The sequence below is a fragment of the Oncorhynchus nerka genome, linkage group LG2 (assembly GCF_034236695.1).
Source record: "Oncorhynchus nerka isolate Pitt River linkage group LG2, Oner_Uvic_2.0, whole genome shotgun sequence".
Lineage (NCBI taxonomy): Eukaryota > Metazoa > Chordata > Actinopteri > Salmoniformes > Salmonidae > Oncorhynchus > Oncorhynchus nerka.
Genome location: NC_088397.1, coordinates 87,370,002 through 87,430,949, shown reverse-complemented (window position 1 = coordinate 87,430,949; position 60,948 = coordinate 87,370,002). Strand labels below are relative to the sequence as shown.

At 43.0% G+C, this 60,948-nt stretch overlaps 2 protein-coding genes across 2 annotated transcripts; both read left to right on the top strand.

The window, feature by feature from the left end:
- The first annotated feature begins 373 nt into the window (after window positions 1-373).
- ddx27 (DEAD (Asp-Glu-Ala-Asp) box polypeptide 27) lies at window positions 374-27,196 on the top strand. Its single transcript, XM_065021932.1, is given in 22 exon segments — window positions 374-582; window positions 852-1,001; window positions 1,238-1,297; window positions 1,429-1,624; window positions 1,702-1,745; window positions 2,252-2,338; window positions 2,585-2,618; window positions 2,621-2,689; window positions 3,051-3,224; window positions 3,593-3,743; window positions 4,717-4,816; window positions 5,106-5,247; window positions 6,550-6,703; window positions 7,147-7,228; window positions 7,989-8,166; window positions 11,296-11,423; window positions 20,973-21,011; window positions 21,014-21,054; window positions 24,594-24,826; window positions 26,091-26,187; window positions 26,292-26,369; window positions 26,724-27,196. Coding segments are annotated over 22 exon segments (2,340 nt in total). The 5' UTR covers window positions 374-495; the 3' UTR covers window positions 26,740-27,196.
- A 6,733-nt stretch (window positions 27,197-33,929) lies between these two features.
- LOC115144120 (NFX1-type zinc finger-containing protein 1-like) lies at window positions 33,930-49,595 on the top strand. The gene is given in 17 exon segments (XM_029684877.2): window positions 33,930-34,109; window positions 35,098-35,182; window positions 35,274-35,333; window positions 35,336-35,422; window positions 35,513-36,633; window positions 36,749-37,035; window positions 37,390-37,622; window positions 40,635-40,766; window positions 41,296-41,444; window positions 41,651-41,794; window positions 42,062-42,179; window positions 43,316-43,545; window positions 43,792-43,931; window positions 44,508-44,808; window positions 46,201-46,311; window positions 46,423-46,518; window positions 46,730-49,595. Coding segments are annotated over 16 exon segments (5,724 nt in total). The 5' UTR covers window positions 33,930-34,109; window positions 35,098-35,121; the 3' UTR covers window positions 49,184-49,595.
- Window positions 49,596-60,948: the final 11,353 nt, after the last annotated feature.

Sequence of the window (60,948 nt, the reverse complement as noted above, 5' to 3'; positions counted from 1 at the left end):
ATTTTGAGTTTCATAGCAAAGGGTCTGAATACTTACGTAAATAAGGTATTTCTGTTTTTTATGTTAACACATTAGCAAAAATGTCTAAAAAACAGTTTTCGCTTTGTCATTATGGGGTATTGTGTGTAGATTTATTAGGAAAATAATTTATTTAATCCAGTTTAGAATAATGCTGTAACGTAACAACATGTGGGAAAAGTAACAGGGTCGGAATACTTTACGAATGCCCGGAATATCATTGGTTTATATATTTCTTTGCATAACACCCGCACCTATCATTACCGCAGATGTAGTGTTCGCCCCGATACCGTAGAGGGCGCTAAACATGTCACGCCCGATAAGCTAACCGGATGTAGATGACCGTACACTTCCTATTTTGGTACGTACACGTGTTGGAACAGGCATCGATTCAACTGGTTAACACCGGCTATCTAGCATTGGGTAGCCGAATCACTGTTTTCCTTGGAAATAAAGCTAGTTAACACGAACGGAACCATGCTATCAGATTTGGACCTGGTCGGGACAATTCAGGACCATGACGATGTGCCCGAGGAGCCTGATTCAGAGTCTGAAGACGAAGATGTAAGTTTGGAAACAAGCGTGCCAGACAGTCAGTTATACTGATCAAAGTGGCTAGCTAGCTGGGTATCTCACGTTAGTAACCTGCGTGTTAGTTTTGCTATTGCATTTAGGCAATCATTCACTAGCTAGTTAATTTCTTCCAGGACAGAAGTGTCACTGTATAAGAAAAATAAATTAGACCCTGATTAACTTTCTGGTGTGTTTCTCTTGAAAGTTAATGTGTTACAATAGCAGACATTGTGTTTCATCCCTCCACTCTGTGCTAAAAGGAACAGCCAATAGTACTCAACAAGAAGAAAAAAGCGTTGAAGGGCCATGGCGCTGGGGACTTCAGCGCTGACTTTGAGTTTGGAGAGAGGGATGGACTCTACAGCGAGGACTGGGCTATGGCAGATGTGATGGCACAGCTGAAGAAGAGGGTAGGTTGCAAGTCTAAGAGTATGCAATTTGGCAAAGCCTGGTTATCAGTCTTGTGCTTCAGCCAGCTCCTTTGTTACTTTTTTTGTAGCAAACAGAACTGTCAAATTAGTTGGCCTAAGCGGAGACAGGCTGACATCCAGGCGACTTGCTGATTCAACTCAAAAAGACTGAACTACTGTTACTGAGTCTGCGCCAAATCATACAACACTGAACTAAATGTGTTCTTGTGCTGCAGAAAGCCCCCACCACCTTGGATGAAAAGATTGAGAAAGTACGCAAGAAGCGCAAAACAGAGGTAAGATGTCCTGTAGTTTGAAAAGTTGTTGTACTATGGAACCTGCAGACAATACACATTACATTTCCTATGATGACTGCTTCAGTGTTTGTCAATAAGGGCACGTTCCCTTTCCTTCAATGTCTATATAGGAGAAGGCAAAGACGACAGAAAAACCAGAGATTCCCTCAGAGGAAGATGACGATGAGGAGGAGGAGGAGGAGGAGGAAGAAGATGAGAAACCTGATATAGCTGAAGATGGGGCTGAGGTATCCAATGACGAAGACCAGAGTGGTGATGATGGGGAGGAGTTTACATCAGGGGATGAAGAGGTTCTCACCAAAGCAGGTGGGTAGAGCTTGAAGCATTGTTTTACTTTCGGTATTGACACTCAGTAACTTTTAAACTTGGTTTTACTCTCACAGATACGGTGAGGGACAAAGGCAGAAAGAAGACAAAGGCAGAAGAGGTGAGCGTTGAACAGATAGCTTGTAAGAAATACTTTTGAGTTTCCCACATTTATACTGTAGAGGGATTAACCGTGGGACTATTTCTATTGCTTGGACCCTGATTAACCGTGGGACTGTTTCTATTGCTTGGACCCTGATTAACCGTGGGACTGTTTCTATTGCTAGGACCCTGATTAACCGTGGGACTGTTTCTATTGCTTGATTAACCGTGGGACTATTTCTAGGACCCTGATTAACCCTGATTAACCGTGGGACTATTTCTATTGCTAGGACCCTGATTAACCGTGGGACTGTTTCTATTGCTAGGACCCTGATTAACCGTGGGACTGTTTCTATTGCTAGGACCCTGATTAACCGTGGGACTGTTTCTATTGCTAGGACGCTGATTAACCGTGGGACTGTTTCTATTGCTAGGACCCTGATTAACCTTGGAACTATTTATATTGCTTGGACCCTGCTATTGTTGCTATAATAGCCATATGGTTTACTCATTCTCTACCTACAGCCTCAAGAGGCCTTCTTTGAAGACGCCTCAAACTATGACGACAAACTCATGTTTCCCGACATGAACCTCTCCAGGCCTATTCTTAAGGTGGGTCACGTTCACTTGGAAATCTGTTAGAAAATGAAATTATACCAAGGTTTGCTTTGGGTGTGTTCACCCAAAGCAGAGCAGTAGTCCTGCATGTGTTTGACTCAGACTATAGTTGAATAAAAAAACAAATATACCACTCTGTAATGAAAGTTTCAGCTAAATGTCAGTTGAATGTGTAATTTATGACTGTATTGGCCAGAAATGGAGAAGTCAGACAAGTTATTTCACAATTTGTGTCCTCAGGCTATCACTGCTATGGGCTTCAAGCAGCCCACTCCCATCAGAAGGCCTGTGTACCTGTGGGGCTTCTGGGCAAAGACATCTGTGCCTGCGCTGCTACCGGCACCGGTAAAGGAGATGTGACAGGACACACACTCACTCACACACAGATAGGCACACACGCAGCGCAAGTGTCCATAACATCATCAGATCTTTACTGCATTAACGACAGCAGTTACAACGTGTGTGTTATTTTATGTTAGTAGATTGCCATGTTTTGGCACAGAGTTGCAGCTCTCCAGTTTGCTCCCTGCAGGCGCACACGCTCACACACACCATATTTACAATGGTATTGTGAAAAAGTCCATCGGTTAAACCTTCCTCTTGCACACACACCCCTCTTTCTCCTTCCTTTTCTCTCTTTCTCTCTCCCTTTCCTCTCTTTCTTCGGCCCTCCTGTCCTTCCTCCTCTTCCTCCCTCTTCTTCTAGGTAAGACGGCAGCGTTCATGCTCCCTGTGCTGGAGCGTCTCATCTACAAGCCCAAACAGACTGCAGTGACCCGTGTGCTAGTCCTGGTGCCCACGCGTGAGCTGGGCATCCAGGTGCATGCCGTGGCCCGCCAGCTGGCCCAGTTCACAAGCATCACCACCTGCCTGGCCGTGGGTGAGTGAGAGAACCCGACCACTTGATCCAAAATGGCCCACGGGTTTAGAGCCATATGGCCGACGTCCGTGATCTCGTCTCTGGTAGTTTGAAGCTGCTTGGCAACAGTTGTGCAGCTGCCATTCTATTCTGCTCCCCCCAGACCATAATAGTTGGCTGTTCGGTGCTAATTAATCGTGGATTTGTTTAATATACTTTTCGGTTTACTCCAGGGCGTTATTCAACTGGAGATTTTGTCATACATAAGTTGTGAATGCAAATATTTAGTTGCATTGGAATATAACCAATGAATGTGTGATGTATTGATGTAAAGAGAAAGGGTCAAGAGTCATGGCGTCTTTTTCTGTGTGTGTGTGGATGCCTTGTAGGGGGTCTGGACCTCAAATCCCAGGAGGTGGCATTGCGGATGGGCCCTGATGTCCTGATCGCAACGCCAGGTCGACTGATTGACCACCTGCACAACACGCCCTCTTTTGAGCTCAGCCAGATTGAGATCCTCATCCTGGACGAGGCTGACCGGTAAGAAGGTTATAGGCTGATCCATCCATAGGAATGAATGAGACGCAGTTTTCATTTGTTGGTCTAGTTAATGCATTCGGAAAGTATTCAAACCCCTTGACTCCTTCCACATTTTTTTTAACATTACATCCTTATTCTAAAATGGATGAAATTGTTTTTCCCCTCATCAATCTACACACAATACCCATAATGACAAAGCAAACAGTTTTTTTAAAAATAAAATTTAAAAAATGAAATATCACATTTACGTTAGTATTTTGCCTCTTTACTCAGTACTTTACTCAGCAACTTTGGCAGCGATTACCGCCTTGAGTCTTCTTGGGTATGTCGCTAGAAGCTTGGAACACCTGTATTTGGCGAGTTTCTCCCATTCTTTTCTGCAGATCCTCTCCAGCTCTGTCAGTTTGGATGGGGAGCTCAATTTTGTGTCTCATACCAAAGGGTCTGAGTATTTATGTAAATAAGACGTATTTTTTTAATTTAAATTTGAAAACATTTCTAAATCTGTTTTTGCCTTGTCATTATGGTATTGTGTATAGATTTAAGCTTTTTTTATTTTTTTAATCAATTTTAGAATAAGGCTGCTATGTAATAAAATGCGTAACAAGGGGTCTGAATACTTTCCGAATGCACTATGACCAAACCCCATACGTCTGGACCATCTCACCACAGATACAGTATTGAGAAGGCCTATCATTTACAGGCTGTATACATTTTCAACATAGGATAGTTATAAAAATTTTACACAGCAATTCAGGGTCGTATTCATCAGTAGGCACCAAATGGACGAAAACAAACTAAAACGGGGAGTGACCTGGACTTGTCTGGTAAACAGTCATTTTCATTTTTTGTTGCTAAACTTTTAAAAATGTTTTCCGTTGTGTGCCCTAATGAATACGGCCCAGATTTCACAGATTTATATATATTGTATATTGTCATTTCCGTGCATCATAAATGTTTCCTTAAATTGCAGGATGCTGGACGAGTACTTTGAGGAGCAGATGAAGGAGATCATCAGGATGTGTGCCTACCAGAGACAGACCATGCTCTTCTCTGCCACAATGAGCGAAGAGGTGAGGACACAACCTGATTCCTTTATTATCCCATTGGTCACCAAACATAGGTCTAGGATAGATACAGGCTGTGTTCCCAGCTCCGCTCTTACCCACCCGATTCCACTTGTCATCATCTTGATGATTGGCTGATAAATTGAGTCATGTGTTAGTGTCTGGTCATGGTTTGTGTTGACACATACTGCTTATTATTCCATTCTCATCACTATGGCTTTGTTTTCCATTCCTTTTCTGTGCCTTTTATTGAAATAGTGTTCACTCACTCACACTCTCTTTTTCTCCTCTCCAGGTGAAAGACTTGGCGTCGGTCTCTCTGAAGCAGCCGGTTCGTATCTTTGTGAACAGTAACACAGACGTGGCGCCCTACCTCAGACAGGAGTTTGTCAGGATCCGACCAGCCAGGGAAGGAGACAGGGAGGCTATTGTGGCCGGTGAGTGGTCTGGACAACTATCACAGTCCATTTGTTCTGTATATTGTAAAGTATAGTACGACATGTAGCGGAACGGTCACTGTGAAGTACAGTACGACATGTAGCGGAATGTTCACTGTGAAGTACAGTACGACATGTAGCGGAATGTTCACTGTGAAGTATAGTACGACATGTAGCGGAACGTTCACTGTGAAGTATAGTACGTTCACTCACTGTGAAGTATAGTACGACATATAGCGGAACGGTCACTGTGAAGTACAGTACGACATGTAGCGGAATGTTCACTGTGAAGTATAGTACGACATGAAGCGGAACGGTCACTGTGAAGTATAGTACGACATATAGCGGAACGGTCACTGTGAAGTACAGTACGACATGTAGCGGAATGTTCACTGTGAAGTATAGTACGACATGTAGCGGAATGTTCACTGTGAAGTATAGTACGACATATAGCGGAACGGTCACTGTGAAGTATAGTACGACATATAGCGGAACGGTCACTGTGAAGTATAGTACGACATGTAGCGGAACGGTCACTGTGAAGTATAGTACGACATGTAGCGGAATGTTCACTGTGAAGTATAGTACGACATGTAGCGGAACGTTCACTGTGAAGTATAGTACGACATATAGCGGAACGGTCACTGTGAAGTATAGTACGACATATAGCGGAACGGTCACTGTGAAGTACAGTACGACATGTAGCGGAATGTTCACTGTGAAGTATAGTACGACATGTAGCGGAACGGTCACTGTGAAGTATAGTACGACATATAGCGCAACGGTCACTGTGAAGTATAGTACGACATGTAGCGGAACGGTCACTGGTCACTGTGAACTGTATATAGTACGACATGTAGCGGAACGGTCACTGTGAAGTATAGTACGACATGTAGCGGAACGTTCACTGTGAAGTATAGTACGACATGTAGCGGAACGGTCACTGTGAAGTATAGTACGACATGTAGCGGAACGGTCACTGTGAAGTATAGTACGACATGTAGCGGAACGGTCACTGTGAAGTATTTTACGACATGTAGCGGAACGTTCACTGTGAAGTACAGTACGACATGTAGCGGAACGGTCACTGTGAAGTATAGTACGACATGTAGCGGAAAGGTCACTGTGAAGTACAGTACGACATATAGCGGAACGGTCACTGTGAAGTACAGTACGACATATAGCGGAACGGTCACTGTAAAGTATAGTGCTTTTCGATTTCTCTTCCAATCTGGTGAATAACTGTGTGTGTGTTGTCTCCTGTGTTTGTCTTTTGTGTTGTCTCCTGGGTCTGTGTCTCAGCTCTGCTGACACGGACCTTCCAGGACCACGTGATGCTGTTCACCCAGACCAAGAAGCAAGCCCACCGGATGCACATCCTCCTGGGCCTGATGGGGCTGAAGGTGGGAGAGCTGCATGGGAACCTGTCCCAGACCCAGAGACTGGAGAGCCTCAGGTACCTAGACTCGTAGTCTAACAGAGCCCAGCTGTACGGTACTGACCCGGTTACACACCATAGTTGCTGGAACGGTGCTGTACAGGACAATGTGAAAGGGAACTATCTGAGCCAGCACAGTAGGATTTGGGTCGGGCCTACAGTGTGAATCAGACTTATTTAAAGTAGTCACAGGTATAGTGTATACCCAGCCATCACCATGCCTTGACACATCTTCAGACAAAGTCGAGTATGCAAGTACCCTGTGACTCACAATACAGTAGCTGGATTGATCTGTTCATAAGAACAGAGATGAGCAGAATGAAGATGACAGTATTGAATTGAGATGCATTAAAATCCAAACCAGGTTTATGTAACATGGATTAAATATTGTATTGCGTATCCATCATAGTAAATTGTTTCTTGCGTATCCATCATAGTAAATAGTTTGTATCTCATAATAGGCGGTTCAAAGATGAACAGATTGACATCCTTGTGGCCACAGACGTTGCGGCTAGAGGTCTGGATATCGATGGAGTCAAGACGGTAAGGGCTCTCTGTAAAGTGTTTGTGCTAGGAAGATATGTTTCTAAAAAAAATGCCTTACAAGAACACTTGACATTATTGCTTTCATCACTGATTAGTTTGTTTTTGTCACAGATTATTTGGAAATATCATGATTTCACAAGTGTGCACTTCTTACGAAGTTCAGAAGAGGGGACATTTAGCCCAAAGACTTGCAGAAACTTGCAGAAAGGAGGGTGGAGCTACCGCCCTGCAGAGAGGGGGGGGGTGGAGCTACCGCCCTGCAGAGAGGGGGTGGAGCTACCGCCCTGCAGAGAGGGGGTGGAGCTACCGCCCTGCAGAGAGGGGGTGGAGCTACCGCCCTGCAGAGAGGGGGTGGAGCTACCGCCCTGCAGAGAGGGGGTGGAGCTACCGCCCTGCAGAGAGGGGCTACCGCCCTGGAGCTACCGCCCTGCAGAGGGGTGGAGCTACCGCCCTGCAGAGGGGGGGTGGAGCTACCGCCCTGCAGAGAGGGGTGGAGCTACCGCCTGCAGAGAGGGGGTGGAGCTACCGCCCTGCAGAGAGGGGGGTGGAGCTACCGCCCTGCAGAGAGGGGGGGGGGGGTGGAGCTACCTCCCTGAACTCAATCGATTAGCTGGCAGAAGACTAGTAGTTAGAGTTTATATCAAAACTGGCCTTCACTGTAGAAATGAACCCATTCTCCTCAGCTGGTCACCATGTCCAAGAAGCCATTTTCTTATTATTGAGATGCACCCACTAACGTCCTCGTTCTCCTCCCCAGGTGATTAACTTCACCATGCCCAACACAGTGAAGCACTACGTTCACAGGGTGGGTCGCACGGCCCGTGCCGGCAAGGTCGGTCGCTCTGTGTCCCTGGTGGGCGAGACTGAGAGGAAGATGCTAAAGGACATCGTCAGGAAGGCCAAGACCCCTGTGAAGGCCCGCGTCCTGCCACAAGGTAAAAGCTCAATACCACGACCCTGTTGAAATACTGCAGAAATACATCCTTTCTTCCTCCTGTTTGGATCGGTGTTAGCCAGGATATCACCCCCTTACTTTTACCAATCCAACCAATTCATATCGCCAATTACTTCAAGGAAGGATTCATTTCTAAAATATTCAAAAGTCTATTTCAATTGGTATCATCTGGGTAAATGAAGAAATAAAACGTCATATCTTTGGTGTGCTTACCACTCATTCAACATACTGTGTGTTGTTCATTTCAAGGAAGAGTCTAGTCCACCAAAATTATACATTTTGTTAACCTCTTCAGTCGACCCTCTACTTTTTTGAACATTCTGTTAAAAATCGCGCAACATTTCAGCGCCCTGCTACTCATGCCAGGAATATAGTATATGCATTTGCTTAGTCTGTGTGGATAGAAAACACTCAGACGTTTAAAAAACTGGTTAAATCACTGCTGTGGCTTTACCAGAACGGCATTTACATCGAAAAGCACAGGAAAAACTGATCACTGAAAATGGGGAAAATATATCCATGCGCTACTTGAACCCATTGATAAACGTGAACCACAATTAATTGACTGAGGTTGCAGTACCTACAGCTTCCACAGGGTGTCTAGAGTCTTGTCATTTCCCTTCAAGTTTTTTCTTGGTCAAACACATACAGGACACCGTATCTAATCCGGTCTAGGACCGGATATTTTCGTTGAGTTTCTAGCCGGACATTTTTCCAGACGGACAGCTAATGATCTTTACATCGCCTCCTGATGAATTTTATCGCTTATTAACGTTTACTAATACCTAAAGTTGCATTACAAACGTATTTCAAGTGTTTTGTGAAAGTTTATCGTCGACTTTTTGAATTTTAAAAAATGACGTTACGTTTTGAAACAATGTTTTTTTCGTTTATCACACAGTCTACATATAACGATATCTAGGCTTTATATGGACCGATTTAATCGAAATAAAGACCCAAATAGTGTTTATGGGACATCTAGGAGTGCCAACAAAGAAGATGGTGAAAGGTAATGAATGTTTTCTATTTTATTGTGCGGTTTGTGTAACGCCGAAATGCTAATTATTTTGTTTACGTCCCCTGTGGGTCTTTTGGGGTGTTGCATGCTATCAGATAATAGCTTCTCATGCTTTCGCCGAAAAGCATTTTAAAAATCTGACTTGTTGCCTGGATTCACAACGAGTGTAGCTTTAATTCGATACCCTGCATGTGTATTTTAATGAACTTTTGAGTTTTAACTAATACTATTAGCATTTAGCGTAGCGCATTTGCATTTCCAGAGCTCTAGTTGGGACGCAAGCGTCCCGGGTAGAAGCAACAGGTTAAATGATTTTATAAAATTTCATGGCCACTAGGTAAATGGTGTTAAGTTCTGAACAAACTGAGTAAAAACTAAAACAGACAACTAGAAAAAAGCTCAAACCAAGTTTATTCACCCACTGGGTCGTACAGCTGCAACGTCAAGGCATGATTACACAAGCACATATATTTATAACCTTCTGATAGGCGTCGTCAACTCCTTACACATCTAGACAACCAATACATCTCTGTTTCTAGGCATGAATTGAATTGGTTCCTCTCACCGGTGTACTCATAGCCCTGCCTGTTACATTCCACGCCCATGAAGGTTTTAGTATGTGTGAGAGAGTACTGCAGAAGGAGAGGCATTGTGGTGGGCCTCTCAGGCCCCTCTCTGAAAAGGTTTTAGTATGTGTGAGAGAGTACTGCAGAAGGAGAGGCATTGTGGTGGGCCTCTCAGGCCCCTCTCTGAAAAGGTTTTAGTATGTGTGAGAGAGTACTGCAGAAGGAGAGGCATTGTGGTGGGCCTCTCAGGCCCCTCTCTGAAAAGGCTTTAGTATGTGTGAGAGAGTACTGCAGAAGGAGAGGCATTGTGGTGGGCCTCTCAGGCCCCTCTCTGAAAAGGCTTCTTCTCACTTCATCTATTGATTTGACTTCGAGACGCATTCCTCACTCCTCCTTCAGAGGTGATGTTATTTGTCACATGCGCCGAATACAAGAGGTGTAGACCTGACCGTAAAATGCTTACTTAAAAGCTCTTATTAACCAACAATGCAGTTTAAGAAAGAGTTAAGAAAATATTTACTAAATATACTAAAGTTTTAAAAAATTAACACAAGAAAATTAAATAACAATAATGAGGCTATATACAGTGGTTACTGGTACCGAGTCAATGTGTGGAGGTACAGGTCAGTCAAGGAAATTTGTAGGTAGGGGTAAAGTGACTGCATAGATAATAAGCAGCAAGTAGCAGCAGTGCAATGGGGTGCCATTTTATGAATTGTAAGCCTGGGAGTAGATGCTGTTGAGGAGCCTTTTAGACCTAGACTTGGCGCTCCGGTACTGCTTGCTGTGCGGTAGCAGAGCGAACAGCCTATGACTTGGGTGACTGGAGTCATTGACAATTTTTTGGGGCCTTTCTCTGACACAGCCTAGTATATAGGTCCTGGATGGCAGGAAGCTTGGTCCCAGTGATGTACTGGGCTGTTCGCACTACCCTCTGTAGCGCCTTGTGGTCAGATGCCGAGCAGTTGCCGACCCAGGCGGTGATGCAACCCCCCCTCTAAGCCTCTACCCCCAGGCTTACAATTCATCAAATGGCCCCCCATTGCACTGCTGCTACTTGCTGCTTATTATCTATGCAGTCACTTTACCCCTACCTACAAATTTCCTTGACTGACCTGTACCTCCACACATGCCTCTTGATGGTGCAGCTGTAGAACCTTTTGAGGATCTGAGGACCCATGCCAAATCTTTTCTGCCTCCTGAGGGGGAAAGGTGTTGTTGTTCACGACTGTCTTGGTGTGTTTGGACCATAATAATTTGTTGTTGTTGATGTGGACACCAATGAACTTGAAACTCTCCGGCTCCACTGCAGCCCTGTCGATGATAATGGGGGCCTGTTTGGCCCACCTTTTTCCTGTAGTCCACAATCATCTATTTTGTCTTGCGCACATTGAGGGAGAGGTTGTTGTCCTGACACCACACTGCCAGTTCTCTGATCTCCTCCCTATAGGCTGTCTCATTGTCGTCGGTGATCAGGCCTACAACTTTTCTCTCCTGATTGATTCTGATGTTTTCTCTCCTCCAGAGGTGATTCTGAAGTTCAGAGACCTGATTGAGAAGCTGGAGAAGGACGTGTACGCCGTGATGCGTTTGGAGAGAGAGGAGAGGGCCATGTCTCACTCGGAGGCTCAGGTAAAAAGCTGCATATTGTGTGTGTGCTAGTGTATTCCTATGCTCATGTGTGTATGTGTGGGTGCTAGTGTATTCCTATGCTCATGTGTGTATGTGTGGGTGCTAGTGTATTCCTATGTTCATGTGTGTATGTGTGGGTGCTAGTGTATTCCTATGCTCATGTGTGTATTTGTGTGTGCTAGTGTATTCCTATGCTCATGTGTGTATTTGTGTGTGCTAGTGTATTCCTATGCTCATGTGTGTATTTGTGTGTGCTAGTGTATTCCTATGCTCATGTGTGTATTTGTGTGTGCTAGTGTATTCCTATGCTCATGTGTGTATGTGTGGGTGCTAGTGTATTCCTATGCTCATGTGTGTATGTGTGGGTGCTAGTGTATTCCTATGCTCATGTGTGTATGTGTGGGTGCTAGTGTATTCCTATCCTCGTGTGTATGTGTGGGTACTAGTGTATTCCTATCCTCATGTGTGTATGTGTGGGTACTAGTGTATTCCTATGCTCATGTGTGTATGTGTGGGTGCTAGTGTATTCCTATGCTCATGTGTGTATGTGTGGGTACTAGTGTATTCCTATCCTCATGTGTGTATGTGTGGGTACTAGTGTATTCATATGCTCATGTGTGTGTGTACTAGTGTATTCCTATGCTCATGTGTGTGTGTGTGCTAGTGTATTCCTATCCTCATGTGTGTATGTGTGGGTACTAGTGTATTCCTATGCTCATGTGTGTATGTGTGGGTGCTAGTGTATTCCTATCCTCATGTGTGGGTACTAGTGTATTCCTATGCTCATGTGTGTATGTGTGGGTGCTAGTGTATTCCTATGCTCATGTGTGTATGTGTGGGTGCTAGTGTATTCCTATGCTCATGTGTGTATGTGTGGGTGCTAGTGTATTCCTATCCTCATGTGTGTATGTGTGGGTGCTAGTGTATTCCTATCCTCATGTGTGTATGTGTGGGTACTAGTGTATTCCTATCCTCATGTGTGTATGTGTGGGTACTAGTGTATTCCTATGCTCATGTGTGTGTGTATGTGTGTGTGCTAGTGTATTCCTATGCTCATGTGTGTATGTGTGGGTGCTAGTGTATTCCTATGCGCATGTGTGTATGTGTGGGTGCTAGTGTATTCCTATGCTCATGTGTGTATGTGTGGGTACTAGTGTATTCCTATCCTCATGTGTGTATGTGTGGGTACTAGTGTATTCATATGCTCATGTGTGTGTGTGCTAGTGTATTCCTATGCTCATGTGTGTGTGTGTGCTAGTGTATTCCTATCCTCATGTGTGTATGTGTGGGTACTAGTGTATTCCTATGCTCATGTGTGTATGTGTGGGTGCTAGTGTATTCCTATCCTCATGTGTGGGTACTAGTGTATTCCTATCCTCATGTGTGTATGTGTGGGTACTAGTGTATTCCTATCCTCATGTGTGTATGTGTGGGTACTAGTGTATTCCTATCCTCATGTGTGTATGTGTGGGTACTAGTGTATTCCTATCCTCATGTGTGTATGTGTGGGTACTAGTGTATTCCTATCCTCATGTGTGGTACTAGTGTATTCCTATGCTCATGTGTGTATGTGTGGGTGCTAGTGTATTCCTATGCTCATGTGTGTATGTGTGGGTACTAGTGTATTCCTATGCTCATGTGTGTATGTGTGGGTGCTAGTGTATTCCTATGCGCATGTGTGTATGTGTGGGTGCTAGTGTATTCCTATGCTCATGTGTGTATGTGTGGGTACTAGTGTATTCCTATCCTCATGTGTGTATGTGTGGGTACTAGTGTATTCCTATCCTCATGTGTGGGTACTAGTGTATTCCTATGCTCATGTGTGTATGTCTGGGTGCTAGTGTATTCCTATGCTCATGTGTATTCCTATGCTCATGTGTGTATGTGTGGGTGCTAGTGTATTCCTATGCGCATGTGTGTATGTGTGGGTGCTAGTGTATTCCTATGCTCATGTGTGTATGTGTGGGTACTAGTGTATTCCTATCCTCATGTGTGTATGTGTGGGTACTAGTGTATTCATATGCTCATGTGTGTGTGTGCTAGTGTATTCCTATGCTCGTGTGTGTGTGCTAGTGTATTCCTATCCTCATGTGTGTATGTGTGGGTACTAGTGTATTCCTATGCTCATGTGTGTATGTGTGGGTGCTAGTGTATTCCTATCCTCATGTGTGGGTACTAGTGTATTCCTATGCTCATGTGTGTATGTGTGGGTGCTAGTGTATTCCTATCCTCATGTGTGTATGTGTGGGTACTAGTGTATTCCTATCCTCATGTGTGTATGTGTGGGTACTAGTGTATTCCTATCCTCATGTGTGGGTACTAGTGTATTCCTATGCTCATGTGTGTATGTGTGTGCTAGTGTATTCCTATGCTCATGTGTGTATGTGTGGGTGCTAGTGTATTCCTATCCTCATGTGTGTATGTGTGGGTACTAGTGTATTCCTATCCTCATGTGTGGGTACTAGTGTATTCCTATGTCATGTGTGTATGTGTGGGTACTAGTGTATTCCTATCCTCATGTGTGGGTGTGGTGCTAGTGTATTCCTATGCTCATGTGTGTATGTGTGGGTGCTAGTGTATTCCTATGCTCATGTGTGTATGTGTGGGTGCTAGTGTATTCCTATGCTCATGTGTGTATGTGTGGGTGCTAGTGTATTCCTATCCTCATGTGTGTATGTGTGGGTACTAGTGTATTCCTATGCTCATGTGTGTATGTGTGGGTACTAGTGTATTCCTATCCCATGTGTGTATGTGTGGGTGCTAGTGTATTCCTATGCTGTGTGTGTATGTGTGGGTGCTAGTGTATTCCTATGCTCATGTGTGTATGTGTGGGTACTAGTGTATTCCTATGCTCATGTGTGTGTGCTAGTGTATTCCTATGCTCATGTGTGTATGTGTGGGTGCTAGTGTATTCCTATCCTCATGTGTGTATGTGTGGGTGCTAGTGTATTCCTATGCTCATGTGTGTATGTGTGTGGTGTGCTAGTGTATTCCTATGCTCATGTGTGTATGTGTGGTGCTAGTGTATTCCTATGCTCATGTGTGTATGTGTGGGTGCTAGTGTATTCCTATGCTCATGTGTGTGTGCTAGTGTATTCCTATGCCCATGTGTGTATGTGTGGGTGCTAGTGTATTCCTATGCTCATGTGTATTCCTATGCTCATGTGTGTGGTGCTAGTGTATTCCTATCCTCATGTGTGTATGTGTGGGTGCTAGTGTATTCCTATGCTCATGTGTGTGTGCTAGTGTATTCCTATGCCCATGTGTGTATGTGTGGGTGTACTAGTGTATTCCTATCCTCATGTGTGTATGTGTGGGTGCTAGTGTATTCCTATCCTCATGTGTGTATGTGTGGGTACTAGTGTATTCCTATGCTCATGTGTGTGTGCTAGTGTATTCCTATGCCCATGTGTGTATGTGTGGGTGCTAGTGTATTCCTATGCGCATGTGTGTATGTGTGGGTGCTAGTGTATTCCTATGCTCATGTGTGTATGTGTGGGTGCTAGTGTATTCCTATGCTCATGTGTGTATGTGTGGGTACTAGTGTATTCCTATCCTCATGTGTGTATGTGTGGGTACTAGTGTATTCCTATCCTCATGTGTGTATGTGTGGGTACTAGTGTATTCATATGCTCATGTGTGTGTGTGCTAGTGTATTCCTATGCTCGTGTGTGTGTGCTAGTGTATTCCTATCCTCATGTGTGTATGTGTGGGTACTAGTGTATTCCTATGCTCATGTGTGTATGTGTGGGTGCTAGTGTATTCCTATCCTCATGTGTGGGTACTAGTGTATTCCTATGCTCATGTGTGTATGTGTGGGTGCTAGTGTATTCCTATCCTCATGTGTGGGTACTAGTGTATTCCTATGCTCATGTGTGTATGTGTGGGTGCTAGTGTATTCCTATGCTCATGTGTGTATGTGTGGGTGCTAGTGTATTCCTATCCTCATGTGTGTATGTGTGGGTACTAGTGTATTCCTATGCTCATGTGTGTATGTGTGGGTGCTAGTGTATTCCTATCCTCATGTGTGGGTACTAGTGTATTCCTATGCTCATGTGTGTATGTGTGGGTGCTAGTGTATTCCTATGCTCATGTGTGTATGTGTGGGTGCTAGTGTATTCCTATCCTCATGTGTGTGTGCTAGTGTATTCCTATGCTCGTGTGTGTGCTAGTGTATTCCTATGCTCATGTGTGTATGTGTGGGTGCTAGTGTATTCCTATGCTCATGTGTGTATGTGTGGGTGCTAGTGTATTCCTATGCTCATGTGTGTATGTGTGGGTGCTAGTGTATTCCTATGCTCATGTGTGTGTGCTAGTTTATTCCTATGCTCATGTGTGTATGTGTGGGTGCTAGTGTATTCCTATGCTCATGTATGTGTGTGCTAGTGTATTCCTATCCTCATGTGTGTGTGCTAGTGTATTCCTATGCTCATGTGTGTATGTGTGGGTACTAGTGTATTCCTATCCTCATGTGTGTATGTGTGGGTGCTAGTGTATTCCTATGCTCATGTGTGTGTGCTAGTGTATTCCTATGCTCATGTGTGTGTGCTAGTTTATTCCTATGCTCATGTGTGTATGTGTGGGTGCTAGTGTATTCCTATGCTCATGTGTGTATGTGTGGGTATGTGTGGGTGCTAGTGTATTCCTATGCTGTGGGTGTGGGTACTAGTGTATTCCTATCCTCATGTGTGTGTGTGCTAGTGTATTCCTATGCTCATGTGTGTATGTGTGGGTACTAGTGTATTCCTATCCTCATGTGTGTATGTTAGTGTATTCCTATCCTCATGTGTGGGTACTAGTGTATTCCTATGCTCATGTGTGTATGTGTGGGTGCTAGTGTATTCCTATGCTCATGTGTGTATGTGTGGGTGCTAGTGTATTCCTATGCTCATGTGTGGGTGCTAGTGTATTCCTATGCTCATGTGTGTATGTGTGGGTACTAGTGTATTCCTATCCTCATGTGTGTATGTGTGGGTACTAGTGTATTCCTATCCTCATGTGTGGGTACTAGTGTATTCCTATGCTCATGTGTGTATGTGTGGGTGCTAGTGTATTCCTATGCTCATGTGTATTCCTATGCTCATGTGTGTATGTGTGGGTGCTAGTGTATTCCTATGCGCATGTGTGTATGTGTGGGTGCTAGTGTATTCCTATGCTCATGTGTGTATGTGTGGGTACTAGTGTATTCCTATCCTCATGTGTGTATGTGTGGGTACTAGTGTATTCATATGCTCATGTGTGTGTGTGCTAGTGTATTCCTATGCTCGTGTGTGTGTGCTAGTGTATTCCTATCCTCATGTGTGTATGTGTGGGTACTAGTGTATTCCTATGCTCATGTGTGTATGTGTGGGTGCTAGTGTATTCCTATCCTCATGTGTGGGTACTAGTGTATTCCTATGCTCATGTGTGTATGTGTGGGTGCTAGTGTATTCCTATCCTCATGTGTGTATGTGTGGGTACTAGTGTATTCCTATGCTCATGTGTGTATGTGTGGGTACTAGTGTATTCCTATCCTCATGTGTGGGTACTAGTGTATTCCTATCCTCATGTGTGTATGTGTGTGTGCTAGTGTATTCCTATCCTCATGTCTGTATGTGTGGGTGCTAGTGTATTCCTATGCTCATGTGTGTATGTGTGGGTGCTAGTGTATTCCTATGCTCATGTGTGTGTGCTAGTGTATTCCTATGCTCATGTGTGTATGTGTGGGTGCTAGTGTATTCCTATGCTCATGTGTGTATGTGTGGGTGCTAGTGTATTCCTATGCTCATGTGTGTATGTGTGGGTACTAGTGTATTCCTATGCTCATGTGTGTATGTGTGGGTGCTAGTGTATTCCTATGCGCATGTGTGTATGTGTGGGTGCTAGTGTATTCCTATGCTCATGTGTGTATGTGTGGGTACTAGTGTATTCCTATCCTCATGTGTGTATGTGTGGGTACTAGTGTATTCCTATCCTCATGTGTGGGTACTAGTGTATTCCTATGCTCATGTGTGTATGTGTGGGTGCTAGTGTATTCCTATGCTCATGTGTATTCCTATGCTCATGTGTGTATGTGTGGGTGCTAGTGTATTCCTATGCTCATGTGTGTATGTGTGGGTGCTAGTGTATTCCTATGCTCATGTGTGTATGTGTGGGTACTAGTGTATTCCTATCCTCATGTGTGTATGTGTGGGTACTAGTGTATTCATATGCTCATGTGTGTGTGTGCTAGTGTATTCCTATGCTCGTGTGTGTGTGCTAGTGTATTCCTATCCTCATGTGTGTATGTGTGGGTACTAGTGTATTCCTATGCTCATGTGTGTATGTGTGGGTGCTAGTGTATTCCTATCCTCATGTGTGGGTACTAGTGTATTCCTATGCTCATGTGTGTATGTGTGGGTGCTAGTGTATTCCTATGCTCATGTGTGTATGTGTGGGTGCTAGTGTATTCCTATCCTCATGTGTGTATGTGTGGGTACTAGTGTATTCCTATGCTCATGTGTGTATGTGTGGGTGCTAGTGTATTCCTATCCTCATGTGTGGGTACTAGTGTATTCCTATCCTCATGTGTGTATGTGTGGGTACTAGTGTATTCCTATCCTCATGTGTGTATGTGTGGGTACTAGTGTATTCCTATCCTCATGTGTGGGTACTAGTGTATTCCTATCCTCATGTGTGTATGTGTGGGTACTAGTGTATTCCTATCCTCATGTGTGGTACTAGTGTATTCCTATGCTCATGTGTGTATGTGTGGGTGCTAGTGTATTCCTATGCTCATGTGTGTATGTGTGGGTACTAGTGTATTCCTATCCTCATGTGTGTATGTGTGGGTACTAGTGTATTCCTATCCTCATGTGTGTATGTGTGGGTACTAGTGTATTCATATGCTCATGTGTGTGTGTGCTAGTGTATTCCTATGCTCGTGTGTGTGTGCTAGTGTATTCCTATGCTCGTGTGTGTGTGCTAGTGTATTCCTATCCTCATGTGTGTATGTGTGGGTACTAGTGTATTCCTATGCTCATGTGTGTATGTGTGGGTGCTAGTGTATTCCTATCCTCATGTGTGGGTACTAGTGTATTCCTATGCTCATGTGTGTATGTGTGGGTGCTAGTGTATTCCTATGCTCATGTGTGGGTACTAGTGTATTCCTATGCTCATGTGTGTATGTGTGGGTACTAGTGTATTCCTATCCTCATGTGTGTATGTGTGGGTACTAGTGTATTCCTATCCTCATGTGTGGGTACTAGTGTATTCCTATCCTCATGTGTGTATGTGTGGGTACTAGTGTATTCCTATCCTCATGTGTGGTACTAGTGTATTCCTATGCTCATGTGTGTATGTGTGGGTGCTAGTGTATTCCTATGCTCATGTGTGTATGTGTGGGTGCTAGTGTATTCCTATGCTCATGTGTGTATGTGTGGGTACTAGTGTATTCCTATCCTCATGTGTGTATGTGTGGGTACTAGTGTATTCCTATCCTCATGTGTGGGTACTAGTGTATTCCTATGCTCATGTGTGTATGTGTGGGTGCTAGTGTATTCCTATGCTCATGTGTGTATGTGTGGGTGCTAGTGTATTCCTATGCTCATGTGTGTGTGCTAGTGTATTCCTATGCTCATGTGTGTATGTGTGGGTGCTAGTGTATTCCTATGCGCATGTGTGTATGTGTGGGTGCTAGTGTATTCCTATGCTCATGTGTGTATGTGTGGGTACTAGTGTATTCCTATGCTCATGTGTGTGTGCTAGTGTATTCCTATGCTCATGTGTGTATGTGTGGGTGCTAGTGTATTCCTATGCGCATGTGTGTATGTGTGGGTGCTAGTGTATTCCTATGCTCATGTGTGTATGTGTGGGTACTAGTGTATTCCTATCCTCATGTGTGTATGTGTGGGTACTAGTGTATTCCTATCCTCATGTGTGGTACTAGTGTATTCCTATGCTCATGTGTGTATGTGTGGGTGCTAGTGTATTCCTATGCTCATGTGTGTATGTGTGGGTGCTAGTGTATTCCTATGCTCATGTGTGTGCTAGTGTATTCCTATGCCCATGTGTGTATGTGTGGGTGCTAGTGTATTCCTATGCTCATGTGTGTATGTGTGGGTGCTAGTGTATTCCTATGCTCATGTGTGTATGTGTGGGTACTAGTGTATTCCTATGCTCATGTGTGTGTGCTAGTGTATTCCTATGCTCATGTGTGTATGTGTGGGTGCTAGTGTATTCCTATGCGCATGTGTGTATGTGTGGGTGCTAGTGTATTCCTATGCTCATGTGTGTATGTGTGGGTACTAGTGTATTCCTATCCTCATGTGTGTATGTGTGGGTACTAGTGTATTCCTATCCTCATGTGTGTATGTGTGGGTACTAGTGTATTCCTATCCTCGTGTGTATGTGTGGGTACTAGTGTATTCATATGCTCATGTGTGGTGTGTGCTAGTGTATTCCTATGCTCATGTGTGTATGTGTGGGTGCTGTATTCCTATGCTCATGTGTGTATGTGTGGGTGCTAGTGTATTCCTATGCTCATGTGTGTATGTGTGGGTGCTAGTGTATTCCTATCCTCATGTGTGGGTACTAGTGTATTCCTATGCTCATGTGTGTATGTGTGGGTGCTAGTGTATTCCTATCCTCATGTGTGTGTGCTAGTGTATTCCTATGCTCATGTGTGTATGTGTGGGTGCTAGTGTATTCCTATGCTCATGTGTGTGTGCTAGTGTATTCCTATGCTCATGTGTGTATGTGTGGGTGCTAGTGTATTCCTATGCTCATGTATGTGTGTGCTAGTGTATTCCTATCCTCATGTGTGTGTGCTAGTGTATTCCTATGCTCATGTGTGTATGTGTGGGTACTAGTGTATTCCTATCCTCATGTGTGTATGTGTGGGTGCTAGTGTATTCCTATGCTCATGTGTGTGTGCTAGTTTATTCCTATGCTCATGTGTGTATGTGTGGGTGCTAGTGTATTCCTATGCTCATGTATGTGTGTGCTAGTGTATTCCTATCCTCATGTGGGTGCTAGTGTATTCCTATGCTCATGTGTGTATGTGTGGGTGCTAGTGTATTCCTATCCTCATGTGTGTATGTGCTAGTGTATTCCTATGCTCATGTGTGTATGTGTGGGTGCTAGTGTATTCCTATGCTCATGTGTGTGTGCTAGTGTATTCCTATGCTCATGTGTGTATGTGTGGGTGCTAGTGTATTCCTATGCTCATGTGTGTGTGCTAGTGTATTCCTATGCTCATGTGTGTATGTGTGGGTGCTAGTGTATTCCTATCCTCATGTGTGTGTGCTGTGTATTCCTATGCTCATGTGTGTATGTGTGGGTGCTAGTGTATTCCTATCCTCATGTGTGTGTGCTAGTGTATTCCTATGCTCATGTGTGTATGTGTGGGTGCTAGTGTATTCCTATGCTCATGTGTGTATGTGTGGGTGCTAGTGTATTCCTATGCTCATGTGTGTATGTGTGGGTGCTAGTGTATTCCTATGCTCATGTGTGTGTGTGGGTGCTAGTGTATTCCTATGCTCATGTGTGTATGTGTGGGTACTAGTGTATTCCTATGCTCATGTGCACGTGTCATGATCAGTGTGGTGCTAGTGGCTGGCACAGAACGCAGACGAGACGGATCCCCAGAGGGTACGTGGTTCCAAACGCACGACGAGCGCAAAAAAGACCGCATGTGAGTATCACAGACCAACACGAATTACAGGCCTGCTAGTCCGTATTCCTACGTTCCTCACTACTGCTAGGTGGGTCTTCCTATCCCAGTATGCCCTTAGATGTGAAACTACAGAAAGTGCATTACCATGGACATATCTTCTCACTGCAACCAATGCACATGAACTCAACTACAGCTCATCTAAAACAGGCCCTGTATGACCCAGCTAGGGTCAGAACTTTGTATGTAAATGAAAATGAGCCTTTTGGGGCCAACTGTCTGTTAGCTGATGTAATTGTTTTCATTGATCTGCTTGTGAGCATTGTAAAGTGGGCATATGACCCCTAAAAGCACAGGGACAATTCCTATGCTCATCTGCATCATTCAGTGTTTAACCCTTTCACCCTTGTCTGCCAGTGATCAAAGCTCTGGAGCTACTTTAACCTTTCACCCTGCTCATGTGTGTATGTGTGGGGCTAGTGTATTCATCCTCATGTGTGTTATCGGTATGTGTGCTCCTTTTCTGTGTACGACTATTTGTTTTCCTTGATCTTCTGTCTTTTGTGTCTGTGCACTGAAAAATAATAGTGAATTCACCATGTAGGGCTCATATGTCAGTATGTCAAGGCCCGCTAGTGTACATCCGCCCATGAAGTTTTTTATGGCCCCTGGGATGATCTTGATTTATTATTAGAACCTCATGTGTGGGCTAGTGTATTCCTATGCTCATTTCCCACAATGCAAAGGTGACGTGCTAGTGTATTCCTAATGCTTTATGTGTGCAGTGTCAGCATCACAGTAAAATTAACTTTCAGATACCTCATCAAAAATGGCAAAACGGAAGGTGGATACTGAGAACCGTGGTTTCAAACAAGGTGGGAGTCCTATGTTCTGTGTGTAGCTGGAAAACTGTGTGTCTTCTGTGCTCAGAAAGTGTGTGGGGTGCTGAAAGAGTATAATCTGAGACGACATTATGCTCACGTGTGAATATGGACATGGAACAAAGGCTACAAAAGGCAGAGGAATTCCCTCAAATCTCATGACAGGCTCTGTTCAAAAAGCCAAATCACAAGGCCAGGCTGCTGTCAAGGCCAGTTTTATTTTGGCAGAAGAGATCGCTAAATCAGCCCGGCCATTTACTAGGGGATTTCATCAAAAACTGCATGATTAAAGTTTGCTAGTGTTTCCCAGAAAAAGGCAACTCATGTGTGTGAGTCTGAGCAGAAACACCATTGCCGAGAGAGTAGACCAGTTGTCCATCAATCTGAGCAGCTTGTGAAAAAGGGCTAGATTTTATTGCATATTCCTTGGCTGTGGATGAGAGCACCGACATTTCTGACATTGCCCAGTTGTCAATTTTCATCCGCTAGTGGACTCCAATAAGCGTGACAGAGGAGTTTTTGGTTTATTCCTATGCTGGCACAACTACGGGGCATGATTTGTATGAAGAGGTGTCAAGATGTGTAAATGAGATGGAGCTGCCTTGGGAAAAACTAGTGGGTTTCCCGACGGAGCACCTGCGATGTGTGGACACAGGAGCGGACTGGTACTAGTGGGAAAAGATGCAAGAGGAAAACGCTCAGGTGAGCTGACAGCTTATCATTGTATGTCATACACCAGGAAGCGTTGTGCGGTAAAGCCTTGAAAATGGAGCATGTAATGAGCATCATCACGCGCATGTTAACTTTATCAGAGCCAAGGTTTGAATCACCGCCAGTTCAAGGCATTTCTGACGGAGTTAGAAACGGAGCATGTGATTTGCCTTATCACACAGAGGTGCGATGGCTAAGCCAGGAAAGGTGCTTCAAAGATGTTTCGAGCTGCTGAGGAGATTTGTCTGTTCTTGGACAGCAAAGGGAAAGACACAACACAACTCCGAGACGAAATGTTTCTGTGTAAATGGCTTTCTGTGTGACATTACGAGTCATCTGAATGCAATAAACTTGCAGCTGCAGGTCGGGATCGTGTCATCTCTGATATGTACAGTACAGTGAAGGCATTTAAAACCAAACTGACTCTGTGGGAGACCCAGATGGGAAAGAAAATTTGAGCCACTTTCCCAGCTGCCAGACCATGAAAGAGAAGCTCTCTACCAGTGCGTTCCCGAGCACACAGTTGGCTGATAAAATAGGTATGCTTGCCGCTGACTTTCGACTCGATTTGCTGACTTTGAAGCACAAAAAGCAGGTTGGAACTGCTTCCTAACCCATTTGCTGTTGACGTGGAAACTCACAGAAACCTCCAAATGGAGTTGATTGACTCAATGCAATGATGCACTGAGGGCAAAATATGCGGCTCATCTAAAACAGTTCGCCCGTTTCCTCCCGCACAATGCCCCAGCTAGGGCTGCTCAAACGTTGTCTATGTTTGGCAGCAATACCTGAAAACTGTTTTCTTTGATGAACCAACTCACACAGAAGTCGACTTACTGCTGAACACCTCCACTCAATTCTGTTTCTTCAGCTGAGCCTTACCCCGCATTGATGAACTTGTGGAAAAGATGGGACACCACCAAGATCACCCTCAAAAACAAGTGAACATTACTGTGCAATCACATATTTAGAGTTTTACTCATTCAAGTTTAAAAGTTAAAATTTAATATTTGTTTTCTGCAGTTATTCAAACAAAGTGTTGTTTTTGATTAATAGATTTTTGCACTTTATTTTTGTATTTCAATCCAATTATATTTTAAAAATATTTCAGTTGAGTGGATGATAGAAAATTGCTATTATTGTTTTTTCTTTGAGTGATCAAAGCTCTAGCCCACTTTTGCTAAAATTTCAAATATTCTACTGATGGTGACCTTGAATACCGGTTTCTTTCATTTAATGTTCATGTTAGGGGATATTTATATAAAGGAAATTTGTCTTTTGTGTCTGTTGAAAATTCAAGATCAAGGAGGAGCCATAAGAAAATATTGCTTTATTTATCTGATCATATTGTAATATATTTGTTAGGTTTTCAGTAGGTTCAATTAGGTTCACTAGACTATATGTTTCATTTAAAAATTTTCAATGAACATTCGAACAGTCCGGCCCTCGTCTTGTAGCTGATTTTTTTATTTGGCCCTCCGTCCATTTGACTTTGACACCCCTGATGTAGGGTGTTTCCACTCAGGAATCTTGATTTGATCATTTTCATATTTTATAGCATCAAAACCATTACATTTGACAGATCTTCTATGTATGACCTCTTTTCACTAAATATTATATTGAACTAGTTCTAAACCCATGAGGCATGCTGTAAGTCCAACTCAGGCTAGCTTCTTTTTCTGCAATCATTCTTTGTAGTTCTCCGGGTCTACATCTGTCCATATAATCTGAGCTTTATAACTTTGACCATACATTTAAAACTAGTGAGATCTTTTCTTCCCCTAGTTTTCACCACTGAAATTAAATGAACTATGGTGACATTTGTGTTGTGAATGACCACATATCCCTATCATGTCTATGTAACTTGAAATACATGGTCATATACATGTTAAGTACAGGATATCATGTATCAGGGTTGAGGTAAATTTTTTGGAATAGGAAATTCGGTTAACTTCCTGAATTTCTATGATTTGACCCCAACCCTGTTGCGTACACACATTATTCATCATATTTTTTGTCAAGTGCTATTCTGGTTAGCTATCTCTTTCCAGTCACTGTTTTCTCTCTGTGTTCTTCTCAGTCTGAGGATAGAGCAGAGTTTGAGGTCCTCAAGTCCCAGATGTACGCTGAGCGATCAGCCAAGAGGGACCGGAAACCCAAACGAGCCAGAGCCATGCCAGAGGACGAGCCTGTCCAGAAAGGTGGGACTCATATTCTATAAAGAACTGGGCACATTCACAAAAAGTGCTGATCAGATTAGATCAGAATGAATTGGATCATAATGAAGAATGAATAATGTTACATGGACAGGGGGTGGGGGGCCTGATCCTAGATCAGCACTCTGACACTGAGACCCTTTATGAATGCAGGCCCTGGTCTTTCATTTTCTATGCTCCCAAGTGGCTTGTAAGACTTCCACGGCCACCACTATCATCCTGATGTGGACATGAACCAGAAGAAGCACTTTGGTGTTTCATATCTGATTGCAGTGTGCAGGCTCACCTCTTCCTGTTTTATCCAGCAGTGAACAAAATGCAATTGTTCATATTTTTTTGTGTGTGAAGCAGTTTATTTTTATTTTTTTGCTGCATGCGTTGGAACCCTTGTTTCAGGTTCTGTGTGGTTTCTTAAGATGTATAAAACAGTTTACAAGGTGCCCCTCCTTACAACTGTTAGGTCAATTCACCTCTGTTCTCCAGCCCCATACTACCCTGCTGGCTGCATAAATACTGGGTCCTACAACATAACGAAATGCAGGGTCCTACAACATAACGAAATGCAGGGTCCTACAACATAACGAAATGCAGGGTCCTACAACATAACGAAATGCAGGGTCCTACAACATAACGAAATGCAGGGTCCTACAACATAACGAAATGCAGGGTCCTACAACATAACGAAATGCAGGGTCCTACAACATAACGAAATGCAGGGTCCTACAACATAACGAAATGCAGGGTCCTACAACATAACGAAATACTGGATCCTACAACATAACGAAATGCAGGGTCCTACAACATAACGAAATACTGGATCCTACAACATAACTAAATACTGGATCCTACAACATAACTAAATATGGGCCTCCCGAGTGGCGCAGCGGTCTCAGGCACTCCATCGCAGTGCTTGAGGCGTCACTACAGACCCTAGTTCGATCCCAGGATGTGTCTCAACCTGCTGTGACCGTGAGACCCATGAGGCGCCGCACAATTGGCCCAGCGTTAGGGGAGGGTTTGGCTGGCTGTGATGTCCTTGTCCCATCAAGCTCTAGCAACTACTTTTGGCGGGCCGGGGGCATGCATGCATAACTAAATGCGGGGTCCTACCACATAACTAAATGCGGGGTCCTACAACATAACTAAATGCGGGGTCCTACCACATAACTAAATGCGGGGTCCTACTACATAACTAAATGCGGGGTCCTACAACACAACTCATGGATTGTCTGTTTTTCTTTGCGTTTAGGTGCGAAACAGAAAGCTGGTAAACCAGCCAAGAAGTCTGTATTTGACAAAGAACTTACAAACACCAGTAAGAAAGCACTCAAGCAGTACAGAGCTGGGTAAGTGTCTTTCCTAAATGTAGTTAATACCTGTAACTGCATTGAAACATTGACAACCACACAGGAAATCTGTCTGTATGTAATGTCTTTTATTTCACCCTCAGACCCTCCTTTGAGGATAAGAAGAGGCTTGGAATTCCAACGAACAAGAAAGGAGGCGGTGGCTTCAAGTCCAAGGCCAAGTAAGTGATGTCATATTTAGTGGATTCCTCTTCAACGTAGTCTGGTGGATATTGCCCTATCATCTTACAATGGCTCATGTTTATCCAAGCTTTTCTGTCGTTTTTTTGCAATGACACTTAATTTTGAAATATTACCAGTAGTATGATAAGTACAACCGTGACCCGTCATTATGACCAATGAATGTTTCCAGCTTTTGGTGTTTCCGAGGAGGGGCAGGTGTTTGAGCCACTGTTCAAATGACCATAACAGCTGCTCCAATGCCATCTCCATGTGTACTGTGCCATAGAAATGTAATTCATGAATTATTTTTCTATGCACTTTAATAATGTTTTGATACGCTGGTTCTGTTTCAGGTTTAGGAGAAAGTAAGAGCTGCCTTGATGGGGAAAATGACAAGATATGCAATTTGGATGGATGGATTCACCTCCAGTGCGTCTTTTGTTTTGAGTGTCTGTCTTCCTAAATCAGTGCTTTCCCACTTTTCAGTGGGGGCATAATGGAAATAGACTGGAAAGGTTTTGGCTGAAATCATTTCATTAGCCTCAGATTGCACTCTGCGTCCTCTTAGTTTTTATATGTCAGGCCTACACACACGCAAACAAACCATACCGTGGTTTTATGTAACCTGTTGTGGCTTCACTTAAAAATATGTAATGCTGAGAAACATATGTTCTTTTGAAGATAATAAAAGTTGAATATGTATTATTCTGAGCGATGGGTTTTTCATGAGTCTCGGATGGCCATGGTCCTTGCAGTAGTGAAATCCATGTAGGGATTATGTTGGTTTTTGTTGAAATAGTGTGTCAATAAAGATACAAAATGGTGATGCATGGCCTGTTTTCATAAGACCACTAGTTAGCCCACTATAAATACTCATCCCCAGGCTCAATTGCTACAACAGAGAAGTCTGAAGTTTAGATACACCTTAGCCAAATACAATTACACTCAGTTTTTCACAATTACTGACATTTAATTCTAGTGTAAATTCCCTGTCTTAGGTCAGTTGGATCACCACTTTATTTTAAGAATGTGAAATGTCAGAATAATAGTAGAGAGAATGATTTATTTCAGCTTTTATTTCTTTCATCACATTCCCAGTGGGTCAGAAGTTTACATACACTCAGTTAGTATTTGGTAGTATTGCCTTTAAATTGTTTAACTTGGGTTAAACGTTTTGGGTAGCCTACCACAAGCTTCCCACAATAAGTTGGATGCATTTTGGCCCATTTCTCCTGACAGAGCTGGTGTAACTGAGTCAGGTTTGTAGGCCTCCTTGCTCGCACATGCTTTTTCAGGTCTGCCCACAAATTTTCTATAGAATTGAGGTCAGGGCTTTGTGATGGCCACTCAATACCTTGACTTTGTTGTCCTTAAGCCATTTTGCCACAACTTTGGGTAATTGTACACTTTTGTACACTTTGAGTAGAGACTGGTGTTTCTCCAACAATTTCTAGTGAAGTTGATCAGTCTTCACGGGAAATTCTTAGGGCTCAGGGCATTTGACACCATTAAAATGTTTCCACTCCCTTTTCTTAAACATTTTCAAACATTTTCAAAAACATTTCCATTCTTCTGCATACCCAATTTGAAACTGAATTGAAAAGGACACCTTTCAAAATAAATCCACTAACACATATTCTTCACGGTATAAGGTGTGCACCTACTAGAGTGAATCAAATCAAATCAAAATGTTATTTGTCACATACACATGGTTAGCAGTAGTTAATGCGAGTGTAGCGAAATGCTTGTGGGTAGGTTAACACACAGGAACTAGCCTCACTTATCCGGAACTCCATTTATAGCCGTATCCAGATACGTTTACTTTTAAAGGGGCCGACTATTACTAACTGCTTTCCTCAGTATCGCAGTCTCCAAGGACATTTTGACCAGAGAAAATGAAACCCCTTTTTCTGGAAAAGAAAGTGTACATTTCGTTAGCATTCACAATGTTACCTTTTAATCAGCAAGCCAACAGTATTACTTATACATTGATTTCATTCTATAAACGTATTAGCAGTTTCAGAGAATGACAGTATAGAATGTCTATCAAACCTGAAAACCCCTTACGTTTTTCTGAACATGCGAGATTAGTTTAGCCATGCACAGAACGCATAGTTTCTTCCTGATCCCAGGTTTTTGCCCTTAGAAATTGAAAACACCAAATATGTTACATTTTTCTTTTCCTCCAACTAATTTTACCACGGTGGTGATTTTTCATATACGTTTATTTTCCCGTCTTTTGACGCCAATAACAAATCATCCACGTATTTTATCACCACTGAAACTATTGTTTTAATGCAAAATGATTCCAAGTGAAACCATTAGTAAATCCCATCGGTATATTACTAAAAGTCAGGTAAAACGTGATCTAGTATGTATTTCATCACATATAAACTGTAATTTCCATGAACCACTTATTGATCGATCAGAGACTATACACCGCTTGATGAAAATGTAATTCTTACTAACCTCAAAACGATTACTTGTTGCTTTTTTGAAAAAGATGCAAACTCCTGTATAGCGGCATTCTCTGCTACCGCACTAAGTTCCAGGGTCACCTCACACTCATTCTTCCCATACCCATTAGCTCCTCTTCTAAAACAGGGAGCTATTTTCTTACGCTGAGATGTTCTCTATAGCTCTGCTAACCACTCGCACGTCTGCGAGGACAAGCAGATTCCTATGTCCCCCATCGTAATGTATTTTCTGATGGTAGAATGTTAACATCAAAACGCTGGTAAATTGAGCTTCTTATTATGGTTTTATGTGATCGTTCCAATTCATAATTGCCTCCCTTAATCGTTTATTTTATTTATCCTGTTTACCGGGTAATGTTGCCCTACATTATCCAGTTTGCTCTTTCATATTCAAGCCGAATTGGTAGAATTAACGTGCGCTTCTTTCAGCGACTCCATGGCTTTATTAAATTTGGCTATCTCTATATTCCAGGGAGAAACAGTCCGTTTGTTGGCTTTTCTCAGACCCCCATGGCAATTGAAGCCGTCTTGGTCTAATTCTGTGTGCTTCACGGTCCTTTTCTTGCCTCTGTCTGTTGAATGGGAAGAAGGGGCACATGTTGCACCAGGTGTGTCAACCTCTTCTACTTCACCTTTTATTTGCATGTGTCCAGTTATCATTGGGAATTGTCCATGGGAATAGGGGGGGGGGGGGGGGGGGGGGTTAGTTACCCATTCTGCTTTTCCTTTGTTTTGGCATTCTTCTTCAGCATTTCTCTTGCTGTCTTCATGCTTTGTAGTAAACCAACTCCTTCTTCTTTAAACATTTTTAGTATTTCATTTTCTCACACATAGAGACATCCAATGTCCCTACCGCTGGCCATTTGGTGTTCAATTTTCTTGTGCGTTTTTCCCATTTTATAGAAGTCTTTATTATTTATTTTTTGCTCGGGGTGCCTCGCCCCTAAGATCTCTACTGGTGTTGTATTAATTTTTTCAGTTGTCTACTCTGTTTCTTTTAACTTTACCAAGTGTTTTAATTCTATCTGATACTTGTTCCTTTTAATTTAATTATTTATATCTACACTTTTTATTTATTGGTTCTTACTTATTCTATTCTACTGTTTCTTATTGTTTTTATTCCTAATTTATCCTATCTTGATCATTTTCTCCAGTCCCACTCTCTTCTGGCTTCTGTAACCTGACACCTCTGCCTTTCCTTCAGGCTATTATTATCCGTCCTTCACGGTGCTGTAATGTCTCCAGTATATACCTAGGCTTTACCCCGTTACTTTTTTATGTGTTTGTTTTCACTATTTCTTCTAGACAGTCTAGGTGAATTTTTACCACATAGTATAATTTGTGCTTACCTGTATGTTATGTCTCTCTACTTCACAAACCATTATACTATATGTGCCTTGTTTAATACTTTTTAACGAGTTCTACGCATTCCAGAATAGTTATTAACACATTTATTATGTCAATGTATATATCTTTACGTAGTTTCTATCTTATTCTTATTTTTTCTATCCCCCTTATTTATTCTATCCCCCTCCTCTCAGTAAGAGTTGAATGCACTCTCCTTCTCAAATTACACTCAGTCAACTGTCACAGAGGGGCTTGCGCATTCCTTTCCCTGATCAGTTGGCGCACACACACACACGCAAACACACACACTATTTCACACACCTCCCCCTTACTCCACAATTCTAGCTTGCTCTGATACACTTTCTTAACACAGAGAACCATCCATTCAGGCGTTTATTCACATTTGTTCATTCACACACTTCGTTTTACCTAAAACGACCTATGGCCTCTTAAACCGGTTTATATCCTATAGGTTTTCCCAGGGTATGACAATACTACTGCCTAATCGGGTCAGCTTGTCTTCATACCCTTTTCACCCATCCAACGCAGACCTCTGTTGTTTTTATTTATTTATTTTATTGTGTATATATATATATTATTATTTTTATTATTTATTTTTAAAAAAAAAAAAAATTCAGAGCTGTATTAACCCTGCTCATTTAGAGACCCCCGTTCAGACAGGGGTCTCGGAGCGTTCTATCTGCAGGATTAGTTTTGCACTTTAACCTCGCCAAATCGGGCCGATGTTTTTCTGCACTCTATCTATTCATCCGAGCAGACCCCTTTTTTATTGGGGCGGTAACCATGAATGCCACCCAAACCCCTTTGTAATCTTAAAGGGCGGTATTCGTGGACTTTTCTACCTACTTATTGATCTATTTTGACCATATGGGCAGACAGCAGCAGCCCCTCACCAGGCCAGGCAGTTCAGTCAGAGAGAGCAAACAGCCGCACCAGTCAGGCCACACAAGGTCCCCACATGAATGGCCCAGCGAGAGGGGCAGTCCCGAATCACACACCCAACCTATGTCGCCCGCCCAGGTTGACTGGGCTGTGTTTACGCACATCCCAAATCAGGTCCTGAGACAGTCGAACCCGGCCAAGTAGTATCAGACGGAACAACCCACCCCACCAATCCAGACACGCGGGTCCGTCTAAACGGTCCGACCAGAGCAGGTGCAAGCCCCTTCTCCGCTAAACACCCGACACCGGCAAGGCTCACAGCCCCTACTCACTTAGTTCCTACACATGCACACATATATTCACATTTAACAACCCCCAAAATCACACATGCATGCAGTTCATTGAATTCAACAAGCTCTTAGCATTTACTGTTTAATTATTTTTTTTTAAATAGAGGCCTACGTGACGCCCCTCTTGCTGGGACAGTATCTCTGAAGCAATTTATACAAATGTTCAACTATGTAAGAACAAGCTTACCTTTTTATAGTTGGGTGGCCATCCGTTTGCAAGATTGTCCAAAGAAACTGTCACCAGCCTGGAATGTCACTCTCCTCGGTCCCTCTGATCTCCTGGAAAAGCTCGCCAAAATATGTCATGGAGAATTGTTTCAGAAATATAATACTCTCAGAAGAACTTTGTGAATTCAATGTAGACTTTAATACAAGTTATTAAGACGTGCATGTCCTTGCTATTTCAGCCTTGCAACCAGAACTATGTAATGCTCAGCTCTCTCCTCAATGGTTCACTCCAACACAGGCTTCCCCCTTTTTCCTCCAAACATAATGATGGTCATTATGGCCAAACAGTTCTATTGTTGTTTCATCAAACCAGAGGACATTTCTCCAAAGAGTACAATCTTTGTCCCCATGTGCAGTTGCAAACCGTAGTTTGGCTTTTTTCTGGCGGTTTTGGAGCAGTGGCTTCTTCCTTGCTGAGCGTCCTTTCAGGTTATATCATTATAGGACTCGTTTTACTGTGGATATAGATACATTTACATTTAAGTCATTTAGCAGACGCTCTTATCCAGAGCGACTACTTTTGTACCTGTTTCCTCCAGCATCAGCACGTTCATCTCTAGGAGATGGAACGCGTTTCCTTCCAGAGCGGTATGACGGCTGTGTGGTCCCATGGTGTTTATACTTGCGTACTATTGTTTGTACAGATGAACGTGGTACCTACAGGCGTTTGGAAATTGCTCCCAAGGATGAACCAGACTTGTGTAGGTCCACATTTTCTTTTCTGATGTCTTGGCTGATTTCTTTTGATTTGCCCATGATGTCAAGCAAAGAGGCACTGAGTTTGAAGGTAGGCCTTGCAATACATCCACAGGTACACCTCCAATTGACTCGGGCTAATTAACATAATTTTCTGGAATTTTCCAAGCTGTTTAAAGGTATAGTCAACTTAGTGTATGTAAACTTCTGACCCACTGGAATTGTGATAAAGTTAATTATATGTGAAATAATCTGTCTATAAATAATTTTTAGATAAATGACTTGTGTCATGCACAAAGTAGATGTCCTAACTGAATTGCCAAAACTAGTTTTTTAACAAGATACTTGTGGAGTGGTTGAAAAATTAGTTTTAATGACTGCAACCTAAGTGTATGTAAACTTCCGACTTCAACTGTACATAGGCAGTGCAGCGGTATCTTAAGTTCCAAAGTGTTTATGATTAGCCATACTGACAAAAAAGAGCACCTTTGTGATGCTCAATATACACTACCAGTCAAAAGTTGTAGAACACCTACTCATTCAGTTGCTAGCCCTTACTCCATTGCAGTGGTGGAAAAAGTACCCAATTGTTGTACTTGGAAGTAAAAGTAAAGATATCTTAATAGAAAATGACTCAAGTAAAAGTGAGTCACCCAGTAAAATTCTACTTGAGTAGAAGTATTTGGTTTTAAATATACTTAAGTATCAAAAGTAAATGTAATTTGCTAAAATATACTTAAGTAATTTCAATCCTTTTATAATGCAAACCAGATAATAGTTTTCATGTTTTTTTTGTGTGGAAAGCCAGGGGCACACTCCAACACTTAGACATAATTAACAAACAAATTATGTGTTTAGTTTGATCTGGCAGACTGAGGTAGTAGGGATGACCAGGGAGGTTCTCTGTTTAGTGAGTCCTCCAGATCAGAGGTAGTAGGGATGACCAGGGATGTTCTCTGTTTAGTGAGTCCTCCAGAGCAGAGGTAGTAGGGATGACCAGGGAGGTTCTCTTGATAAGTGTGTGAATTTGGCAATTTTCCTGTCCTGCTAAGTAAGCATTCAGTACTTTTGGGTGTCAGGTAAAAAGTACATTATGTTCTTTAGGAATGTAGTGAAGTAAAAGTTGCCAATAATATAAATTGTACAGATACACAAACTACTTAAGTCAAAATACTTGCTTCTTAAACTTTGCACAACTGCTCAATTGCTACAACAGAGAGAGCGAGCCAGTGCAGCGTTATGTATATATTTTAACTTCCGAAGTGTTTATGATTAGCCATACTGACAAAAAAGAGCACCTTATTATTGCTCAATATGTATTTTCGTAAACATGAAAATTATCACTCTAAAATATTGTACCAACAAGTAGGGCGTGTAGTTTCATTTCTGACTCACTTGCACTTCGTATCATTTTGGAAAGCGTAACGGGCAGCAGATCACTAAAGTATTGTCAACATATTTTTTTTTACAAACAACAGGGCGTGTAGTTTCATTTCTGACTCACTTGCACTATGTAACATCTTGGAAAGCGAAACTGACAGCGAACAGGCCTGGGCCTGTTTAAAGAGCAGCTCGCGGAATTCCCCAACACCGATCCGCAGAGACGAGGACAGTAACAGAGCGAATCATTACTGTCAACCAGACAACAAGGACTACAGAAATACGCTTATTTAAAAGTTTTATGTAATCTGCAATTGGACCCTAAATCCCGTCAAAAATATTCACACGTTCAGCAAAGGTAAGAAATTCTATTTTACTATGTAGAATAAAAATGTATCACATGTAACACCCTATTTCGACAAGTAAATACAATTCTGGATAAGATGTCACGTCAGTCACCCTGCTTGGTTTATACACTTGTGGAACAGTTCAAATCGTTTTCCTTGTTTCAAAATGTGTCTTTGTGAGAGGTACTGACATGTTTAAATCATTGACCTATCTTTTTTAAGCGGCTAGCGCACAGCTCAGACGTCCATACATACCCACACCAATACATGCCACCAGATGTCTCTTCACAGTCCCCAAATCCGGAACAGACAACGGGAAACGCACAGTACTACATAGCGCCATGGCTATTTGGAACTGTCAAGCAGTAGAATCAGATTTTTAAAAACGGATAAAACTACACGTTATGGATCAGCGCGGATTGTGAAGAGACAAACACAGGCACACAGGGCATTCGCTAACACACGCACTCTACACACATTTTAATATTGTTATTTTTTTCTGTGTTATTGAGTTTGTATTGTATATATGTTATAGTTGTTTTATTGTATGTAATTGTGATTGGGCCCTTAGGAAGAGTAGCTGCAGATCCGGAATAAAATACAAATGATTCATTTACATCATTCCATGACGGTCCTAAAACACTGACATTTTGGGATGAAATATTCACCCTTGCTTTCGAAGGATCCAGATTGATTTCGATACATTGATTGTATCAGCCATATATATATATATATATAATGTATTCACTGTGTCCAAGTGACATAATTTCAGTAGAAATGAAACCAACACTATTTCCGCATAATAAAACATTTATAAAAAATGTCCACGTAATAATTGTCTGTGTCCAATAGATGTCGCACGGCATCCACCACAATGTACAATAGTCATGCATCAAGATTAAGTTTGCCTCTGTTTTGGAATAACTTTAAACAAATTGATTAATGCCATTGTTATAAACATTCAATATGTGTTTTGCTGGGTTTCATTTCTTGTTCTAGTGGACCAATAGTAATTCAGCCTGAATGGAAAACCCAAACAGGGGCAGGAGAGGTAGAGGAGCCAACCATGTCCATCACAGAATAGGTAAGGAGATTAATGTTGAATTTTGTATAAGTAAGACATGATTGGCATTTCCTTCATTATATTGATATAGATTTCCCTGTTTGCCTCTCAGGTGCTGAGGCTGGTCAGAGAGAAGAGGAAGGGATAGCCAACCGAGGGGGAAGAGGTAGGGGGCCAGGGGAGAGAGGAGAGGTGTTAATGGGGGGAACCCAAGGGAGGATAGGAGAGCGCGAGATGCCAGGGGAGGAAGAGGAAGGGAGGGTGCGAGGGGTTGGGCAGGAAGAGGAGGAGGAGGAGAAAGAGTGGAAGGCAGAGGAGGAGGGGAGGGTGCGAGGGTTTGGGGAGAAAGAGGAGGAGGGGAGGGTGCAAGGGGTTGGGGAGGAAGAGGAATAGGAGGGGAGGGTGCGAGGGGTTGGGGAGGAAGAGGAATAGGAGGGGAGGGTGCGAGGGGTTGGGGAGGAGGAGGAGAAAGAATGGGAGGCAGAGGAGGAGGGAGAGGAAGAGATGGAGAGAGAGGGGGAGGGAGAGGAAGAGCTGCAGATGGTGGCGCTCCTCATGTTCGTCCAATGGGGTACAAAACGTTGGAGGAGCTCTCAGGGAAAGAACCTTCAGAAATAGCCATTACTCTTGCCTCCAGTTATGGACTGCAAGCTCTACTCGATGAACGAGAGATGCGAAAGGACCTCGTTCAGCTCCTCTGCCAAGTCCTCTGCAAGGCCTTCTTGTCCAAAACTGACCGTCAAACTATACAGCACTTGGCTGGCTTAATCAAGCATTCTGGATTCCTCCGAACCATCCTGCCCCATTATGTGATGGGAATGGGGTCAGAGTTCGACCTCACTCGCCGGGAACAGTACCCCCAGCACTTGGACAACATCATGACCCTTCTCGCTGAGGTGCTCAGGATATTCCCGGCTAGCTCGACCCAGGCCGTGTCCATGATAGTGGCCCTCTTCAGACCAGTCATCAACAGCCTGCGAGCTGTGGGGGTGGATGTCCTGGAGCAGACGGAGGAGAACTTGGAGAAGATCCAGGTCCTGGTGGAGCACCTCCAGGAGAGAGCCAGGGAGGGCACCCTAAAGTCGGACAACTACTCCTTCATCACCCCCCAGGAGGACGCCCCACCTGGGGAGGCCGACTTCAGGACCTTGTCCATCTACCCCACCCCCGAGGAGTTCCACCAGGAACAGAGGCCCTTCCTCAGGCCCAACCTCATCTTGAAACGCTATGCCAGCGGACTGCTGTACCTGGACACGCACTTCCGGCTCATGCGAGAGGACTTTGTGAGACCTCTTCGAGAGGGCATCCAGAAGCTGCTTCAGAGCCAGCAGGACCTGGGCAATAAAGACGTCCCTTTGAGGAAGAAGCGCTTCGATGACATCACAGTGTACTTTGACACGCGACTGGTGGTTCCAATGTGCACCCGGTCTGGTTTGGCCTATAAGGTCCAGTTTGACTCCAAACCTCTTAAGGTCAGTCAGTTCTATTGAGTATTTGAACAGAAAAAATATAACTTACCAAGACTTGCCAACATCATGTAGTAGAGTGCATTCAATATATGTTCATGTTATTCTCTGTCCCACACAGTTTGTCCGCTGGCAGAACTCCAAGCGGCTGATATATGGGTCCCTGGTCTGCATGTCCAGTGACAACTTTGAGACTTTCCTGTTTGCCACTGTGTCGGACCGGGACCCCAAGGAGCTAGAGAAGGGCTTTGTCCAGATCATTTTCTCAACGGAGAGCAGGCGAGCCCTAGCCGGAGTGGAGGCCCACCAGTCCTTCCTCATGGTGGAGACAACCGCCTACTTTGAGGCCTACCGCTACGTCCTCGAGGGGCTGCAGGAGCTGGAAGTAGAGGATCTGCCCTTCCAGAGGTCGGTGTACTGTCTGTCGTTGTTGAATTCAATCATTAGTCAGCCCTACGTATGTACTGGCTGTCACACCGGTGGTGTTGATGCTATGAGAGAGAGTCGGCTAAATATTTTTTTTCCACCATGTTTTTCTGATATTGAGAATCGCAGATTGCGTTCATACAGTTCCATACTTCTGATCTTAAAGTGCTTAACATGGTTTGTGGTGACTTACCTCTTCCACCAGCTGCTAGATGATTTTTTAGCAGATATTTTGTGACAGAACATTTACTGCATATCAATTATTGTAATGAAGAATGAAAACTTTCTGACTAACAAAAATTGTATTTTTGATTCATGACAACATGTAAATTGCAGGTATATAGTGGAATGTAGCTCAGAGGTCCACCCTCCTGCCTACCTGCCAATGGGGGATACATATGACCTGTCTGCTATTGCGGTGCCTGAGTTTAAGAGCAGCCGCTTCCACACCCTGGATCCTGAAGCCTGGCCCCCCATGGAGCAGCTGGGATTGGACGAGTCCCAGATGAGAGCACTTCAGCTCGCCCTCACCAAGGAGCTGGCAATCATCCAGGGACCCCCAGGCACAGGTGGAATACATATAGAACAAATTATACATATTGAATTAGATCATGTTTATGTACACTACCGTTCAAAAGTTTGGGGTCACTTAGAAACGTCCTTGTTTTTGAAAGAAAAGCTAATTTTTTGTCCATTAAAATAACATCAAATTGATCAGAAATACAGTGTAGACATTGTTAATGTTGTAAATGACTATTGTAGCTGGAAATGGCAGATTTTTTATGGAATACAGTTGAAGTGAGAAGTTTACATACACTTAGGTTGGAGTCATTAAAACTCGTTTTTCAACCACTCCACAAATTTCTTGTTAACAAACTATAGTTTTGGCAAGTCGGTTAGGACAACTACTTTGTGCATGACACAAGTAATTTTTCCAACAATTGTTTACAGACAGATTATTTCACTGTATCACAATTCCAGTGGGCCAGAAGTTTACATACACTAAGTTGACTGTGCCTTCAAACAGCTTGGAAAATTCCAGAAAATGATGTCATGGCTTTTGGAGATTCTGATAGACTAATTGACATAATTTGAGTCAATTGGAGGTGTACCTGTGGATTTATTTCAAGTCCTACCTTCAAAGTCAGTGCCTTTTTGCTTGACATCATGGGAAAATCAAAAGAAATCAGCCAAGACTTCAGAAAAACAATTGTAGACCTCCACATGTCTGGTTCGTCCTTGGGAGCAATTCCCAAACACCTGAAGGTACCACGTTCATCTGTACAAACAATAGTACGTACGTTTAAACCCCATGGGACCACACAGCCGTCATACCGCTCAGGAAGGAGACGTGTTCTGTCTCCTAGAGATGAACGTACTTTGGTGTGAAAAGTGCAAATCAATTCCAGAACAACAGCAAAGGACCTTGTGAAGATGCTGGAGGAAACAGGCACAAAAGTATCTATATCCACAGTAAAAACGAGTCCTATATCGACATTACCTGAAAGGCCGGTCAGCAAGGAAGAAGCCACTGCTCCCAAATCGCCATAAAAAAGCCAGACTACGGTTTGCAACTGCACATGGGGACAAAGATCGTACTTTTTGGAGAAATGTCCTCTGGTCTGATGAAACAAAAATAGAACTGTTTGGCCATAATGACCATCGTTATGTTTGGAGGAAAAAGGGGGAGGCTTGCAAGCCGAAGATCACCATCCCAACCCTGAAGCACGGAGGTACAGTGCCTTGCGAAAGTATTCGGCCCCCTTGAACTTTGCGACCTTTTGCCACATTTCAGGCTTCAAACATAAAGATATAAAACTGTATTTTTTTTGTGAAGAATCAACAACAAGTGAGACACAATCATGAAGTGGAACGACATTTATTGGATATTTCAAACTTTTTTAACAAATCAAAAACTGAAAAATTGGGCGTGCAAAATTATTCAGCCCCCTTAAGTTAATACTTTGTAGCGCCACCTTTTGCTGCGATTACAGCTGTAAGTCGCTTGGGGTATGTCTCTATCAGTTTTGCACATCGAGAGACTGAATTTTTTTCCCATTCCTCCTTGCAAAACAGCTCGAGCTTAGTGAGGTTGGATGGAGAGCATTTGTGAACAGCAGTTTTCAGTTCTTTCCACAGATTCTCGATTGGATTCAGGTCTGGACTTTGACTTGGCCATTCTAACACCTGGATATGTTTATTTTTGAATCATTCCATTGTATATTTTGCTTTATGTTTTGGATCATTGTCTTGTTGGAAGACACATCTCCGTCCCAGTCTCAGGTCTTTTGCAGACTCCATCAGGTTTTCTTCCAGAATGGTCCTGTATTTGGCTCCATCAATCTTCCCATCAATTTTAACCATCTTCCCTGTCCCTGCTGAAGAAAAGCAGGCCCAAACCATGATGCTGCCACCACCATGTTTGACAGTGGGGATGGTGTGTTCAGGGTGATGAGCTGTGTTGCTTTTACGCCAAACATAACGTTTTGCATTGTTGCCAAAAAGTTCAATTTTGGTTTCATCTGACCAGAGCACCTTCTTCCACATGTTTGGTGTGTCTCCCAGGTGGCTTGTGGCAAACTTTAAATGACACTTTTTATGGATATCTTTAAGAAATGGCTTTCTTCTTGCTACTCTTCCATAAAGGCCAGATTTGTGCAATATACGACTGATTGTTGTCCTATGGACAGAGTCTCCCACCTCAGCTGTAGATCTTTGCAGTTCATCCAGAGTGATCATGGGCCTCTTGGCTGCATCTCTGATCAGTCTTCTCCTTGTATGAGCTGACCAGAATAGAAAGAAGAGTGGGAGGCCCAGGTGCACAGCTGAGCAAGAGGACAAGTACATTAGAGTGTCTAGTTTGAGAAACAGACGCCTCACAAGTCCTTAACTGGCCAGCATCCCGGAGTCGCTTCTTCACTGTTGACGTTGAGACTGGTGTTTTGCTGGTACTATTTAATGAAGCTGCCAGTTAAGGACTTGTGAGGCATCTGTTTCTCAAACTAGACACTCTAATGTACTTATCCTTTTGCTCAGTTGTGCACAGGGTCTCCCACTCCTCTTTCTATTCTGGTTAGAGGCAGTTTGCGGTGTTCTGTGAAGGGAGTTGTACACAGCTTTGTACGAGATCATCCATTTTATTGCTTCTTTAATCAGTACAACAGTTTTCAGCTGTGCTAACATAATTGCAAAAGGGATTTCTAATGATCAATTAGCCTTTTAAAATTATGAACTTGGATTAGCTAACACAATGTGCCATTGGAACATAGGAGTGATGGTTGCTGATAATGAGCCTCTGTACTCCTATGTAGATATTCCAGCTGCAATAGTCATTTACAACATTAACAATGTCTACATTGTATTTCTAGTCAATTTGATGTTATTTTAATGGACAAAATGTGCTTTTCTTTCAAAAACAAGGACTTTTCTAAGTAACCGTAAACGTTTGAATGGTAGTGTACATGTACAATTTCTAGGCTGAAAATTTGACATTGGTATGCCATGCTGCTTCATGTGTTGGTGGACTTGCAGGAGTATAATGCTTTTGGACGTTCGTTTTCTCTCCTTACTCATAATCTCAGGGAAGACCTACACAGGACTAAAGATCGCCCAAGCTCTTTTGACCAATCAGGAGGTGTGGAAAGGTGTCGTTGACTCCTCCCCAATGCTGGTGGTTTGTTATACCAACCACGCTCTAGACCAGTTCCTGGAAGGTAGGGCTCCTGCTCCCCGACATACTGAACTATGGATGTATGGTATATGAATGCATGATTGTCCCACACTACTTTTGCTTCTTGAATTCAGTTATTTTCAACTTCAAGCCATTCTTGAAAAATGTCATCATTTGTGGTTTACCAGATATAATTCTGAAGGGAACTTTAGTCATCACATGTATCAGCAGCTTTTTCATTTGTTTAACATGCACCATAGGCATCCACAAGTTCATTTGTTTAACATTGTGCACCATAGGCATCCACAAGTTCATTTGTTTAACATTGTGCACCATAGGCATCCACAAGTTCATTTGTTTAACATTGTGCACCAAAGGCATCCACAAGTTCATTTGTTTAACATTGTGCACCAAAGGCATCCACAAGTTCATTTGTTTACCATTGTGCACCAAAGGCATCCACAAGTTCATTTGTTTACCATTGTGCACCAAAGGCATCCACAAGTTCATTTGTTTACCATTGTGCACCAAAGACATCCACAAGTTCATTTGTTTAACATTGTGCACCAAAGGCATCCACAAGTTTTTACCAGACGGTATTGTAAGAGTGGGTGGGCGAAGCAACAGTGAGGCCCTGAAGCGTTTCACTCTGGGGGAGCTGAAAAGGTCCCATGAATTCCGCCGCAGACTACCGCAACATCTTCGCCGTGCCAACAGTGAGGTGAGAGTTAGTGTGGGAAACCTGAAAGTTACGCTAAAATTTGAGAAATAGTCTTAAAATGTAAATGAGCACTCCTATTGAAGTCAATGTAGCTCAGCTTCCGTATGTGTCAGGAATGTAACAACCAGGTTGGATATCTTTTGGGGAAATAGTCATTTAGGGAAACGATACCACATACTGATGCTCAGAATATTGTTTCCTCTCAGATCTATGATGCACTGCGGACCGAAGAGACTAAGATCCAGACTCAGTCTGTGCAGCTGGAATGCAGTCTGCGAGGCGTTCTGAGGGAACAGTTCCTTCAAAGGTTCATCTCAGAGGAGCACTGGGATAGCCTGTCCCTCCAGCCTGTGAGTCGTTGATACCACTGTCAAATATAAAGTGGTGACTACTGCTATGACTATAACTCATAGTTACACCACCTCTGCTACTTCTAGAACTATGATGATGTCATATAGGATAACTACAATGAGGATGATAACCCCTACTGCTTATTCAAGGCTTAAGATTGTAAACAAAATAGACATTCCCAGAAAAGCTTTATGATACGATCTGTGATAATCTGCTATTGGCCAGAGTGGAGACAATACTTACTCTTGATATGTACTTTTCCTCAGGCACTGGATGGTTTTGAGAGCTATGGTGGGAAGAAGCCATCTATGATAATGGAGTGGCTGGGGTTAGGTTCCACTGCCTTCCAGCAGAGGACACCACATCCTCAAAATGATAATGCAGGTGAGAAGCCACTGCAGTACCACTGAACGAAGACATAGGGCTTGAACAGTTATTGTATAATCTCGTAACTGACAATTATGGACAATAACCCTGAACTTTAAAACAATTATTGTCAATCTTCTTACTACATTATTTTCAGTAGAAGGGGGATTCACCTTTATATTTAAGTAGATATGGTTTACCCAATAGCAGCTAATTAGTGGGTAAAGTTGGTAATCATTATATGAACAGAACGGCACGGTCGGGAGGAGAAGCTAATTTCCAAAAGTTCCAAGCGACAGGGGTGTCCCCAAAGCTGTGTTGTATTCATTAGGTACAGTATATTGTAACTTGTTTTCAAATATAGGTTATAATGCATTATAAGCAGTTTGTTTAAAAAAATTATATAATAATAACCGTGCTTGACAATTCATTGTTACCCAAAATTGCATAATCGTCACAGTAGACGAGACACAACATGATCAGACAGACATAACAACTGGAACAGATGCAGAGCAAATCAAAATCAAATTGTATTTGTCACATGCTCTGAATACAACAGGTCTAGACTTTACCGTGAAATGTTTACTTTATGAGCCCTTTCCCAACAATGCAGAGTTAAAAAAGTGCTTCTCCTTGTGGCCTTGTATTTGTCAACATTGCTTGTGAATATATTATGGCTGTAGTTCACATAGCTAGCTAGTAGTCTGCTGTATCTATTGAACTCTTTTATGTTTTCTTTAAAACTCCCTTTGATCCTGAAACTATATTGGGTGAATCAGAGTTCATCGAATCAAATGTTATTTGTCACATACACGTGTTCAGCAGATGTTATTGTGGGTGTAGCGAAATGCTTCTAGCTCCGACAGTGCAGTAATATCTAACAAGTAATTATCTAACAATTTCACAACAATACACACAATACACACAAATATAAAGTCAATTAATAGAATTAAGAATCTATAAATATTTGGGTTAGAAATGTCAGAGCGGCATGGCAATGACTAAGAAACAGTAGAATAGGATAGAATACAGTATATACATATGAGATGAGTAATACAAAATATTTAAACATTATTAAAGTGACTGTTGAGAGAACTACTAGGAATAGAAGTTAGAAACTCCTTACCCATTTTACCCTCTCTGTTTTGTAATAGATGGGGAAATGGACGAAGATGAGGAGGAGGAGGAGGACCTGATCGAGATAGCGGAGGAGGCAGACCTGATCCAGATGGAACGCATTGTAGAAGTCTCAGACATGCATCATAGTCACGATGATGATCGAAGAAAGATGGAGGAGACAGTCAGGGATATGGCGGAAATGATGCTGGCCATGAACCTGGAGAACACTCTGATACATGCAGAGCAGAGTGAAGAAGGCTGGGAGGTGAGAACCTACAACGTGCCTTGATCCAAACTTATTGTATAACAATATAGCCAAAATACATTGCATCATACAATATGTGAATCACAAACTAATTTAGCTGCTTATTGATTTAAAATGACAATCTCCTGCTTCATATTCACAGTATTTAGGTCAGGAGTATGGTAGAAAGACAGGTGCTGGGTTAAAGGTATAGTAATGTTATAATGTTATTTGAAAAGTCTGACGTGTCTCTCTCTGTGTGCGCAGATACAGCGGGTGCAGAAGAGGAAGATGAAACATCGTATTAGGAGAGAGCTAGGCAGCAGCTCAGCCATGAGTGAAGATGAGGAAGACACCATTCTGGATGTGTGGACTCTTAGTCTGCCAGACAGATGGAGACTGTACCGGTAATAGTCTCTCTCATCCCCTAGGCAACGCCAGACTGCGAGAGCGTATATTCCCATTGTGCATAATTATGTCAACTAATTACTGAGAAAATGTATCTCAGTAGATGCATGCACTGAACCCCTCACCTCTACAAGTTTCTGTCACCCTGGCAATGTAACTGTGCTTAGTTTGTGCAAAGTGCACAGTCGTCATGACCACACAAACCACACAGGTGTGCGATTGACTGTGCCACCTTAAGTGACGCATGTTTTGATCTGACTGGGGAAAAGACCAGTGCAAGGCTCAGTTGTGTGCCAAGCCAAAAAGCCATTTTGGATGATGCAATAAAGAAATTGTCACAGCTCCAGCGTGTTGGATTGACTCAGTAAATCATACAAGTAATAAAGGATTCTGCTCTACACATTATCTACGAATCTCAGATATTCAGAATTTGATTGTGACAGGGTTATGTCAGGTAAACACAACTTTTCTATAGGAACTTTGTTAGTTTTATGACCTGTGTGTGTAGACTCCATTAGTGGCCTTACCGTCAAATGCTACCAATGACCTCATCTGACGCTGCTCTGTGTTCGCAGGTTATGGGTGGGGCGTTATCGGACGGAGCTGCGTATGCGAGCCCAGCAGGCAGAGCAGGACTATCAGGATGCTGCCGAGCGTCTGGCTGAGATTCGTCTCCGTGAGGACTTATGTGTCCTGAAGGAAGCCAAGGTCATCGGCATGACGACCACGGGGGCTGCTAGATGGCGCAAAGCTTTGCAGGAAGTGCGCCCCCGCCTAGTGATCGTGGAAGAGGCAGCAGAGGTACTGGAGGCCCACACCATCACCACTCTGAGCCAGGCCTGCCAGCACCTCATTCTCATTGGAGACCACCAACAGGTACTGGACACTCATTGGCCAGGCATGGTCAACTTCCCTACTGTTATGCCACTAAATCCAGTGATTGAATTGGACATGAAAATTGCTCCTAATGTTCAATTGACTTGAAAATTGCTCCTAATGTTCAATTGACTTGAAAATTGCTCCTAATGTTCAATTGACTTGAAAATTGCTCCTAATGTTAAATTGACTTGAACATTGCTCCTAATGTTAAATTGACTTGAACATTGCTCCTAATGTTAAATTTACTTGAACATTGCTCCTAATGTTCAATTGACTTGAAAATTGCTCCTAATGTAAAATTTACTTGAACATTGCTCCTAATGTTAAATTGACTTGAACATTGCTCCTAATGTAAAATTGACTTGAACATTGCTCCTAATGTTAAATTGACTTGAACATTGCTCCTAATGTTAAATTGACTTGAACATTGCTCCTAATGTTAAATTGACTTGAACATTGCTCCTAATGTTAAATTGACTTGAACATTGCTCCTAATGTTAAATTGACTTGAACATTGCTCCTAATGTTAAATTGACTTGAACATTGCTCCTAATGTAAAATTTACTTGAACATTGCTCCTAATGTAAAATTGCTCCTAATGTAAACTGGGCATTTGTCGATTGAAAGTCCATGGTCATTTTAATTTCTTATTGAATTGCAATCAACTTCCAACTCTGCTTGGGGCTAAACAGAGAGTTCACCCAGCTATAAGGTCTTACGTAACTTGACTTGTTCCTTTTAGCTCTGAGTGAAAAAGCTAAAGCACTCTGGGAATATCACGTATTTTACTCAGTTCAATATAATCCACTTTTATTCAAAGCTGGTATTCTTGAGATGTGCACTTTACTTTCGTGTAGGTGGATCACACTTTCGATGAGAAAAAAAGCTTTGGCTTTGAAGTGCTATTAATCAAAAGTTAGTGGTTGAAATCTAACACAGTCAGGCAGAAACAAACTGAGTACAATAACTCACATTATTTGAGAATGTTTTGTATCTTTCCCACACCCCCTCCCACATACATTCTTACCTTGTCCCCTAAATAAAGCAGACACACATTAACAACTGAAAAGAAGCAGGAAAACAAGATAGGATAGCAAAACTGTGAGTTTTTATTTTCAAATACTGTATACTTTTCGTACTCTTTTTATTTGACTTTATTACATTGATTTGAGAGGGCCAATGCACATTTATCAAGATTTCTGTAAATGTGATTTAGTCGAACGGCAAATGTTTATCTTTGGGCAGGTTCTGGAAAAACAGTGTTCAACAACAAGTAATAGAGTTGAGGAGATGTTGTCTAAAAGTGTTGAAATGAGGTGGTCCATTCCATCCTCTCTTGGGCTTCAGCGGTACTTATAGGGGTACTTATGTAGCTCATTGTGTCCCTAGCTCCGGCCCAGTGCAACAGTGTTCGAACTGGCCAAGAACTTCAATCTTGAAGTGTCCATGTTTGAGAGGCTGATCAGGATGGACTTTCCATACGTCAGACTTAACTACCAGGTACGTGTGGGGAATCTAAAGGGAAAGTGTATATGGATAAACCAATCCATAGAACCTTGTTCTTCATTGTCCATTGACCAATCCTCTAACTCTGGGTCTATCCCCGCACAGCATCGCATGAGGCCAGACATTGCCCGTCTCCTGGTCCCGCACATCTACTCTGAGCTAGAGAACCACCCCTCAGTGATGGACTATGACAATATTAAGGTTTGTCAATGCTTTCAGAGACTTTTTACATGGTAGTTACCCTCCTAGCAGGAGTGCATTTAAAGTGTACTGTATACTGAATATCAATCCATTTCAGCATGTCATCAATTCAATGAACCATTAATAAAGTACAATACACAGTCCATGTGTAGGCCTTAGAAGTTAGTTGCGGTCCAATAACCGTTGTATTCACCTCCCTGTTGTCTTGTAGGGTCTTCTCTCCAACATGTTCTTTGTGGAGCATAACTACCCGGAGGAGGAGATCAGGGATGGAAAGAGTCGCCAGAACCTCCACGAGGCCTTCTTTGTGGTAGCGTTGTGTCGCTACCTACTGCTACAGGAATACCAGCCGTCCCAGATCACCATCCTCACCACTTACACTGGCCAACTCCACTGTCTGCGCAAACTCATGCCAGCCAAAGAGTTCAATGGGGTAAAAGTTCATGTTGTTGACAAATACCAAGGAGAGGAGAATGATATTGTCCTGCTGTCGCTGGTTCGAAGTAACAAAGAGGGGAAGGTGGGCTTCTTGAACATCCCCAACCGCGTCTGTGTGGCCCTGTCACGGGCTAAGAAGGGTCTCTACTGCATTGGAAACATGGCCATGTTGGGAAAAGTCAAGCTTTGGAGCAACATCCTGCACACACTGCGAGAGAAAGACCAAGTGGGCCCTGCCCTGACTCTGTGCTGCCAGAACCACCCTGAGCGACACATTAAAGCATTCTGCGGCGACGACTTCAAACATGCTCCTGAGGGAGGCTGTAACCTGCCCTGCGAGTTCCGCTTGAACTGTGGTCACGTGTGCTCCAGTGCTTGCCACCCGTACGACCAAGAGCACAAGAAGTACACATGTAACAAGAAGTGCCAGAAGGTCCTCTGTGAGCTGGGGCATCGATGCAAACTTCTGTGCTACAAGAAGTGCCCTACAGACTGCCTTACGCGGGTAGAGAAAATCGTACCGCGATGCCAGCACAAGCAGATGGTGCCCTGTCACCAGGCTCCAGAGCAGTTTGTGTGCCAGGAGCCCTGTCAGAAGATGCTGGTGTGTGGCCATCTATGTGCCACTGTGTGTGGGGAGTCCTGCACCACCACCTGCATGGCAACAGTCACCTTGGAGCTCAAGTGTGGACACAAGCAAGAAGGGGACTGTCATTATAGGAGATCTACAGTACAGCCGGACTGCAGGGCACCTTGCAAACAGATTCTGAAGTGTGGCCACCCCTGTCCTGGTTCCTGCCAGAGATGCCACCAGGGCCGCTTCCACTTGGGCTGTTTCCACCGATGTGATAAGCTCCTAGTCTGCTCCCACAAGTGTCGGGAGCCCTGTACACGTGACTGCCCTTCCTGTCCAATTCTCTGTGAGAATCGCTGCATCCACAGTGCCTGTAAGAAGCCCTGCGGCCAGCCCTGTGCCCCCTGCATAGAGCCCTGTGCCTGGCAGTGTCCTCACCAGGGCTGCAGCAAACTCTGCCATGAGCCTTGTGACCGTCCACCCTGCACCCAGCCCTGCACCAAAACCTTGCAGTGTGGGCACCCCTGTATCGGCCTGTGTGGAGACCCCTGCCCCAACAAGTGCCGTGTTTGCCACCGCGAGGATGTATTGGAGATCTTCTTTGGTACGGAGGACAATGCTGAGGCCTGCTTTATTCAGTTGGACGGCTGCGGACACATCTTTGAGTCCACGTCCATGGATATATACATGGGGATGGATGACAACCAGCAGGCTACCGAGGAGCAGCTTGCAGTAAAGTTGAAGGAGTGCCCCAGGTGTCGCACTCCCATCCGCAGGAATCTCCGGTACGGGGCTTCCGTCAACCGGAGTCTGGCAGTAATTGAGAAAGTTAAGGAGAAGATTAATGGAGCACAGTCAGATATTGCTGCACAAAAGGCGGTCCTTAAGCAGCAATGGATTGACAAGGAGGACTTACAAAGGTATCTACCAATGGAGTACATACAGATCGAGAAAAAACTAAGGGCCTCCCACCTCACAGCTAAGGAACTGTGGATCACGGAAAACAAGATGGCCTTCCTTGAGAGAGTTGGCAAGTTGCTGAAGATTAGTAGGGAGCACATGTCAAGTGCGGAAGTTTTCCACTTTGATGAGAAAGTCGAAGAGTTCCTGAAGTGGCTGATGGATTGTTACCAGAAGTTCTCGGATCAGCAGGCTTCTGATCTGCAGAGAGAGCTACAGAGGCTCTCCTTTTTGGCCGAGCTCAACGCCCGTTGCAAGATGGCTAAGGACACAGGTCGTGGGGTCAAGGTTCAAGCTGAGGTCACAGCCATAAGGGAGGTTCTGGAGAGAATGCAGCCATTCACTCTGCAAGACGAGGACTCGGTAAAGCAGGCACTGAAAGACTTGGCTGAAAAGCTACCAAGCTCTGGCCTGGGGATCAGTGATGATGAACGAAAGATGATACTCTCAGCCATGAGTTTGCCTAAAGGCCATTGGTACTCCTGCCCCAACGGTCACGTATATGCCATCGGAGATTGTGGAGGCGCCATGATGAGCCGTAACTGCCCAGAGTGCAATGCTACGATCGGTGGAGCAAACCATGCTCTGGCAAGTGGCAACAGAGTGGCTTCAGAGATGGATGGGGCACAACACGCTGCGTGGTCTGAAGCTAACAATATGCTGAACTTTGGTCTGATGAACCTTGCTGATTAAAAACTGATTATTTTCTCTGTTTAATTGTGACTGCATGACCGATGTGATAATTATCATAATTTGCACTCCAGAAAGCGTTGCTATATCAATTGATATATTTAAATGCTGAAATCACTGTAAATGATTCATTGAATGTGATGAAATCAATCTGCTTTGTCAATATAATATTTATTGTTATTGTACTTTTTAAAGTGATATCACTCCAGAGTACAATACTGTATTTTCAACCCAATGTACAATTATGAATTATGCAAATGTTTAGGCAGGATTTTTGGGCCTCAACATCTAGACACCTGTGTGTATTTTTCCAGTCACACCAATAGATGGCAGCAGTGTATTGTTCATTTAACAAAGAGTTGGCTTGATATGTGCAATATGTTTTCTCTAATAAAACATATCTGAGACGATCCCATATATTTGCAAATGGATTTTCTAACACACACATACATACACAATTGTGATTCAGCTAACTGAGAAACTCAAAATAAATTAATATGATAAAGGGGCTGAAAAACAACACAAACTCTGGTATGATAAGAAAACACTGTAAATGTAACTAATATACACAAATATATTGGGTGGGGGGGGTAAAACTGAAACTCCACCTTGTGTCTTTGACATTGTCCATTTATTTAAATTAGTATAGGCCTACTTTATGTATCGGTTAAATACATTTTCTGAGCATTTTGTGAACTATAGTGTAGTTGGCCCTAAGCTGTAAGTGATTGTCAGGTGGCAGGGCGGAGGTGTTTGACTTGGTGTGGTTAGTCCTATGGCCCTGTCCAGAGACAACCCTTAGTTCCTTCTCCCTAAATCAATAATAAGTCTAGGCGTAAGCAGTATGGCAGTAGCTTTACCTTGCCCTTGGATAGGTTGGGAGGATTTTGTCCCACATTTCTTATACTTATCTAATCCTCTCAGATCTACACAGGTGCTTGGTTTAGGTACTAAGGGTTGTTTCTGGACAGGGTTCTGTCATCTTATCACAAGCTGCAGGTGTAGGGAACATCAGGACCGTGAGTCGGATAGATGTGAGAGACACACACACACACCGTACACCTAAACATCTGAAGTTATAAAGATGACAAACACCCTTTATGCATCATCTAGATAGGTGCCCAAGGCTACATGGATTTGCAGTATTGTAAGCTGCATGGATTTGCAGTATTATAAACTGCATGGCAGGATCAGCAAGTTTCTTGCACTTAGTCAAAACATGACACACGGCTAGCTGGCCAATAATAAAACATCACTGGAATTTCAAACATAACATTCTTGGCCGTGAAGCAGCAAGACCCTAAACAACTTCAAATTCGTGGAAATCGGGGCTGACAACCATTTAGGGCGTTTTGCAGCAGTTTGCATCACTTTATTACATGATGAATGTAGCCTTGTCACAAACCCAGCTCTAATGCAAACCGTGCTCTCTGCAGTAAGAAAAGAAAACTGTAGTGTCAGGATAGGGGGACAAAAAAAGAGCAAATTTGAAACCATGAATGTCATGCTGTCAGTATTTATGGTGTTTCGGTTTCAGAGACGGACTTGGACTAAAGGAGGCACTGCAGAAAAATGGTAACATCCTAAGGGGCCCGCAGGCTCATCTGTCACGTCAAATTCCCTTAAAAAAAATCTGTCTGACTTCCTTAGCTGATTGGACTGTCTTTCAAGGACGATCGAGATTAGAGGAGGATTCAATTGAAGCACATGAGTTAGAGAGGCCAAAATCTGTATTTTTCATGACAATGAATCACTGTCATTGTGCTTAATGGGGAGAAGAGAGCCACTTAAGTGGCACAGATGTAACCGTTACTTCAGTGAGAGACGGATTCTAGTGCGCGTCTTTGAGTGTTAACTAAATTAAGGCATGGTTACGGTTGGGTTGAGGAGACACTGATCATGCAGCGACAGCGGGAGAGGTGGATTAATTCAGTCTTATACATGTGTGGTTAGGCTACCCATTATATGAAAGTGATTTTGTATAGATTTTTCCATAGACCTAATCTGTTGTCTTTGAATGTCGTGTTCAACACCTTACTATCCTGTATAATATTGTGTAGTGAAGATATAGTTTGAGGCAGTGCTTGACTTGGACAGGAGCTCACCTGAGCTGAGTACCGGCACCTCAAATGTTCTACTGCTTGAGTTCCTTTTATAGAATATTAGCTCAAAAGTATTGTGGAGCTCCTGCACCTAAATATAAACAGTACCGGCACCCAAAATGAGTACAGAGCCTATTTCAGTCCAAGTCAAGTACTGGTTTGATGCATCAAACCAGTACTGAGAATGAGAATCCACCGCAGGCTAGGAACAGACAGTAGCTAGCTATGTTGCATCCTCATCTCATGTTCTTGGCAGGTGTGATTAACGAAGAAGCTTAACAAGATCCGATCTAAATCACTGAATCTGTGCAAACATGTGACATGCATGCAGACTGAGGAGGAGACATGTATGATAGCCTGTAATTCATTTTCAGCAGGCCTATGGTCATCCAAATGACTCCCTTATCTATTGTACTTGTGCAGCACGGTTCCCATTTGATGATAGACACAGACAGTTTGCTTAAAGTATCATCTAAAATCATCATAAAGTGATGCAAGGTGCTGCAAAGCACCCTAAATGGATGTTTTGAAAGAAAAGCGAGAAAAGCGCCATATAAAATCCATGTATTACAGTGGGCCCTCAGAATAAAGGTTGTTGGAGGTCGTTCGAAACACTGAAAGGTCTGTAACTTTGAAATTCACTTAAAACAGCATCAAAACTTTATAGGAAATGTTAATTGCATATTTACAATGTGTTTTCTAATCCTTTTAACCAGATACTGTAAATATCTGATGTATTTTTAGCACATGGCTTAGTTTTTGCATTGAGTACATGGTTTGATATTGCCTGTTTGTTATTATAAGGTTATTCTAATAATAATCATCCCTTAACTCGTAACTGGGCCGTATCAAACATCACAGAGGAGTGCTGATACGTTCAGGTTTCTCCTGTCCATTCGTTACTTTACAAATCACCAAACTGATCCTAGATCAGCACTCTTACTTTGAGACTTCCATCAATGTCTTACCTGTGGATCATAACACACTGAAATATTTTCACACAAGCACTGTTCAGATTGGCTGTGAACTGAAAGGTTGACATTTATAATCAACTAAAGTGATATAAATAGTCTCTGACAAACCCCATTTGCTGAAAAATAAGAATGGGTCGACCATACAGGAGGGCAATTGTAGGTGCATGGACGATTGGTACTGTGTATGCTGTAATCTTTATGAGCCCACATTATGAGTAAATCGTTCATTGCTGCATTTATCAGCACTACTTCACTTTAAGTGAAAGAGCTTTTGATATTGTCATACAACCTGGTATAGCTAGCTACTACTGTGTACTGTCCCGATGTATATATTGTAGCTAGCTACTACTGTGTACTGTCCTGGAGATAGGTGCATAGGGATGTTAACATGTGCACTTACGAGATTACATATGTTTAGGAGGGAAGGTGTTTATATGTATGCGTAATAACTTAAGATACTGAATATATCAATAGTTTTCACCCCAGTATTACGTAAGGTGAAAAGCTGTTTTTGCTGAAAGTAACGTTACCCAGGGCCTCTTGGGTCGTATTCTCTCCTGACAAAGTGGTTAGTGATCAGAGGCCCCAATTCTCCCCATCACTCTGGGTCCATGTTCACCATGCAGCTCAGCTCCCAGTGGAGTAAAGAGCTAGAGGTTAGGAGTGGGGAAGGAGTGAGCCCACTGACTTCTCCCCTCTCCATTGGATAACTGCTGAAATAGGCATCACCGCCCTCCTCTTCAATTTCTCTGATAGGATTTTACCCCTTCATTTGACTGTCTGTATGGTCCTCTTTGTAATTGACCATTCTCTTCCGCTCCAGACTCCAATATCTAATCTTCTTCTCTTGCTTTAGCCCTTACTGATTCAGCTCAGTATCATTTGTTAATAAGCCACATTAGAATTCAATAGACATGCAGCAACATGTTTTTTTTGCTGTTCTCTGGGGGAGAAGAGATGTTAGTAAATTACATGACAGCAGCAATTAAAACTTATGATGCTACAAAGTGCAATAACTGTGTCTGTCCAGATGTAGGGTGTTATGTCCATCTAATTGTAACACCCCTTGGTACAGCTCTGAGGGAAAGAATTGGAAGAAAATTCCCATAATTTGTCCTTTCCAAAAAAGGGAATATTAGAAAACACAGCCAATCTTGGTAGTCGCTCTTCTCAGAAGGAAAGTACACTTTCTTCTCTGTTGAAAGTTACGTTATTGATTTTTACATTTTTCATCACCATAGTTAGACCATTCTTAGACCATTCTTAGATCATTCTTAGTGTCACACCCTGACCTTAGTATTCTTTGTTTTCCTTGTTATTTTGGTTAGGTCAGGGTGTGACATGGGTGATGTATGTGTTAATGTCTTGTCTAGGGTTTTTTGCATGTTTATGGGGCTGTTTCTCTTCTAGGTATATTGTATGTCTATGGTTCAGACGAAGAGGAGGAAATAAGCCGTGACACTCAGATCATTCTTAGACCATTCTTAGATCATTCTTAGACCATTAGATCATTCTTAGACCATTAGATCATTCTTAGATCATTCTTAGATCATTCTTAGACCATTAGATCATTCTTAGATCATTCTTAGACCATTAGAGCATTCTTAGAGCATTCTTAGACCATTCTTAGAGCATTCTTAGATCATTCTTAGACCATTCTTAGAGCATTCTTAGATCATTCTTAGACCATTCTTAGATCATTCTTAGACCATTCTTAGAGCATTCTTAGATCATTCTTAGACCATTCTTAGATCATTCTTACAATTGACTCTGGTGGCTTAATTTCTCTTACCAAAATAGTGTAGTAGCCTCAGGGTAACAAAGAATATACCTCGATAATTTATAATCTCAGAGTTCATAAATTCTGATAAAAAATCATGTTTATCTCAAATCTGCTTGCTGGTTTTGAATGAACAGATGTCATAATGTCGTTTCTACATGCTCTGGGTCTTAACCTGTTAAGATATAGCGTAGTTATCCTCCATCTTCTCTGTGGTTCAGTAACTAGGAGACGGCACATAAAGGTTCGGAGACTGGAAGGGGCACAGATATGATCGGTTAAGTGGGCTGGAGCATTGCATGAACATGAAATCAATGTTTTTTTGCAACCTAATTAAAGGGTGGTAGTATATTAACAACTGATTACCTTCCCTGTCTCTTGAGATCCATTTCAACACTCCGTGGAACATATGTCACTGCATATCAAAACTTTGATTAAGGCTGAGAGAAACACCGACTCAAACCAAGTTTAGCCCTTGATTCAGTTTCCAGGCTATTTTAAATGTAAATTTATTTTTATTTCAACAAGCCCTCTACGGGATGCGTTCTGCCCAGGTAAGCATATTTACTTTGGTGTGATTCTAAACTAATTTGAATAAATCTGTGAAACCCAATTTACCGTAATTGAGCCTTAATTTCGGAACACCTGCAACTGGATTAGTGACTGACATTAAGTTGTTTTGCTGCACTGGGCCTCCAAGTGCTCCATAATGTTGGATTATTATTTGTTAAATTACACAACACCATATGTGCTTGACAGAATATGCAATGAGCTTGGCTGATGCTTAAATTGACTGAAATATGGCCAAGAAACAGGAATATAATACGCATCTAATCCATTTTACTCTCCTTCTCCTGGATACTGTGACAAAGGTTGTTTATTACCATGACGATCGCTGTATGATTATCAATACATATTAGAGTCCACCTCATAGACTAACAGGTCCATCAGGCTGTGACAGCTATGTAAACAAACTACGTCCCCAGCTTTAACCAGAGAAAACATTCAGGAAGAATGAGCCACCTTCAACCCAGCTGAAATCTGCCAGATAAGTTGAATGGCGGATTGTGTTAGTGGGAAGCCCAGCCCCTTGGCCATCAGCTTTTTGTGTGCCTATGTGGCAGCGTGATTTGTGCAATGCCAAACCCATCGATCCACTCCAAATTTGAACAATTACTGCCGCCTGGCATCCTCTTACACTGCCTTTCATTGAGAATGGCTCTGTCAATAGCGCTGTTTATGACAAGATTAATGTGATCTGCCACTGACAGGATGTCATTAGGTGATTATTTCATTCAGAGATGGATACCAAAAGGAGGAGAGGAGGGTGGTGGGTAAAGGTAGAGAAGGAAGGAGGGAAGAGAGGAAAAGAAGGAGGGAGGGAGGTAAAGTAAACCCAATGTTTGCAACCTGATTCAAAGATGCGCTGGTTACTCTTACACCTGTATAGTAACAATGTAACCACTCAAGTAGTAACACAATTGTATTACCATGTTGTTACATTACCACTCTAGTAATTGCATAGTAACGGAGTGTGTTTATTTATTTACTACTGCCTGCTCCAGTTCGTTTAGAGGAGATTACCACTGCCTGCTCCAGCTCGTGTAGAGGAGATTACTACTGCCTGCTCCAGCTCGTGTAGAGGAGATTACTACTGCCTGCTCCAGCTCGTTTAGAGGAGATTACTACTGCCTGCTCCAGCTCGTGTAGAGGAGATTACTACTGCCTGCTCCAGCTCGTGTAGAGGAGATTACTACTGCCTGCTCCAGCTCGTGTAGAGGAGATTACTACTGCCTGCTCCAGCTCGTGTAGAGGAGATTACTACTGCCTGCTCCAGCTCGTGTAGAGGAGATTACTACTGCCTGCTCCAGCTCGTTTAGAGGAGATTACTACTGCCTGCTCCAGCTCGTGTAGAGGAGATTACTACTGCCTGCTCCAGCTCGTGTAGAGGAGATTACTACTGCCTGCTCCAGCTCGTGTAGAGGAGATTACTACTGCCTGCTCCAGCTCGTTTAGAGGAGATTACTACTGCCTGCTCCAGCTTGTTTAGAGGAGATTACGACTGCCTGCTCCAGCTCGTTTAGAGGAGATTACGACTGCCTGCTCCAGCTCGTTTAGAGGAGATTACCACTGCCTGCTCCAGCTCGTGTAGAGGAGATTACCACTGCCTGCTCCAGCTCGTGTAGAGGAGATTACTACTGCCTGCTCCAGCTCGTGTAGAGGAGATTACCACTGCCTGCTCCAGCTCGTGTAGAGGAGATTACTACTGCCTGCTCCAGCTCGTGTAGAGGAGATTACTACTGCCTGCTCCAGTTCGTTTAGAGGAGATTACTACTGCCTGCTCCAGCTCGTTTAGAGGAGATTACCACTGCCTGCTCCAGCTCGTGTAGAGGAGATTACCACTGCCTGCTCCAGCTCGTGTAGAGGAGATTACTACTGCCTGCTCCAGCTCGTGTAGAGGAGATTACCACTGCCTGCTCCAGCTCGTGTAGAGGAGATTACTACTGCCTGCTCCAGCTCGTGTAGAGGAGATTACTACTGCCTGCTCCAGTTCGTTTAGAGGAGATTACTACTGCCTGCTCCAGTTCGTTTAGAGGAGATTACTACTGCCTGCTCCAGCTCGTGTAAAGATTACTACTGCCTGCTCCAGCTCGTGTAGAGGAGATTACTACTGCCTGCTCCAGCTCGTGTAGAGAAGATTACTACTGCCTGCTCCAGCTCGTGTAGAGGAGATTACTACTGCCTGCTCCAGCTCGTGTAGAGGAGATTACTACTGCCTGCTCCAGCTCGTGTAGAGGAGATTACTACTGCCTGCTCCAGCTCGTGTAGAGGAGATTACCACTGCCTGCTCCAGCTCGTGTAGAGGAGATTACTACTGCCTGCTCCAGCTCGTGTAGAGGAGATTACTACTGCCTGCTCCAGCTCATGTAGAGGAGATTACTACTGCCTGCTCCAGCTCGTTTAGAGGAGATTACCACTGCCTGCTCTAGCTCGTGAGTTTCGTGTCAGTTCCCTCCGGTGTTGGGAAATGGCGAGAGTGGTGAAGACGTTGGATACTGACTGTCAGAGACTATTAGAAGTGATCTTGGACCATGTGGTGAACAAACCTAAACTGGAAGCAAATGATGTTATAATGATAAAAGGTGTTATGGACTCCATGCTACCCCTATTATTCAGTTTGTTGTTAGAAGTAGGCTACAGTGGCGAAGAATGCAAGACAGACACTGACTGGGCAAGATGTGATATTAGCATTGTAGTTAGAGTACTAGTCAAATGTTTGGACACACTTACTCATTCAAGGGTTTTTCTTTATTTGTACTATTTTCTAAACTATATTTTCTGCAAACACTGAAACAACACATATATAATCATGGAGTAACCAAAAAAGTGTTAAACAAATCTAAATACATTTATATTTTGCCTTGATGACAGTTTTGCACACTCTTGGCATTCTCTCAACCAGATCATGAGGTAGTCACCTGTAATGCATTTAAATTAACAGGTGTGCATTGTTAAAAGTTAATTTGTGACCTCCCGAGTGGCGCAGTGGTGTAGCTGTACCACTAGAGATCCTGGTTCAAGTTCAGGCTCTGTCGCAGCCTTGTCCCATCGCGCTCTAGCGACTCCTGTGGCAAGTCGGGCGCGTGCATGCTGACACGGTCGCCAGGTGAATGGTATTTCCTCCGACACATTGGTGCGGCTGGCTTCTGGGTTAAGCGGGCATTGTGTCAAGAAGCAATGCGGCTTGGCTGGATCGTGTTTCGGAGGATGCACAGTTGAAGCGATGGGACAAGACTGTAACTACCAATTAGATACCACGAAATTGGGGAGAATTTTTTTTTTCATAAAATAATAAAAAGTATGTAAAATTAAATGAAAAATTAGGAGACACATTTTTTAAGAAAGGTTATTTGTGGAATTTCTTTCAGTTCTGTTGTGACAAGGTAGTAATGGTGTACAGGGTATACAGAAGATAACTCTATTTGCTAAAATACCAAGTCCATATTATGGCAAGAACAGCTCAAATAAGCAAAGAGAAATGAAAGTCCCTCATTACTGTAAGACATGAAGATCAGTCAATCTGGAACATTTGAAAAACTTTCAAAGTTTCTTCAAGTGCAGTTGCAAAAAACATAAAGTGCTATGATGAAACTGGCTCTCATGAGGACCGCCACATCCTCTGCTGCAGAGGATAAGTTCATTAGAGTTAACTGCACCTCAGATTGCGGCCCAAATAAATGCTTCACAGAGTTCAAGTAACAGACACTTCTCAACATCAACTGTTCAGAGGAGAATGTGTGAATCAGTTCTTCATGGTCGAATTGCTGCAATGAAACCACTACTTAAGGACACCAATAATAAGAAGAGACTTGCCTGGGCCAAGAAACACGAGCAATGAACATTAGACCGGTGGAAATCTGTCCTTTGGTCTGATGAGTCCAAATTTGAGATTTTTGTTTCAACCGCCATGTCTTTGTGAGACGCAGAGTAGGTGGATGGATGATCTCCACGTGTGGTTCCCACCATGAAGCATGGAGGAGGAGGTGTGATGGTGTGGGGGTGCTTTGCTGGTGACACTGTCAGTGATTTATTTAGAATTCAAAGCACACTTGATCAGCTTGGCAACCACAGCATTCTGCAGCAATAAGCCATCCCATCTGGTTTGCGCTTTGTGGGACTATAATTTGTTTTTCAATAGGACAATGACCCAACAAACCTCCAGGCTGAGTAAGGACTATTTGAACAAGAAGGAGAGTGATTGAGTGCTGCATCATATGACATGGCCTCCACAATCACCCGACCTCAACCCAATTGAGATGGTTTGGATGAGTTGGACCACAGAGTGAAGGAAAAGCAGCCAAAAAGTGCTCAGCATATATGGAAACTCCTTCAAGACTGTTGGAAAAGCATTCCAGGTGAAGCTGGTTGAGAGAATGCCAAGAGTGAGCAAAGCTGTCATCAAGGCAAAGGGTTGCTACTTTGAAGAATCTCAAATCTCAAATATATTTGGATTTGTTTACCACTTTTTTTGGTTACTACTTGATTCCATATGTGTTATTTCATAGCTCTGATGTCTTCACTATTATTATACAATGTAGAAAATAGTAAAATAAAGAAAAACCTTTGAATGAGTAGGTGTGTCCAAACTTTGACTGGTACTGTATGTCGAAGTACATTGAAATACAATGACAAGGCAATATGCAGTGAGACTTCAAAGAGCCTAGAGGGCTGGGAGAAACATATAACTCTATGATTGTGTGATGGCATTTCGCTCAGGGACCTCTACGGGAGACTATATTTTCCCACTGAATTAAACGGAGCAAGAAAAACATTTCTGGACTCTAGTCACTCGGCAACCGTAGAGAATGAATTGCGACAGCTGCACAGTCACAGATAGTGGCATTGTGCCACGACAGCAAAAGAGCCCCTGGGAGTGCAGGATCTGAGGATCCAGGAAGAGGGCACAGCAAGCCCTGTGTCAGACCTTTTACTGCGACAACAATGTCCCTGCACTTTCGTGGGCAGACAAGAGGCCTGTCACGGCCTTGTCAGGTTGATCGCCACGACAACGACGTGCTGCTAGCAACACCGTCTGCTTCCACCCAGGTGACAATTAGCAGCTGCAGACAGGCTGGTCAAACAGCTCTCACCTGCTTACAGGGTAATGAGAGAGAGAGAGAGACAGGAAGAGAGAGAGAACATAGCAAACGAGCAAAGACAGAGGTTTGGCATTGAAGTTTCAGATAGATGCAATAGCAGCTTAGTAGCATTGGATTATGAGTATCAATGGATATACAGGTGTACGGCATTGTGCTGGTCAGGAGTTGTGATTCTGACTCTTGGCGTTTGACCTTAGACCCTGCCCATGGCTGTTCTTTAGGCTTGGTCTGAGACTGAGTAATATTCAATTTAATAGAGTATGCATATAATATATAATGCTGTCTTTTAATGTAGGATTCTAAGGAGAGACATTTGGAGGACACAGCATTGAAATGGATTATTAAAACCATTTTGAGAATGAGTAGGATATAAATAAATCAAAAATGAAGAAAAAGAGCCAAACCCCGTGGAAAGCATCCAAGTGTCAGTGTGCCGTGAACAGCTTCAAGTTTACAGCTTCAATAAACAACTGAATTCTCCAGTCATTTGCATCATCGCCCTCTCCTTGATAAAGCTTACTTGGAAAAAACACAAGACTCTAGTAATTCATTTTGTCCTTTATTTTGCTTTTGAACTCCTGTTCCTTGCCTTAGGTTATGTATGCATAAATCCACCACTCGTTCAGTGTTCAGTATGATTGAGCCAAAACAAGGGGCAATAGCATTTCAGCATTAAGCGTTGTCATCATTCCGGAGTTACGAAAATTACTTTTTGACTGTGGCATGTTTTCGGCTTCTGCCTGACCCGTGGCTGCTCGAGGTTAATTGCAATGTGCTTAGACAAAGGGACAGGTTTGTGCTGTGTCAGGGATGGAAATGAAAGTGAAGTGCTTTGTGTACTGCATAACCCACTGCAATTCTCTTTTCAACTAATCTCCCACTCAAAGAGACAGGCCTCTTGTAATATGTGCTTGAGCAAAGGACTGCAATTAATTGCCCCCAATTTCTTTGTTTTTTTTAAACTATATCTGTAGTTATTTTTTATTTTTTATTTTTTTATGCGTAGACATGTTGATGCATTTATACAATATTTAACTCAAAGCAAACTGGTTTGATATGGAGCAGTATTAGTAGATAGATAACAGCTACATTTCAGCACCAGTGCTACAGCTGCCAAAAGGACATACCAACAGAAATGTAATTGACTGCTCTTATAAGAATTAGACTTTGACCCCAGAGGTGTTATAACATACGTGACATGCACAGGAGGTTGCTGGAACCTTAATTGGGTTCAAACAGGCTTGTGGTAATG